The sequence below is a fragment of the Lolium rigidum genome, chromosome 1 (genome assembly GCF_022539505.1).
Source record: "Lolium rigidum isolate FL_2022 chromosome 1, APGP_CSIRO_Lrig_0.1, whole genome shotgun sequence".
Classification (NCBI taxonomy): domain Eukaryota; kingdom Viridiplantae; phylum Streptophyta; class Magnoliopsida; order Poales; family Poaceae; genus Lolium; species Lolium rigidum.
In genome coordinates this window covers 340,885,454-340,957,542 of record NC_061508.1, presented here as the reverse complement: position 1 = coordinate 340,957,542, position 72,089 = coordinate 340,885,454, and the positions used below count along the sequence as shown (strand labels likewise).

The 72,089-nt window shown below is 45.7% G+C and overlaps 1 protein-coding gene and 1 long non-coding RNA gene across 2 annotated transcripts; one reads left to right on the top strand and one right to left on the bottom strand.

Moving 5' to 3' along the window:
* Window positions 1-21,553: 21,553 nt before the first annotated feature.
* LOC124701030 lies at window positions 21,554-24,050 on the bottom strand. Its single transcript, XR_007001899.1, has 2 exons — window positions 22,351-24,050; window positions 21,554-21,904 (listed from the first exon to the last, which is right to left on the bottom strand). It is a non-coding gene; the product is annotated as an uncharacterized LOC124701030 (long non-coding RNA).
* A 29,846-nt stretch (window positions 24,051-53,896) lies between these two features.
* LOC124684471 (NAC domain-containing protein 21/22-like) lies at window positions 53,897-58,220 on the top strand. Its single transcript, XM_047218777.1, has 3 exons — window positions 53,897-54,363; window positions 56,081-56,352; window positions 57,547-58,220. Exons 1-3 carry the CDS (start codon window positions 54,165-54,167, stop codon window positions 57,985-57,987), a joined length of 912 nt encoding a protein of 303 aa, XP_047074733.1. The 5' UTR covers window positions 53,897-54,164; the 3' UTR covers window positions 57,988-58,220.
* The last annotated feature ends 13,869 nt before the right edge of the window (window positions 58,221-72,089 follow it).

The following is a 72,089-nucleotide window of genomic DNA, read 5'->3' as shown; positions in this document are numbered from 1 at the left end:
TGAACGAGCGATTCCGAACTCGACGACTGTGGTAGCGTCGGAGCTTCTGCTGGTAAATGGTGGAACGTTGGTCTGCTAAATTCCGAGCTTCTTCAATCAGGTCCACAGATAGCTGTCTGGCCTCGTCAGCAGTTTCTTCGTTGTAGGCGGAGACTCGCGGTGAGTCGTGGATGATGTCGGAGGGAAGCACAGCTTTGGATCCGTATACTAGGAAAAACGGAGTGAATCCTATTGACCTGTTGGGGGTAGTTCGTAAACTCCACAGGACGGAGTTCTGCTCCTGAGCCCAAGCTCCGGCTGCACGACGCAGCGGTTCTTCGAGGCGTGGTTTGATTCCGGATAAGAGGAGTCCATTGGCTCTTTCGACCTGACCATTGGACTGTGGATGAGCCACGGATGCCAGGTCTAGCCGGATCCCAACGTCGTGACAATAATCCTTCAACTCTCCTTGCACGAAGTTCGTGCCATTGTCTGTGATTATGCTGTGCGGGATGCCGAACCTCGTTACGAGGCTGCAGACGAATTTGAGTGCTGTAGCACCATCGGCTTTTCTCACTGGCTTTGCCTCGATCCATTTACTGAATTTATCAATAGAGACCAGGAGGTACTCAAAACTGCCAGGAGATGATTTCTTTAGCTTACCAACCATATCAAGCCCCCGGACCGCAAACGGCCAGGTGATAGGGATGGTCTTCAGCTCTTGGGCTGGAGCGTTTGGTTGAGTAGCTGATACGTCCAATTTGCATCGCTATTTTATATTATAATTTGCTGTTATTCATTGATATATTTCATATTTGGAGATAATACTTATGTTATTTCATCTATTTTGCATGATTCATGATTATTGGAGGATCGCGCACCGGAGCCGGGATTCTCGCTGGAAAAAGCATCGTCGTAACACAATATTTCGGAAGATCAACAATTGACGGGAATTACACGAAAACTCCTATTTTTCCAGATGACGAAGGGAGCCGGAAGGGGGAGAAGAGGGGACCCGAGGTGGGCCCACCCCATAGGCCGGCGCGGCCCAAGGCCTGGCCGCGCCGCCCTATGAGGAGGGGGGCCCATAGCCCCTCTCGCCTCCTTTTCTTCGCGTATGCCTTCGTCCCGAAAACCTAAGCCAGAAGGGGTATGTCGCGAAGAGCCACAGCCGCCTCTGCGCGGCGGAGAACACCAGAGAGAAAAGAGCTCTCCGGCGGGCAGGAATCCGCCGGGGAAATTCCCTCCCGGAGGGGGAAATCGACGCCATCGCCACCGCCATCGAGCTGGACATCATCTCCATCACCATCACCATCATCTTCATCATCATCACCGCCGTCTCCACCGCTGCACCTCGTCACCGCTGTAGCAATTTGGGTTTGATCTTGATTGTTTGATAGGGGAAACTCTCCCGGTGTTGATTTCTACCTGTTATTGATGCTATTGAGTGAAACCGTTGAACCAAGGTTTATGTTCAGATTGTTATTCATTATCATATCACCTCTGATCATGTTCCATATGATGTCTCGTGAGTAGTTCGTTTAGTTCTTGAGGACATGGGTGAAGTCTAAATGTTAGTAGTGAAGTATGGTTGAGTAATATTCAATGTTATGATATTTAAGTTGTGGTGTTATTCTTCTAGTGGTGTCGTGTGAACGTCGACTACACGACACTTCACCTTTATGGGCCTAGGGGAATGCATCTTGTACTCGTTTGCTAATTGCGGGGTTGCCGGAGTGACGAAACCCGAGCCCCCGTTGGTATATCGATGCGAGGAGGGATCGCAGGATCTCGCAGTTTAAGGTCGTGGTTAGATTTATCTTAATTACTTTCTTGTAGTTGCGGATGCTTGCAAGGGGTATAATCACAAGTATGTATTAGTCCTAGGAAGGGCGGTACATTAGCATAGGTTCACCCACACAACACTTATCAAAACAATGAAGATTAATTAGCCGTATGTAGCGAAAGCACTAGACTAAAATCCCATGTGTCCACGAGAACATTTGGTCATTATAAGTAAACAAACCGGCTTGTCCTTTGTGCTAAAAAGGATTGGGCCACTCGCTGCAATTGTTACTCTTGCACTTTACTTACTCGTACTTTATTCATCTGTTACATCAAAACCCCCTGAATACTTGTCTGTGAGCATTTACAGTGAATCATTCATCGAAACTGCTTGTCAACACCTTCTGCTCCTCGTTGGGATCGACATTCTTACTTATCGAAGATACTTGCGATACACCCCCTATACTTGTGGGTCATCGGTAGCGTAGTATCGACAACCGCGGCAAGTTTTTACCAACTTATCGACATCTTCTTTAGCTGTGAGCCGATAAAATCCAAGCCGAAAGGCTTTTGCAACGAGTGATCTGGGAGCGACATGATGCCCGCAATCCCCAGCATGGATCTCTCTGAGTATCTCAATACCATCTTGATTAGAGACGCATTTGAGAAATACCCCTGTTGCACTTCGTTTATAGAGCTGTCCATCAACTATTGTGTAGGATCTTGCTCGTCTGACGATCTGTCGTGCGAGGACCTCTTCCTCTGGCAACTTTTGATTGATGAGGTAGTCCAGGAAAGGCTGCGTCCAGGCCGGAATGATAGCCATCACTTTTCTAGCCGGAGATACTGCCACATCTGGGTTCTCCGGGTTAGCGCCCTTCACCGAGGGTATCCGCAGGTGCTCCAGGAAAATACCAGGCGGAATTGGTTTTCTGCCGGATCCGAGCTTGGATAGCATGTCTGCCGCTGCGTTGTCGTCTCTCCTGACGTACTTGACTTCGTATCCGAGAAAGCACTTGGCGATCTCGTCAACTTCGTCTCTGTAAGCCGCCATGACGGAGTTTCGGCGTTCCGGGTTCCGGCTACTTGTCGTGCCACCGGGTCGGAATCGCCACAGCAAATGATGTGCTTGATCCCTATCTCCTTAGCGATGCGCAGATCCGTGTAGTAGAGCCTCGTATTCCGCCATATTGTTTGTAGCTTCGAAGTGGATCCGCAAAGCGTACTTGCAGTTCTTCTCCGGTAGGGGACTTCGGGGTGACTCCGGCTCCTCGAGCCTTGATGCTGCTTGGATCCATCGAAGTGCATAACCCATGTCTCCGGTTCCGGCTCCAGATTTATATCCGGAGCTTCTGTCCAATCTGCAACAAAATCTGCCAAGATTTGGGATTTGACCGTGGTCCTGGCTTTGTAGTTGATGTCGAAGGCGGATAATTCAATGCCCCATTTTGCTGTGCGTCCTGTTGCATCAGCGTTATTGAGAATCGTTGACAGCGGAGCTTTGCTCACGACTGTTACTGGATGCTCCTGGAAGTAGTATCTCAGCTTCCTGTTGCCCAGGAATACTCCGTAGGCTAACTTCTGAAAGTGAGGGTACCTTTGTTTGGATTCCGTCAGCACTTCGCTGATGTAATAGACTGGTCTTTGGACTCCATACTCGTGTCCTTCTTCCTGTCGCTCCACCACGATGACGAGGCTGATGACTCTGTTGGTAGCCGCCGGGTAAAGGAGCATAGGCTCGACTCTCCCGGTGCTGCCGGGATGGGTGGGGATGTGAGTATTTCCTTCAACCCTTGAAGCGCCGCATCTGCTGCCTCGTCCCAAACAAATTTGTCTGTCTTCTTCAATAGCTTGTACAGGGGTAGTGCCTTCTCGCCAAGACGGCTGACAAATCTACTGATTGCTGCAACACAACCAGTTAGTCGCTGCACATCTTTAAGACAAGTTGACCTTTTAATGCACAAGATTGCCTTGATTTTCTCCAGGTTAACTTCGATGCCCCTATTAGAGACAATGAAGCCAAGGAGTTTTCCGGCTGGGACGCCAAAGACGCACTTCACGGATTTAACATCATCTTGTACCGTCGGAGATTCTCAAAGGTTTCTGTAAGGTCGCTGATCAAGTCGGATCCTTTCCAAGTCATGACCGCGATGTCGTCGACGTAGGCGTGTACGTTCCGGCCAATTTGGTCCTTCAAGCACCGCTGCATCGTACGTTGGTAGGTGGCACCTGCATTTTTCAAGCCAAAAGGCATAGTAACATAGCAGTAAGTGCCAAATGGGGTGATGAACGAGGTCGCCTTTTGGTCGGACTTCTTCATCCGGATCTGATGATACCCGGAATATGCGTCAAGAAAACACAGAAGTTCCGCCCTGCCGTCGAATCAATGACTTGGTCAATGCGCGGCAGGGGAAACGGATCCTTCGGACAATGCTTGTTCAAGCCGGAGTAATCGATGCACATTCTTAGTATTTCAGAATTCTTTTTGGGTACAAGGATGGGATTTGCGACCCAATCAGTGTGGATTACTTCTATTACAAAACCTGCCTCTAGTAACTTTGCTAATTCCATTCCTATGGCGCGGCGCTTCTTATCTCCAAAGCGTCGCATAGCTTGCTTCACCGGTTTAGCCCCCGGTTTATGTTGAGGTAGTGCTCGGCGAGTTCCCTTGGTACTCCGGACATGTCAGAAGGTTGCCATGCAAAGATATCCATGTTAGCGCGGAGGAACTCGACGAGCGTGTCTTCCTATTTGGGGTCCATGTTGGCTCCGACTGAGACCTGCTTGGTAGCGTCATCTTCCTTGAAGCTAACTTTCTTAGTCTCTATCGCGGCCTTGAAGGAGTTTTTCTGTTCGGAGATCTGCTTCTTGGTGGTCTGCATCTCAGTCGGATCCACTGCGGCTTTGTAGCCTTGCAGCTCCTCTCCAGATATCACAGACTCTGCGAAGGCGGCTTCGCCTAACTCGCATTCATGAGCCTTCTTGTAGTCTCCGGATACGGTAATCATACCATTTGGACCCGGAATCTTGAGCTTGTTGTAGATGTAGCACGCTCTTGCGTGGAACTTGTGGTAGGTGGGCCTGCCGAAGATGACGTGGTAGGAGCTCTTGAAGGGCACGACCTCAAACGTGATCATCTCTTCGCGAAAATTATTGATGTCGCCGAAGGCCACGGGAAGTCTGATGCTGCCAAGAGAGTTCGCCTTTTACCGGAACCACACCATGAAATTCGGTGGTGCTATGCTTAAGCTGCTCCTTGGTAAGGTTCATCCGCTCCAGAGTCTCCAGGTACATGATGTTCAAGCTGGCTCCGCCATCCATGAGGCACTTGGAGAAGTCGTACCCGTCGATGCGGGGACTTACAACCAAGGCGTTGCATTCTTTTGGCACAATGGTAGGGTGATCCTGCCTATCAAATGTGCACGGGACTTCCGACCACCTGACATACTGCGGCACAGCCGGAACTGTGGCGTTCAGGATCCGGAAAGCTGACTTGGTGGCGCGGACTGTTGGGGTTCCGAGGAAGGTGTGGTACGCGCCCACACTCTTTTTTTCGAAGGGGTTGGATTTACCTGCGGACCCGACTTTGGGATCCGGCGAGTTATCATCCTCGTCCATCGCCTCGGAACTGTCCTGCTCCTTGTCCTTGTTCTTGCCCTTGCCTCCTTTGCCGCGTGGGCGGTGCTTCCGGGCTCGCTTGTATCCTTCTTCCGGGTCGTTTTTCAGATTGTTGACCCACTTGCAGTTGCGGTTAGTGTGAGTGGACTTCCCTGTAGCCGGATCCAGATGGGCCAGGCAGGGCATGTCTCTGTATTCCTCGTAGGTTTGGGGGGCGCGGGCTCCGGCTGCGGTGACCTCGTCACTTCGCTGCTGGCCCCTGCCGGTTCCGCCTCCGCGACCGCGGCCTCTTCCGCCTCCTTGACCTCCGCGCTGAAAAGCCATGGCGACCATCTCGGATCCGCCACTCTTCTGGTCATCAGGTGGGTTTTTTTGCTTATTGCCGCTGGTGTTACCGTTGTCACGGTTCTTCTTTTGCTGGTGCAGGGGAATTGCTGTGGCTGCTAGATCTCCGCCTGCATCGTCATCGGCGGCAGTATGATCGCTGGAGATGGTGATCATGTCGTCCAACGTCAGTTTGTTTGCATTGACCAAGCAAGTTAGCTTGTGTCACAGCAGTCCTCCTCGCTGCAAGCCACCAATGAAGGCGTGCATTGCTGTGCGGTTGTCGACGTTTTCGCACTCGTTTCTACATGCCAACCATCGGGTGAGGAAGTTCCTTGATGGTTCTCCCTTCTTCTGGATACATGCCTGCAGGTCGCTTGTTGTGGCAGGTCTTTTGTAGGTGCCCCTGAAGTGCTTTTCGAAGGCGGTCTTCAGGTCGAACCAGCAAAATATAGAATTCTTCTCGAGGTCGCTGAGCCGGATCCGGGCTGGACCTACAAGGTACAAGCTGAAGCATGCGGCGGGCGATATTAGGGGTTCCTCCAGACAAAGGTTCTTGCATTATAGTAATCCTCGATCCAGGTATCCGGCCTATCGGTGCCATCATAGGTCTTCAGGTTTCCGGGTAGCTTGAGGTTCATCCTTGGCGGTGGTTCCTCTCGAATCATCCTGCCGAAGCACTTTGGGCCTATGTAATCTGTTCTGTATTCGTTGAGACGTTCCCGCGCGTCACGCGAGCCGTGGTGGGGGGATTTTGAACGAGAGCGAGATTTCCGGCCACCGCCTCCGCCTCCTCCTCCGCCTCCACCGCTGGGTGGTGGTGAAGGAGACCTGCGAGGGGGCCTATGTGACCTCTTGCTTCCGCCGTCCGAGTCTCCCCGTCCTTCGCGATGTTGACTCCGGCTTCGATGGCTGCCTTCACCATGGTGCTGGTTGCCTTCGTCGTTCCGGCTTCTGCGAGGCTCCGGGTCGCGCTCTTCGTTCCGACTCCTCCTAGGCTCGGGTTCTCGATCGTTGTTCCGGCTCCGGCGGGGTTCCGGCGTACACTCTCTGTGTCTCGGGGGCTGCACGTTGTCGCGGATGTTGATTCCACCTGGACCGTGCGGCCTGGTGTTTCCGACTGGACTATGGCGGCGAGGGAGTGGGGTACGCGGGTACCCGTTGGGTGGAGGAGAGGGATTCTGGTACTTGTTCCTAGCAGTGTACATCGCATCCTTTCCCTTTCTAGGATTTGATGGAGGTGTCTTTGATGGTACGGGGATTGGATTTGGGTGTTCTCTGGTTTTCCTTCTGCGTTCCGAGGATCCAGTTCGCGATTCGTCATCGTGATGGCGATTGTCGTAGGCGTCCTTCTGCGCAGTAGAGACACAATGTTCTGGGTTGGATTCCAACCTGCGCGAAGTGTCTGCCTTGCTCTGCTGCTTCATTGCTGAGGCGACGAGCGTACGGACATATTCAATGTCGATCTCCTCGGTCTTTTTCTTCAAGATCTCCGCAGCCTTCTTCATGTTATCCTTTGGAGTTGCGAGTGGCTGTTTCTCAGTGGGGGTCGCGAAGGTTATCTTGCGAGGAGGTATAGCATCCCGCCTGATTTTATCGGCCTCCCGCTGAAGCTCGGTGACCTTGTCCTTCCAGTGTTGCTGGAGTTCCTTGACTTTTACCAGTTGTTCGTCAACCTCAAGCTCTCGCTGGTGGAAATTTTCCACGAAGTGCACGGCTTCTTTCCTTTCATCCAGCATTGCTTCTTGCGGTCTGGCGAAGTTACGGGCTGTTGCCGGCATCTCCTGTCTTTTAGCTTCTAGAGCCTCCGGATCTGCGGCATCGTCGGGGGTTATGGGTTTGTTGAGAATATCCGAGTGCGCGATTGCCTCCATGCCTGCTTGTTCAACCAGCTCTTCGGGGGACAGCACTTCCTTGTGCGGACGCTCCCGTGATAGCGGAGATCCTGCACGGGACGGCTGTGGATCGGAATAGGTGTTGTCATCCTCTGTTTCGCGTTGATCCAGTGCCGCCAAGGTTGCAAGGACCTGCTTAGGCTAGGCGGATTCAACTTCGGGCTGATCACCGCATCCGTATTCCTTCACCTTGCGATCGAACTCTTCAGTGTCCATGGAGGGGGCATCCCCGGAAATTGGGCTTAGGTTGCCCAAAATCGACTCTTCAACCGGAGTTCCGCTTTCTCCGACAGCCTCTTGCTGATCCGGAGCAGCGTTGTTTTCTGGGACCTCAACCTGCTCGGGACCAGCTCCGGCTTCTTGAGGGGCGGTTCCGGCGGTATGGGCCAAGAAGTGCACGAAGTGACACCTTTGCTTTTCTAACACCTGGGAGACCCAAGCGGATCTGCATTGGTCTTCCACCTTTATTTCCTGCTCAGGGGCGGATTGGGTGCGCTTTGATTTTTCCAGATCGAAGGCGGAATCTTCCTTGGGAAGTTCCTGCGTCTCAGATCGGATCTTCGCGACTGCGTCCTGCTCAGCGGCGGTCGCGTCAGCGCTACTTACCAGTGGGTTTCCGTCGGAATCGACGGTTTCCCCGATGAAGATGTGTATGCCGCCGGCTGGGACGATGGAGAGCTTGACGGGGTCGGTCTTAGCCGGAATCCAGCACTCATCCGGAGGGACGATCGGCAGATTTCCGGCGTAAAGGACGCGCCCCACAGCGATGGTGTCGTCGTAGCTTCCCATGACGGAACCCTCCCGGTTCCGGCCTCCGCGACGCCGCAGGCCCCACGGTGGGCGCCAGCGCGTCGTTGCCTGATCGACGGTACCTCGGAGGAGGGATCCTCACGAGGGGAGAAGAAGTAGGGGCCATAGGGCGGAGTGCACACGGGACGGTGGTACGCGATTTACCCAGCTTCGGAACACCCGCACGATGACGGGGCCTACTGCTGCTTGTCCGGAATTATCCGGGCGCTTTCGCGTTGTTACAATGAGTTGTGGTTGTGCCTCTAGGGCTCCCGGGATCCGGCTTATAAAGGCGCACGGATCTAGGGTTTACATGGAGAGTCCTAGCCGGATTACAGGTTTGCCTAACTACGAAACTATGTCTTGCCGTGTACGTCAAGGATCCGCCTCCCTCTATACGTCGTCCCGGATCCGGGTTCCTACTAGGCCTTCATGGATCCGGGTTCCTCCAAAGGTCGGTCGGATCCGGCTCCCTGCTCCTGGGCCGGACTTTATCCTTCAGGATCAACAGCAACTGGGCCGCCCGATGGGCCACATGCCACATCACCATCTATGGGCCACCCGGGCTTGCCGGATCTAGGCACTGTCGATGGTACACCCATGAAGTATACCCACAACATGTGGTGACGCCAAATCAGACCAGCACGTGCTCCCAATTTTTTCAATACCCTAAAATGTACATGCTTCACAAGTGATGCCTCCTCTTAAGTTAAGGGAATGAATTTTTGAAAATTTTCAAACCAAACTGCCAACATAGCATGCTAGCGTTATTACCCACATGTTGATGCACCCTTATGCCAAATTTCAGTCCATTTCAACTTAGCTACATCAAAAAATGGTCAAGAACTACCCGTTCGGGGTAGGCGGGCATAATCTTTCACTACGCACCTCACTGTTGGGAGTGCTTTTGTAGGGAAATAATTTTTTTCTAGTTTGTTATTTTTCATGGAAAGTGCTAGCCACACATTGGCCAATACACAAGATTTGAAAAGATTTCAACAAATTTTCAATTTTGTATGAAATTTTGAGTGTTTGGTCAAACCTAGATTGACCTCAGTGTACTTCAACAAATATTTGCAGGTTTGTAGAAAACATGTGTTTGAAAAAAAAACATTTGAATAGTTTTGAGACTTCAATACCATTTTTGAGTTTTCTTTCAAGCAAAAAGCTCCCTCGAGATTGGGCTTCAAATCGCCACACTTAGATAAACGATTGCAATTTTCTTTTTGGTTGTATTTTAAAAAATATCTAGGAAGGATGGTTTTTGTACTGGCTCGGTCTTGAAAAATAAGTTACTCGGATTAGTTTAGGTTCACATGTATCTAGATGCGCTGATGCGTTTTAGTTTTTTAAATCTAGATAAATCTGAGTAAATCTAGATAAATCTGAGTGAGAGAGAACAGACCCGTGACCCTCCAGCCTCACGTAACCCTCCAGCCTCCCCAGCCATAAACGCCGCCGCCGCCGCCGCCGGTAGCGCCGCCGGGGGCAAAGACCCTCGGGGCGTGGCGGCGGTGGGGGCCCTTCCTCGTCGACGCCTGGTGGACGGCGGCCGGATCTCATTCCTCGACGCATGGCGGGCGCACGGATGGGTTGGGCGGCGGCGGCATGCGCTGCGCCCCCTTCTCCCGTCGGCTCTCCCCTGGTGGATCGGCCGGCGCGGTTGGGATGGGCGGCGGCGGCCAGCGCTGCGGCCTCCCTCCTCCCGTCGGCTCTCCGCAGCACTCCGGCAGGGGCTGGTGGTGGGCGGCGGCCAGGCTCATGGCCTGCGCCAATTTCCCCCCGCCTCTCGCCGGTGAGTGGAGGCAATCTCGGGCTTCACCCGCGACACGAGGTCGCCCGGGGCAGCAGCCTTGGGTACGACGGTGGAGGTGACCCTCTTCTTCACCGGAGAGGGTCGGCCTGCGGTTGGTGGTGGTGGATCTATCGATCTATCACCGCGTTCCGGCGGCGAGATGGAGATGCTTGGAAGCCGGCGACGGAGTCGCCGGTGGAGGGTTGGAGTGGCCAGCCCGGGATGGTCGCCGACGTGGGGGTCCGACCTGAACAAAGACGGTGGTCCTAGGGTCTCTCTTGCGTGAAGAGGAAGACCTACCGGAGGCATGGACTCGTGATCTAGCCGGAGTGTTGAGTTCCGGAAGGCTCCGCCGGCGAATGTAACAGTGCTTTTTGCCTGGAGTTTGCTGATCGGTGGTATTCGGTCGTGCGCACCCATGCTTTTATTCCGACCGATTGGTTACGGAGGGAGCGGCGCGAAGCTCTTTTTCTGTGTTGACATCAAGTGACTATGGATCCATGATGAAAGTCGGAAGAAGAGAAGTTCATGAAGGCCGGAGGGAGGACTAGCTAAGGGAGGTTCAAGTCTCCGCGCTGTTGAGGGACTTGCTTGGTGTTCCGGGCTTCACGGCAGCGGTATGAAAGTGGGGGCGACAACCCGGGTGAAGTTCGAGTCCTACCTTTCGGGGTGAAAACCCAAGGTCCGGCCTTAGCTGGTTGTGCCCGGCAATGATCTTGTTGAAGGCATTGTTTTGAGAGCGAGGGACTATCTTCGGGGTGAAAACCTAAGATCGTTGATCGGGCGACGATGGTGTTAGCGCACTTGTTCCCTTCTTGGAGGCGTCGTTTTTGGAGATTCCGTATTTCAGGTGTTGTCTTGGTGGTGGATGTATTCTTGTTGTTAGGCCCGAGATCATTGTAGCGGGACTTTTGTTTCTTAGTTTTCTTTTCTTTTTTTGGCTGTGTGCATCCGTAGTGCCATTAGGGTGGTGCGTTGTTGCAGAGACTAGGTGTAATTGGTATCGTTTTGATATTAATATATTCCCTTTATCGAAAAAAAGATAAATCTGAGTCACTTATATTGGGATGGAAGGAGTAGTTTTTTTTATAGTTTCACACATTAATTGCTTCCAATAAAATTTATCTTTTCGTAGATTGTAATAAAAAATGCACATAGGGAAATTGACTTATCTTTACCGACAAAAAAAAACACACCGAGGAGCTTTCTGTTACCTGCATTGAACCGGTCAAAACCGTGCACAGAGAGAAGCCGGCAAGAAGCTAGAGCGCCCTGGACTTTGCGGCTGCTTTTGAACTGGACACATTACGGTGCTAGGCCTGTTGAAATTCGTGGTCGTCGATATGACGCCGCGACGGCGCGCGGACGATGTCTATCTATTTTCAGCTTTTCTCCTTCTTTCCGTGAGATAAACATCTTTTTTCGAAACCCTAGCAATCCGAAACGGTCTTTATCTTGCTAGTAACCAGGGATGCAACAAGATTGTGGTTGAATCAGATTATACTGATGCCATAGAAGCGGTGCAGAATGCGGGACTTTATATGGGGCAAGATGTTGCAATTATTGCGGATTGCCACCAGTTGGCATTGGAGTTCGGGATGACGATGTTCCAGCACTGCCACAGAGAGGTTAATGAAGCAGCTGATACTTTGGCGAAGACTGCATTTAGCTCGAGAACTTCGGCCGTGTGGGATGATAATGCACCTGTCTTTATTTCATCTTATATTGTAAATGACGCTACTGTTATTTGATGAATAAAGTCTTTCCCGTAAAAAAAAACATCTTTTTTCGTTTCGTAAATACTCCGGCCGCGTTAGTGCTTTACATTACTGCACGGAGGGAGTAGAAGCCAATTAGTTTCAGACCATGGACCAAGAAAGAACGTTCCATGTACCACCCGCCCTTGATCAGTGATCAGTGATGACTTGATTCAGAAAGGCCAAAATTAAGAAGCTCTGCGGCCGCGTACGTGATCGATTGACACATCCGTCCAGCGCCTGGTAAAAGAGGAAGGCATCGAATCGCCGCACCGTAGCCATGATGCCACGCTGCCGAGTGCTGATCCATTTGGCTACGCTCGCCGGAACGCCCATGACCATGATGCCCTCCCTCCAACCTGTCGTCCGCTCCTGAGCTCAGCGCCGGCCAAACTGTCGCATGCAGGCACCCGCCTCCCGGCCGAACCCCGGCGGTCCAGAGCCTGCCATCAGAGGACGTACGTCCCTTTCCCGATCTGGACGGCTACAGTTCTCTGCCCACAACGCGCGCGCCGGAAACTTGGCCATCCAAGTGCCAGAGACGAGGAGGATGTGATGGGTGCATATGGGGCAGTGTGCGCTAGTGTAATGTGCTTGTTCAGATAATGCACGCAGGCCGTTACAAACCAGAGAATATTAAGAAATCTCGAGTGGCCAAACAATGGCTATTGTTTGGCTTGATCCATGCAGATAGGAGAACATGCAAAATCTACCAGAGCGACCCGACGGCCGACGTAAACGGATTGAGCTGTCCGTGATGATCCAAATGCCTCGCTTGGCTTTGAATGCGTAGCCGCGGACAGCAGCCGTTTTGCTCACATCCTCCTTTTCTACCCCCGAGGACTGCGGCGATTTACACAAAAATAACCCAAAAGTGGAAGAAAAGCACAGACTGACCCTCCGGCGAAACTATTTCACCAATCTAACCCTTTTGTGTGGCGCCCCTCCCACGGGCGCCACACATGCCCATGTGGCTCCCCTCTGCCGGCGCCACACACCCAGCCGACGTGGCCCCATCGACGCCGAGGCCGGTGCGCCCGTCCGACGTGGCGGCATGTGTGGCGCCTCTCCCAACGGCGCCACACATGCACTTGGGATCCCCCAAAACATGCTTGTGGGACAAATCCTCGCGGGACTTAGCCGTTTTGCGAGGCTCGATGTGTGGCGCCGATGACACGGGCGCCACACTAGCCTGTGTGGCGCCGATGCCACGGGCGCCACACATAGAGGCTCGCGAAAACGGCTAAGGACTTATCGTCCGAGCCCCTGGATGTTTTCGACCCAATGGTTCATATAAGTTGGCATGTGTGGCGCCGATGCCGAGGGCGCCACACTAGCACTTGTGGCGCCGGTGTGAAGGGCGCCACACATGGACTTGTGTTGAAAACATGAAAAATCCTACCAAACTCCAACAGTTACGAGTACAACATTGGACAGAACAAGTAGCAATTTCATGACATACACATATAACACTTCATAGGTCACATTGTAGCACGTAGATTCAAACAACAAAGTAGCATTACAGACCATAGTTCGAAATGACATAGGGTTCACAAATCGATACTTATGAATATAGAGTTCACAACAACACGTAGCACATCCTAGTAGCGTCCTCGACGTGCCGTCCTCGTGGGCTGCTTCCGGACGGCCATCCTCTTCGTCCGCTACCTTGGCTGCTCCTGCTGCTGCTCCTGCTGCTGCTGCTCCTGCTGCTGCTCCTGCTCCTCCTCCTCCTCCTCGTCTGAAGAGAACGGCTCGTCGTTCCTCATCCTCGACATAGCTGATCTCCGCGGCGGCCCGTCATCCTCCTCAGTGACAACCTTCTTTCCTCGGTTGACATAATCTTCCGGAGTGTACCGGTTTGGAGCCTTGCCCCTTGGCTTCAAGCGGTAAGCTGACCGTTGCTTGGAGGTACGCTTCGGAAGTACGCCTTGACTCAGAATTAGGTCGTCCTCAGGAGGAATCTTCACAAACATGAACACATGAGATTACAAAAGTTGAAATTAGTAAGAACATGTTTCACAGCAACAAAATAGTCCATACATGAAGCGCCTTGTCCGTGTCTTGCCACATTGGTGGGCACTCCTGATACAGCCCAAACTGTCTCATCACTCTTTGCGGCTGGTGGTGTTCAACAAGCCACATGCATATGAGTGGGCAGCGCATACGCCAGAACCGCGCCTCCTCCGTGCACTTGGGGTTCAGGTCAGCCATCCCCGCGCCAATATGGTAGTAGCTACCATATGGCTCCCATTCCACCTGCAGCATACAATTATTTAGAACATGCCGGTAGAATCAATCAAAACTAGGATTGCAACTCCGCGGTGATCGGTTACCTGCTCGGCGGTAAGAGTGTCCAACTCCGCGGTGTCTTGCACTGTACATGACCATTGGATCGCTCGTCATCTCCGAGACATTTTCCCAAAGGTATGCCCAAGTGGGCTCCCGATCGGGAAAGTGAGGGAAATGAGGCCATGGCGTCTCGTTGAGTACCACGGGACGCCCAGCGATAGGCGGTCCCAGCTCCATACGGAAAGTAGGAGCATGCATCCACCAATACCGCCGCTCCCAGTCTTGCTCCCAGTCCTGCGACAAGCTTCGTCCAACTGCGTACATAAGACATTTGGTTACTACTTTGTCTACCACACTACTATAGGAAAATAGTACATAGAACAAATCATCACCTGCCGGTAGAGGTAGGCAAGTGCCGCTGTTCCCCAACTCCACCGGTCGTCCAACACCGTAAGCGCCTTCAGCCAACACCAATGGGCCAGCTTACCCCCAGCGTCGGGAAAGAGAGTCACGGAAATCATGTACCATAAGTACACGCGGGCGTACGTCCTCCGAGTGTCCTCGTCGGCCTCTATCGGGCATTCTCCAAAGTTAGTCCTGATCCATTCGAAAGACGCGCCGGCGGGAACTCTCGGCTTTGGATTTCTTGGCGCCGGAGGAGCCACGCCAATAAGCCCCTCCATCTGCTGGCGCCACCCATCGGAAGGCTGTGTTCATACACGGTGGCTCGTCTTGAATAGGTAGTGCAAGGATCATGGAAACATCCTGGAGAGTAGGGGCCATCTCGCCGGCCCTCAAGTGGAAGGTGTGAGTCTCCGGCCTCCACCGGTCGACAAGGGCGGTGAGTGCCGAGGGTTCATGTGTGGCCCCCACGGCTTACAAGGGATATGAACGGCATAAGACCGGTAGGCCGGATGAACTCCGTGTACCTCTCGTCATAAGGTATATCCGATGTGCCATGGTAACGAATCTTCAAAGGGTGAAGATCCGTTTCCCTCTCCGTCATATGAACAGCCCGGTGCTCCCTGTCGTACTCTTCATCCAGAAGCCACACCATCCTACATGTTTACACAACCATGTTATAAGTCATTCCACTAACAAAAATGAGCAACACATACATGAGAATATCCAAATACACGAGAGTTCATATCCAAATACATCACACGAGAGTTCATATCCAAATACATCAACACATACATGTCTTTCACCACATACATACATAAGGTTCCATACACACATACATTCATATCTAGGGATAGAACACCATATGAGTTATTCCTACAAATACACATTCATGAAATTTGATGTCTAGGGTTCCTCCACAAATCTAGGATACATACATTCAACACTTACATACCCATTTCAACACATACATAGCCATTTCAAACATCTTTGGATACAATGCATACAATCTAACAAAATTTAACATCTATGGTTCAAACACATGCATACAATCTATGGTTTCAACAAATCTATGGTTCAAATCTATGGTTCAACACACATGCATAAGAATCTATGGTTCAAACACAACCAACATTTCCAATCTAGGATGAATCGAAGGGGAACGAATTAAACCGGAGCAAATCTTGGATGAATCGAAGGGGAACGAAGGGGAATACCTTGAGGATTGTATGGGGATGGATTTGGCCGGCCAGATCTGTCCAATCCGTGGAGGATTTGGTGGGGGGCGGCGGAGAGGCGGCCGGCGGTGGCGGTTGGGGGTGAGAAAGAGAGGAGAGAAAGAAGAGAAAGAGAGGGTCGGGCTGGGCGCGGGCGCGGGCGCCACACTTAAGTGGATGTGTGGCGCCCGTGGCATCGGCGCCACACGGGCTAGTGTGGCGCCCGTGTCATCGGCGCCACACATCGAGCCTCGCAAAACGGCTAAGTCCCGGAGGATTTGTCCCACGGTATGTTTTGGGGGATTCCAAGTGCATGTGTGGCGCCGTTGGGAGGGGCGCCACACATGCTGCCACGTCGGACGGGCGCACCAGCTCAGCGTCGATGGGGCCACGTCGGCTGGGTGTGTGGCGCCGGCAGGAGGGGAGCCACATGGGCACGTGTGGCGCCCGTGGGAGAGGCGCCACACAAAAGGGTTAGATTTGTGAAATAATTTCACCGGAGGGTCAGTCTGTGCTTTTCTTCCACTTTTGGGTTATTTTTGTGTAAATCGCCGAGGACTGCCCATCAGTGACACACGCAAGCCATTCTCTACCTAAATAGCACCACATGATGCGCACTACGGGAAAACAGGGGCTGCCGTGCAGCAAATCATTGTCGTGAGTCCACGCACGGCAAAAAATTATTTATCGTGCGCACCAAGTAGAACTCACGGTAAAGAAAATGTGCATGGCAATATCTGAACGGAGCGCATGACAAAGAAACCATGCATGGCAAAGTGTGAAGACAGCGCATGGCAAGAAACTATCACGGCAATCACCTAATACGCTGCACGGCAAAAAATCACTGCACAACAAAGGCTTTGGGCATTGCCGTGCTTTACCCTTTGCCGTGCGTGCAGCTTGGATGGTGACATTTCCTCTATTTTTCTTTATATTTTATTTCATGTAATACTTATATTTTTTTAAATTAGTTTTACTTTTTGATGACTATTTATTAGTGTTACTTAAGACAATGTGCAATACAAAAGTACTCTTCATCTTTATCCCCCCCACATATATCAGAGTTTCGGGGCAATATGCGCTTCGGAAAATCTGCTAAGTGTTATCGCGCAAATGTGAGGAAGGTCACACCAGAGTGCTATTTTTGCACAATTACACCTTTCACCACAGTTTCACACATGTGAGGAAGGTCCACATACAAGATTTAGTGGGATTTCGGTGCTCCGGCGGTCGTCCCCCCCCCCCCTCCTCACCCCCCAAAAAACAACGGTATGTGTGCCCCGACGGATCTACCCTGAAGAATTCTCCGCACGAGGTTCCACCAACGTACTTTTTCATTGTTCTAGGTTTGTTTAGAACATATACATATGAAAAACCAAGCTTGGGACCCTTTGGCACATGGTAGCCTTCGGCAAAGTCTTTGTCGTGCGTTTGGAGCTACGGCGCACGGCAAAGAGTTGGTCACGGCAGATGCGCGGCACACGGCAAAGGTGCCGACGCACGGCAATGCTGCGTGCACGGCAATGCCACGGCGCACGGAAATGCCGCGGCACACAACAAAGTATCCTGCCGCACGGCAATGCACGCTCGTTCGGCAACGATCTGGACGCACGGCAAAGTCTTTGTTGCACGGCAAAGCCTTTGCTGTGCAACATAGGCGAGCCGCATGGCAAAGGTCTCGTTACCATTGGAATCATTGCCGTGTGATCTTTGCAGTGCGGTATCGCACGGCAAAGATTTTGTCGTGCATATGGAGCTCTTTGCCGTGCAAATCGTCGCACGGTAACGAGCTGTTTTCCCATAGTGATGCCAGCTGTCCTACCCTGTCGTTGTTGCTATTACCGCCGCTGCTCGTCGGAGGCCAGGGCTGCTCTACACGTCATTGCGAGTATATGCCGGCAACAAGGCAAGTCCTCTTTTCCGGCGAGTCGGAACCGGCCACCAGCTGCGACGCCCACACCCTGTTATGACATTTGCACGGCCGAGTATGAGGTCAAAAAATGAGTCGGGCCGTTGCCTCTGCTCTACTATCTTGGCCAAACAGCCGATTTCAGGGATCGACTCAAACAAATCAATACCGGTATTTTTGATGTTCGAAATAGACCGGGCCATTGAAGATTGCCGAATCAGTGTGTCGAGAGCTGGCAAGATGACAAACAACAACTTGATCGATGAACGGCCTTGGTTCCGGTGCAGTGCGCACCACGTACGACGCGTCAACGCGCACAGTGCACCTGCTACTGGCCTCTGTGCGTGCGCTGCTGCTCGTGTCGTTTGAATGGATACACGTAGGACGTTGGATGGTGACGGATCAGATCGTCTGGCATGCATGTGTAGGTGTGGCGCCACATCCGTGACGGGCCACACGCGAGAACATGTCAGCCGACTATAATCATGAGAAAGACCTGCTCCTACTTCGTGTGTCGATCCGAAAATAATAATGCAGGAAGTAATTTTTATCATACCTATGTTGCGTCCTCTAAAACATTCTCCAAAGATTTTTAGGACGCCGTCGGACATTTTTTTGTTCCCAACCGCACGCCCTAAAACCTTTTTCCGCCCGGTCCGGTATCCTGAGCCCATCCCCGGTCCACAGAGAATAATCCAGGCATGGCGGACACAATAAAAGCGAGGCGAGAAGTGGTGGGCCCGACTCGTCAGCGACACATAAAAAATTTACCCACATCCCGCCACAACCCGCCCTCAAAATTCGTGGAGAGAGGTCGGCCACAAGAAGCAAGCTAGCGGCACTTAGGCACCTACGGGACCAGAAGACATTGACCCAACCAGTAGCCCAAATACCGCTAAGAGTGCCTCCGAATCACTCTCAAAATGGATTCATACTTTATTCATTTCCAAACTATCCATGGAAATATCAAATCATGCATAGCAAGACACTTAAGCATCACTGCATAAGCAGTTCATCAATAATCCATTCATCCAGAAAGCAATACATAACAAATCCATACATGAATTATGTCAAGGCATCACTGTAAAGCAACAGCAACACATACTCAGATGCATAAGCATTGTTAGCATGCATCAGTAACTACAACAGCTAGCAATTTATCCATTTAGCAAATGAAATTCACTAGTAACCAGTCACTAGCAATTAATTGATCAAATGGATCAATTAGATCAAGCCAAGCATAGCAGAGCATCAGAGACAAGCAGTAATCCAAAAAGTGGATCAACTGAAGCTACACAGAGCATAGGTGAGCATCACTGACATCACAAGTGTCAGTGAAGCAAACATAAGCCAATAGCAATTCAATGAGCATATGAACAAGCCAGTAAGCATATGAACAAGACCATTAGTCATTTACACAAGGACCAGTGACCATTTGCATAGCATATAGGCATGAATCAATGGATTGAGCACAGCATAGAAAGCCAGTAGGCATAGGAATGGCATTAGTAGGATTAGGGTAGAGCATAGCATGCGCAGCAGCACCACAACACAGCACAGGCAAGCAAGAACAGCAGCAGAGCAACACGGTAGCACAGCAGCAGCATACACAGTAGAGCCAGATGCATAAATCGAGAAGGAATAGGTGGAGTAAAGGAGGTAGAAGGAGCAAAGGGGATTACCTGGTGAAGGGTGAAGCGGCGGCCATGGCAGCACGGTGGCACGGCCAACCACGACGACGCCAGACCATGGCCAAGCCATGCCAAGTCACGCACAACACCAGAGAGGGCGGCGAGCATCCAGGGTTGGCGAGGAACCCTAGATCGCCGGAGATCGCCACCAGTTCATCGGCGATCGTGAGCAGCACGCGCGCGCTCGAGTTGCCAAGGACGCAGACGATGAATCAAGACGGATGAATCGACGCACCATCATGCGCTGGTTCATCTGCGCACCACGGGGAGCCCTAGCTCGGCCGGAGATGGCCGGAGCAGGCGGCGACCATGGTGGCCGCGACGTCGCCACCGAATCACCTTAGGGTTAGGGTTTCGCGAGTGAGGAGAGAACGAGAGAGAGTGAGGTGGGTTGACCTGGTTCGGTTCCACTGAACCGTTTTGGATTGGCTCGGTGGGCCGTCCAAATGGGCCAAAATGGTGGGTTGGCCCAATAGAGCAGGTGTATTTTTGTCTTTTGTTTTTACAAATAACTTGTGAATTCTACCAAATAAAAATAAATGGAAAACACCTCTAAAAATTCAAGAAAGATAGGATTAATGAATCATAAATTAATCTTAACAAGAATAAAATAAGAAATGAGAATTGTTGTACAATTTCTAATTTTGAAATTTTTGAATTCCAATTTAAATTCTAAATTTTAAATTACAATTTTCCTTGGATTTAAAAATCAAGGAAAATTCAAAATGAATTCAAATAATTATTACTAGCAAGCCGTGGCGCGGCGGCATGCCGCGCGCGTGACATGATATGGCTGTTGCAAAGGTTTTAATAAGCCTGGTAAATATATTCACACAAAAGAAGAGATTAGCTCGTCATACTAATATATCTTTTGATACAATGCTGATTCAAACAACAACGTGAACTGATGGAAGAGAGTTTTCTTTATATCCTTATAATTGGTTCCCAATAATTAAACCGTATTGCATGCTCTCTAGGTTATCCTGCAAGGCATTTTTTCGGTACCTCGCATAGAACTCAACAGCACAAAGCACAGACAGTCTCAGGCAGGCGCTCTCGGTGATGAAAGGGAGCTGAAAATCTTGGGTTGGAAACAACGGCGGGCACCAAGTAATCTTCTAATGAAATAACCTGTTGTGGATAAAAAATAGTAAGCATGTCGTGAATCCCAAACATGATGTTTCCTCTCCAAAAGAAAAAGGCAAGTTCTGAGGTGTACAATCCATAGGATTAACATATATTTATATCTATAATTTGCGTCTGATTACTAATTTTCTTTTTGGGGAGACACATCACATTAATAATTTAGAAAACATTGGCACCATAAATCTCGGTCCACTTCTCAATCGAACTTCTTATCCAGGCAAACTACAAACCATAGTTTGGAGAATTCAAACCTCTGTTTATTTTGAATCAGTGTCGATAGTTGTAAAGTTTGGGAGGTGGGTGGTATATATAAAGCTGTTCTATCATCCAGATCGAAAAGGGTTATTTGCTAATTTAGACCTAGTAAGAAATAACGGAACATTAATTTCAGAATCACATATAAAGACATGTGCATTTACAGAAATGAAACTGTACAACAACATGATTTCATTAATAGTATTCTGAATCATGTCTTCTCACTTGACCTTGAAGAGCATTGGATCTTTACTCAGATTTGCCAATATTTGTAATATTTTCTCTCAACAGAAAGAGTAGAATACGCCAGGATAAAATAGTGCTATACCTAACAGACTCGAGCTGAATCTGAAAGATAATTATGAAAAGCACGTAAAGGGGCACTTTGGTAGATCGTAGCTGAAAATAGGTTACAGTGTCTTCCATAGTCTACGATCAAAATTTTCCAGATACACCAGGATATTCAGTATCAATGAAAGAAAATATAGATTATTTAGTCACAACGGAATGTAGATTATCATCATCTAGAGCCCTTGTGTTATTGCCGCTGGCACACATGTAAGAAAATAACCTATGAAAAAATAGGAGGAACAAAAGAAAGAACCAGAAGAAGCGGAACCACATGCATACCTCTAGGACTCAACTGCGACTCGAGCATGGATTGCAAAAGGAAGAAAGAGCAGGAATATACCAATGGCATTAAAGCAACAGATCAAAGTTTTAACATCAACAAATAGGAAAGGCATGATTCTGTTAACCAATATGTTTCAGTAGAGTATATCACTATCATTCAGGAGATAAAATTCTCAGCCCTATTTGGCAAATTGAGAACCTAATGTCCAAATTGACAACCTAATGTGTCAGCGGCCTTGATAGTAACCCAATTGTCGTCACTACAGGCACAAAGCTGTGACTTACATAGCTAAGTAATAGAGAGAACCAAACTAAACTCATAGTCATGTAACAGTCAAAAATGACTTATCCACTTTTCCTGAGCCTCAAGACTCCATCAACATCCCCACACAACTCCTCCTCTCCAGTCCAGGTGTTCTGAAAACAAAATTATAGAAGTACGGAGACACACTAATATTTTTCAAATTTGTCAAACTATATAGTACTGTAGCCACTGAAATAAAGCATAATGGATTGCACAAATTAGGAGTTGGGTAGATTAGAAACACATTAATTCACCTATCATCTAACCTCTATAAATTACATAGTCGCATGCAGTTTGTAAAAAATAATTAGTTCCACTCTCATCTAAGCATGGCATGTTACATGAATAGCAGCTGAACTGATATAAGCTTATAACAATTCCCCTTTCATCTGAGAAGTTCATTTCATAACCATTAAGAAGTTGCAACAATTAATTAAGCCTAATCAAGATGAATACATAACTCTCTGAACCTATACACGAATACAAAAAAAATACAAACTATCTGCACCCACTCAAAATATAAATCTTTATAAAGTAGAGAATGTTCCATCCTTACTACCTTGCCATATAAGAACAGCCTGCAGAGTTCAGAAACAAAAGAGTGAGATGCATAATGATGAGTGATGACCATGGTATTATCAAAATACCGGCAGCGGGCCGCCCGGCATGTCATACTGTAATCTAATCATGTTGTACTTGTGTAGTGTACATTGCCAAACAACTTATTTCCAAATGAACTAAATAATTTCGTGAGAAAAAACACATATGGAGTAAAAATTGCACAACATCATACCTTGAACATCTAGTACACAATCTTCAGGCCTAACCCTACAATTCATATTGTCAATGGTTAAGTTCTCTCAAACCAAATAAATAAGAGGGTAGCAAGCATAAATTAGAAACAGTTCCAAGAAAAGGAGCATGTAAATACGGACAAGAACAACAGAAGAGCTACATAGACAGGAAATGAGAGTTGGGCATCCAAGATTCGAATCAACCAAAATCAAGTTCTTCATCTTCCATTTCCATCTAATTAACCAAGTAAAATAAACGACTGTACGTTGATGCCTTAGTCTGAAAGTCTAAGCAGGGCAGAAAAATCCAGGGTTTACAAACATAGTTGGCCATATTGTTAGATACAATACCGAGCTACCGTGCCGATTGAACGGCCATAACATGACGACTTAGCCTCAAAGTCTATGTCTGCTACAAATTGTTAGATACAATACTGAGCTTCTAATAAAGTAAATGTAAACAAATCTAATCATGTGGATTGTTAAACAACATAATTCAACCTGAAAGTGGAGATAGGATGAATAAAAAAACACTTACAATTTTCATTGTATCCAAATTCCAAAGAACTAACAATTGTGACAAAAAAGACAGAAAACATCAAAATAGGAAGGTGGATCTTGGAGGTATGCCCTCCGGGCTGGTGGTGGAGTGGTGGCATATCTGGGAACGAACTGTATATATTGAGGCTGCCAGCATAAACGCCCTCATCTGGCCGAGGGCAACCACCTCAAGAAAATTGTAGCAAAATTTTAGTTTTCCCACAGAGGCAAGATGATGCCTATGTAGTCTGGAAACAATCCACATGTAACTTAATGCATGATTGCCTCAGTTGCAATGTTCGTGCTGTATCGATTCAAGAATAAAATTGCACAAAAGTCCTTCTTGTGCACCGCTAATAGAGCTCGCGAGATTGGCCAGATCACAGCGATGTTCCCTGCAATTGTAGGCTGAGTCGATGGACAATATGAACATGCCAACAAACCATAAAAAATATCTAGTACACCTACAACCGAAGAAACCCAAATAGCAGGTGAAAATTTGATTGGCTGATGGGTGCAAACCTAGCATGGCCCAAGCATCGGTGCAATTGACGACAACCTGTAGGGGTGGAGTTGGGGCACCTCTCCCTAGTCAAATATAGCAGATGTGGCGTCGATACCGCTAGTGGAAAGATTACTTTCAAAGGTGCATCGATCGCGGGCAGGACATGAGGAACGGCAGACTCAACCTTACCCTGCTTACGAACTGAAGGCCTACCACGGCCCCAAACACGCACTGCCGAAAGGAGCTAGACCGCTCACCAGTCCACCACGTACATGAGATGCGACGGCAGTCAACATCATCTTGCAAACCGCCACGCCGGCAAGGAGGCAGAGGAGGCGAGCCAGCCCCGCCGGCGACAACCACCATGAACTCATACGACTCCTAAATCAAGGAAAGCACTCCACAATAAGGCAACCCCAAGGCGTACATCAAGGAAAACAATCCACAATAAGGCAACCCCAAGGCATACATCAAGGAAAACAATCCACAATAAGGCAACCCCAAGGCGTACATCAAGGAAACAAAATAAGATGGAAGGAAGTAAATTATCCACGCAGCACATCCATCGAGGGGAGTAGCACGCCGATGGCGAGAGGGCGGCGCAGGTAAACCAGGGGGGCGAACAATTTCTTCAACGGCTTCCTCGCCCGCTAGGCAGTGTCGCGCCGGCCGCCTGGAAAGTCGGCACCGCCGTCCGTCCGTAGGCGAAGAAGAATGGTCACCGCCACCCCATGTTGCTCTCAGACTTCCCCAAGCTCGTAGGGATAAGGGGAATTTCGTGCCGGCAACCGCTGCTCCATGTCGCTCTTCCCGATCCTCACTGCATCGCATCACCACCAGCCATCAGCTGATCTTGGGAGCGCTCCACTTGAATCCGCCGCCTCATGTCCGAGCAGCGCACCAGATGTCGGCCGGAGCAGCTCGCCGGTGAAGGACACGAAGAGCCAGGGGTAGGGAGGAGATAATGCAGGGATAGGCCGGCAGAGATTCGGTGGAAAAATAATGAAAAGAGAGAGAAGATACGGGAAAACTGCCCACGTATGGGGACATGTGTACCAACGCCGCTTTGACCGCTTGGCAAAGCTCAACAGCTGACAATATGGACAGAGCTGGTCCACCACTATCCCAGGCTCGTTGTAGCTAGAGGCACACCAATGCCGCATCAAGCTAACCCACAGGACAAACATCATGGAAGCAAAACACTGCACACCTATTAACCTGACTTACCATTAAAAACGCTAACCAGACCCAAACTGTACACAGAGAAGAAGTATCAAAAGGGCATATCACCTAAAACAACACGTGTTTGCAGCTTGTTAATCCTCAGGAAGGCCCAAAATTATGAGAAAAATCGAACCTGTTCCCGGTTAGTATAGTAGTTATTCAAATAATTTCAAAGGGAATTCTATTATTCCAAATCATTTCTTTTCAAAGTTAAGATTTTCCAAAAAGAGGGAAAATCTTAATAATTCAAAATTCATGAATAATTCCCAAATATGGGAAACCCTAATTTTCAAAAGCAGATAAGACATCACTATCCAGTAATGGATTCATACTTTATTCATTTCCAAACTATCCATGGAAATATCAAATCATGCATAGCAAGACACTTAAGCATCACTGCATAAGCAGTTCATCAATAATCCATTCATCCAGAAAGCAATACATAACAAATCCATACATGAATTATGTCAAGGCATCACTGTAAAGCAACAGCAACACATACTCAGATGCATAAGCATTGTTAGCATGCATCGGTAACTACAACAGCTAGCAATTTATCCATTTAGCAAATGAAATTCACTAGTAACCGAGTCACTAGCAATTAATTGATCAAATGGATCAATTAGATCAAGCCAAGCATAGCGAGCATCGAGAGACAAGCAGTAATCCAAAAAGTGGATCAACCGAAGCTACACGAGCATAGGTGAGCATCAACGACATCACAAGTGTCGATGAAGCAAACATAAGCCAATAGCAATTCAATGAGCATATGAACAAGCCGGTAAGCATATGAACAAGACCATTAGTCATTTACACAAGGACCGGTGACCATTTGCACGAGCATATAGGCATGAATCAATGGATTGAGCACGACGATAGAAAGCCAGTAGGCATAGAAATGGCACTAGTAGGATTAGGGTAGAGCATAACATGCGCAGCAGCACCACAACACAGCACAGGCAAGCAAGAACAGCAGCAGAGCAACACGGTAGCACAGCAGCAACATACACAGTAGAGCCAGATGCATAAATCGAGAAGGAATAGGTGGAGTAAAGGAGGTAGAAGGAGCAAAGGGGATTACCTGGTGAAGGGTGAAGCGGCGGCCATGGCAGCACGGTGGCACGGCCAACCACGACGACGCCAGACCATGGCCAAGCCATGCCAAGTCACGCACAACACCAGAGAGGGCGGCGAGCATCCAGGGTTGGCGAGGAACCCTAGATCGCCGGAGATCGCCACCAGTTCATCAGCGATCGTGAGCAGCACGCGCGCGCTCGAGTTGCCAAAGACGCAGACGATGAATCAAGACGGATGAATCGACGCACCATCATGCGCTGGTTCATCTGCGCACCACGGGGAGCCCTAGCTCGGCCGGAGATGGCCGGAGCAGGCGGCGACCATGGTGGCGGCGACGTCGCCACCGAATCACCTTAGGGTTAGGGTTTCGCGAGTGAGGAGAGAACGAGAGAGAGTGAGGTGGGTTGACCTGGTTCGGTTCCAGCGAACCGTTTTGGATTGGCTCGGTGGGCCGTCCAAATGGGCCAAAATGGTGGGTTGGCCCAATAGAGCGAGTGTATTTTTGTCTTTTGTTTTTACAAATAACTTGTGAATTCTACCAAATAAAAATAAATGGAAAACACCTCTAAAAATTCAAGAAAGATAGGATTAATGAATCATAAATTAATCTTAACAAGAATAAAATAAGAAATGAGAATTGTTGTACAATTTCTAATTTTGAAATTTTTGAATTCCAATTTAAATTCTAAATTTTAAATTACAATTTTCCTTGGATTTAAAAATCAAGGAAAATTCAAAATGAATTCAAATAATTATTATTCAAATAATTTCAAAGGGAATTCTATTATTCCAAATCATTTCTTTTCAAAGTTAAGATTTTCCAAAAAGAGGGAAAATCTTAATAATTCAAAATTCATGAATAATTCCCAAATATGGGAAACCCTAATTTTCAAATTGTTTATTTGAAAGTAATATTTTCCAAAGGAAAATATCAACTATATTTTATTCTTTTCTTATTAGAAAAGCAAACCATGATAAAGTACTTAAATATTTATAAAGTACCGCCAAAGGTACCAATCCTTAACTCAACCCTAAATCTGTAATAACCTTGTCGGGATAAGGGTTCCAACATGAAATAATACATCCATACATGCATCATTTGGATCTTATAACATTGTCTTTATCGTATAATGATGCTTCTTTACAGAACCCGAGGTTCAGGTTCAATCCAACACTTCGAACTGCATTATCTCGCAGTCATCAGGCAAGTTCACTCTTGCTCATGTCACCTTGATTATTTCTATCAATTTACCGCAAAAGTACTATACTTATCATTCCTGCATTGAAAAGCAAAATGTTACTTTTCCAATTATGAATATGACTATGTGGTGGGCAATGGAACCATGGTATGTGTTGATAAGGTGGAGGTTCCATTGCAAGGGTTCTATTAATCTAGGACTAATCACCAATGTTGTCTAGTGATTCTAGCACCGTACAATTCGCGTTAACCATAAGATCTATAATGGCTCTGGGGAAGTCAGTTGTATATTTTCCCTCTTGCATATCAACGGACCTGGTGGAGCCTGGCTGGGTGTTGGGATAACACTGCAGTAGGTTGGGAAATCCTTTAAAATCCCCATCCGTGTGGATGAGAGGCTCTATCGTCTATGAGGGATTGTCCGACGTACATTGGGGGTAAAGCCGTATGATCGGGAGATGTCTACCGGGGATGTACGGGTGGAAAAAAGGGTGGGTATGCAAGGTCGCGGAGAAGGCAGTGATTGGCTTGGATCTTACACCTGACCCCACACCAAGGAAGTGTGGACGAGAAACGTGTCTCGGTTGGTATCAAGGATAAGTTCTCTTATGGGAAAAGTAACGCACCTCTGCAGCGGGTATCAAACTGTGGCAGTCACTCCTTGTTCCGGGAAGGGAACTACGAACGTGGCAGGAAAGAAACTCCATGAAGCTCTGTTCAACCTGTGAAGACTGGCAGGCATAGTTTTATGAATAAAATAAACCTTTTGAAGAAATGTTTGCGAAACATGCATTAACCGGAGATTTCCTGATCAATGGTCGTAGCTAGTGCATCAAACACATTTTTCCTTTTGAGTTTGTTGAGTACCTTTGTACTCACTTTCTTTCGACACCCTTGCTAGACTGTGATAATGAAGTGGAGGCCACTGACGGAGCACCGGAAGGCGACTACGAGCTGGTCTATGAAGAACCTGATCTGTCCGGAGGAGTGGAAGGTGTGGACTATGGGATAGTCTACGGGCCCGACAACAATGAGGCGGAGGAGTAGTATCATACCCTAGTGTTATAGAGTTGAGCAGCGTAGAAACTTACCTAAATAAGTTGCTGAGCTCAGTTTACTATTTATGTTGGTTTGTAATGAATTTAACTAGTATCTTAGGGTGTTCTCATCGGACCTGTGAGAATCCCAATTTGTTAAGTCTGTGATTGTAATGTAATCTCGAGTGTTATGACCTGCAATGTTTCTGTTGTACCACTCTGAGGGATGTGATATTTGTGAAGAAGTCCCTTCATAAAGATCATATCAACGACTTGTATACTACAACATGCAGTAGTATACTAGGTCACCGCACTATCGCGGGCCAAGGCGTATTTGCCTGGTCTTGACTTAGCCCCCATGTACATCGGGCTTATCTGCTCGATCGCACTGGATTCACTAAGCATGTGGCGAATATTTAGAGCTGAAGGGAATACTAAAAGTAATTTTATGTTTGTCAATACTACCATCGATCTATCAGTTCTATATATATACTCACATGATAAAAGTGGCCCGACGGGATAGATCGATGGGATTCCTTTTTTTTTGAATGAGGATCGAGTCCAAAGGACCTAGAAGCTGCTAACACTTATGGTGGTGAGGTTATAATTTGCATAAAGGTCCTAAAAGAAAGGTAAAAAATACAACCAGGACCTGCACCTTTACAGGAAGGACCCCTAAAAGATTTCGGTAAAAGAAATCGAGTGCTTGGGCCCTTCTCCACTACAGCTTGATGTCGAGCTCGGCATCGCAATCACCAGCACCGGCACCGAGGATGAGTCCCCTTTGCGAAGGCATGACGACGAGCGCCGTGACAGAGTTGCGGAAAGGCTTCCTTTTGGCACATCGGTCTGGAGGTTCAAGATGTCGCGTTCCCACCGGACCGCGGCATGGATGTTAGCACCCGTTTGCCCTCCTGTCGATCAAAGCAAGTCGCAACCGTTAAAGCAAAAGAAGCTAGATAAATTAGTTGGATCCGTAGCTCAGTCCTTAGGCATATTCATGGTAACTTTGGTCCCACGGCAACCATTTTTGTCCTAATGTCGACCAAATCAAGACAGAACCGTTGAAGCTAAAGAAGCTAGATGGATTAGTCGGATCTGTAGCTACGTTCTTAGGCGAATCCATGGTAACTTTAGTCCCAAGGTGGATCCTTGGCCACCTTTGTGGCTAGGTGAATACATGCTGTATTGTTCACTTCAAGCTTATAGCGAATGAAAAGCCATCCTGGCAAGATGTAACCTCTCTCACATTTAGGTTAACCTGCAACCGCCGTTCAACCAATAAATGTCTTTTTTTCATCGCTGCACGAGTGCAAAGTTGATTATGCACAAACATATGATGTGATTGACTGATTTCAAGAGAGAACTAGCAATCATGTAGTGCCCTGCTTCTGTTTGTGTCCTTTGTTCTATCCCTGGAGAAACAACAAGATTATTTAGCTGTGCACTTTCCAATAAATTCCGACAAAAAATGTCTTCCTAGATGATCATGCCCTTGCAGTGTTTGAGATTGATCTACAGAATTTCAGGGTCTCTGTCTGTCTTTCAGAAACGCACCGTCGAGGCGTTGAGAGCCGGTCTCCTGCGTAGGCAGCCGTCGATGTCACTTGCACTGCTCTCGGATAATCAAAATATCAAAGGGCCATTACCAGTTGTAAATATATACCACTGGCAGAGAGTGATGCGTCTATGATCTTTTTTTTAGATCGCAAAAACAATTGATGGTCCACTTCATCCCACAATGGACTTTCAGATAGGGAATTTAATTTGTCATGTCATGGTACTGAATATTAAGGAAAGAGCAATGTCTATCAGGCCGATCACAGAAATCTTTGGGGATATGTCCTTGCATCAACCATGGTCTCTAGAAATGCAAACCTTCAGAATTAATTATGTTGAAGAGTTTTGCCACCATTGTTTACGAGTAACTGAATTTTTGTGCATGCCCTGTTGCCTGTTGGTGACAAGAAAAGATGAGTGTGTGCCGTAATCTTCTAGTGAAAAAAAACAAGGATGGCAGCGTTTTGGTAGTGTATTCTTCTAGCAATGTGGAGCTTCAGAGATAAATATCTTCAAGAGTTTTGGCGGTATTTGTTAACTGTTAAGTCAGAGAGCGTTCTGTTGATCTGTCTGAATTTTTGTTCATGCCCTGTTGGTGATGCGAAATTTAGAGGTACTATGCGTTTTGTATTCTTCCTGTAAAAAGAGAGAGAGAGAGGATGTGATTAAGTATGAAGTATCTTATTCTGATTGTGATGTTGGCATCATTTGACCGGGTTAATGATCGCTCCAAATGGAAATTTATCTCCTGGTGGCCAGAGAAGAAGAAAACCATTAGCCCAAATTAAGTAGTATCAATGAGTCTACTGCTAGTGGCGAAGTACTAATCTGTGGATGAAACTTCCAATTGCAGCTCTTCGCCCACGATACATGATTGTAGTTTCACACGCACGCACGAATGCCTATGACCATACATACGTGTGTATGTGTGAATGTATAGTTGTATACCCACCTACCTGCATTGACTCTGATTTGCAGCCCATTTGTCAAAAACGTTTTGCATACAACTCGTGGATGATTGTCTCGTTGTCCGTAGCCAACCAACAGCTGGTGGATGAGGACGCTTAGAGCAAGTACAATAAATTCTAGTTAGCTGGAGTATAAGAATTAAAATAGTATATTATTGCTTAGTTGGAGGAGAGAGAGGAGGAGAGAGAAGAGGAGTGGGCTCTTAATGCAAGTTCTCCTAGACACTTTATGAGAGTGAAAGGTGGGTCATACATTGATAAAATAGAACATTTTTATAGCCACTATTGTATATGCTATCTCTAAATTGGTTATAGATGACATGGCACTTGGCTTATAGCCAGCTGACTATACTATTAAACTTGCTCTTAGGCAAGTTCTTCTTCCAGGGAGAAAATATAACTGTTGAAAGTACAAAAATCATATAATACCGTACCTCCAGTGACAAATAGACTTTTCATACATCTCATAGTCTAACTAGTTACTGATTGGATCATGTCTGCAAAAAAGTTGCTGATTGGATGCTTATGTGGGTCTCCCTACTTGCCTAGTGCCAATTTAGCCCTCACATATCATCATTAACATCACATCAGCTATGATGAACAACTTTCTTTCGCAACCTACACCAGCTATCCTTCCTTATCTGGTTTTGAAGAAAACCCAGTTATGTATATGTTGTAGCATGAAGTGTCTCCATGTGTTTTTTTTTTTGTTTAGACATATTGTCAATTGCAAAAGGTGCAAGAGAATAGATGCTAAGAGCATAAAACCACCACTCTCAAATTACCAAACGCAACCACTTTACCTCCGTGGGACAAAAAAACCACCACATTTTTCTTAGGATTTGGCAAAAACACTTAACAAGAATTGGTTGCAAGAAGCTACAACCTATTTTATACATAATTTAGTTGGTTGCAAACTTTTTCTTAGCAAATCTTTTTTTTGTTAGATTGTATGTATTTATGTTTGATAACCTAGTACTTCTTTCGCGGAGGGAAATTGAGTTTTCTTTAGTGAGCATAGCATCCAGGAGCTTTGTTTTTTTAGGAGCTTTGTGTTACCTGCATTGAATTGGTCAAAACCATAGCAAAGCGAAACAGAAGCCGGCAAGAAGGCAGAGCTCCCGGGGCTTTGCGGCTGCTTTTTCGGCACTAGGCCTCTTGAAATTCCTGTTCCTCGCGATGACGACGCGACGGCAATGGACTCTCTCTCCCCTGGTCGTCCCCGCGGCGGCCGAAGGGGAGAAACCCTAGCCCCGCCTTCCCGCTCCCCCTTCTCCCCCTGCCGGCGGCGGCGGGCTCTCCCTTACCTGGCGCGTGGCGGGCCGTGCGGGGCGGCTCTGATTCATGGCGGCGGTGCAACTCGGCGGAGGTTGGCGGGGCCTGGCACGGTGATGACCCACAAGTATAGGGGATCGCAACAGTCTTCGAGGGAAGTATTACCCAATTTATTGATTCGACACAAGGGGAGACAAAGAACACTTGAAAGCCTTAACAGCGGAGTTGTCAATTCAGTTGCACACGGAAACGAGACTTGCTCGCAAGAGTTTATCGATAGTAACGAGTTTATAGCGATAGCGGTAGTGAAATAACGACAACGAGTAACAAAGACAGCAGTAGTGATTTTAGTAAACGGCGGGATTAAAATACGTAGGCACGGGGACGGATGACGGGCGTTGCATGGATGAGAGAAACTCATGTAACAATCATAGCAGGGCATTTGCGGATAATAATAAAACGGTGTCCAAGTACTAATCAATCAATAGGCATGTGTTCCAATTATAGTCGTACGTGCTCGCAATGAGAAACTTGCACAACATCTTTTGTCCTACCAGCCGGTGGCAGCCGGGCCTCAAGGAAAACTACTGGATATTAAGGTACTCCTTTTAATAGAGTACCGGAGCAAAGCATTAACACTCCGTGAACACATGTGATCCTCACATCGCTACCATCCCCTCCGGTTGTCCCAATTTACGTCACTTCGGGGCCATTGGTTCCGGACAGCGACATGTGTATACAACTTGCAGGTAAGACCATAAACAATGAATATCATGATGAAATAATAACATGTTCAGATCTGAGATCATGGCACTCGGGCCCTAGTGACAAGCATTAAGCATAACAAGTTGCAACAATATCATAAAAGTACCATCTACGGACACTAGGCACTATGCCCTAACAATCTTATGCTATTACATGACCAATCTCATCCAATCCCTACCATCCCCTTCGGCCTACAGCGGGGGAATTACTCACACATGGATGGGGGAAACATTGCTGGTTGATGGAGAGGCGTTGGCGGTGATGGCGGTGATGATCTCCTCCAATTCCCCGTCCCGGCGGAGTGCCGGAACGGAGACTTCGGCTCCCGCGACGGAGTTTCGCGATGTGGCGGCGTTCGGGAGGGTTTACGGCGACTTCGACTTCTCCCCGTGCGTTTTTAGGTCGAGGCGAATAAGTAGTCCGAAGGGGGCGTCGGAGGCCGGCCGAGGGGCCACACCACATGGCCGCGCGGGCCCCCCGGGCCGCGCCGCCTCGTGGTGTGGGGCCCTCGGGCCTCCACTTCAATTGTCCTTCCGACTCCGTCATTATTCGGGAAAATAGGCCCTTTCGTCAAAATCCCGAGGTTTTTCCCGAAAGTTGGATTTACGCACAAAAACGAGACACCGAACGATTCGCTGAAAACAGCGTTAGTCCGCGTTAGTTGCATCCAAAATACACAAATTAGAGGCAAAACAATAGCAAAAGTGTTCGGGAAAGTAGATACGTTTTGGACGTATCAACTCCCCCAAGCTTAGCTTATTGCTTGTCCTCAAGCAATTCGAGTTAACAACCGAGCGATAAAAGAACTTTCACGAACACATTTGCTCATATGATGTATATATTCTCATGATATGGCTAATACTTGAGCGAGTTCATAATAAGGTACATGCAAATAAGATCATCTAACGAGCTATGTCAATCATGAAGAGGTACCAACAATTAATAATAAGCATCATGAATCATGTATATAAGCAGGATTGTAATGTTCATAAGAGAGTATGATAAAGTGGTATCTCGCTTGCCTGTATTTGATTGGCAACACATAAATGCCCGGGCACCTCTGGAGTTCATAGAAAGACTAGAAGTAGTGATTGTCAAAGATAAAAGCATCAAAGTTATACCACAATCAATCATATTTTGAGACAAGCATATCATACTAAAAATGACAGTTGTGCTCTCAAGATAGTGCTCAAAGAAATAATGGAGACACAACACAAAAGTAAAAGATTGACCCTTCGCAGAGGGAAGCAGGGATTAACATGCGCTAGAGCTTTTCTTTTGTAAAGCAGGAGTAAAATTATTTTGAGAGGTGTTTGTTGTTGTCAACGAATGGTAATGGGTACACCAACTACCTCGCCAACCGGACTTTCAAGAGCGGCTCCCATGAATTATTGGCATTTTTATGTGGCACTCCTTCCAACCTTTCTTACACAAACCATGGCTAACCGAATCCTCGGGTGCACTCGCCAACAATCTCATACCATGAAGGAGTGCCTTTTTTAGTTTAGTTTTATTATGATGATGACACTCCCCCCAACCTTTGCTTACACAAGCCATGGCTAACCGAATCCTTCGGGTGCCGTCCAACAATCACAAACCATGGAGGAGTGTCTATTTAAGTTAATTAGTTCGGGATCGGGAATCCCATTGCCGGCTCTTTTTGCAAAATTATTGGATAAGCGGATGTGCCACTATTCCATATGAGAGTCCGTCAAAAGTAAATGACAAGGTTGAAAGCTAAACACCACATACTTCCTCATGAGCTATGAAACATTAACACAAATTAAGAAGCATTTTGAAGATTTTAAAGGTAGCGCATGAGAATTTACTTGGAATGGTTTGAAATGCCATGCATAGGTATTTATGGTGGACACTCCGGAATAACTTGGTTTTCATGTGTTGGGAGGCACGAGCAGCGTTCCCGCTCGGTACAAGTGAAGGCTAGCAAAAGACTAGGGAGCGACAAATCAAGAGAGCGATGACTCGTCATAATCATGCTTGCGGCAAAATAAATTAACCGAGGCATAAAAGTGATACAAGAACTCTGAAGCAATGTAAATCATTGAGGCTTAATTGACTCGTGTTCAGTCATATGCATGCGTGAGCATGTGCCAAGTCGATATAAATGAATTATTCAGAGGAGGATACCACAACGCCATACTTACTTATGAATAAAACAATGCAAGCAAACATCCATGACATGCTACTCATATTAATAAATTGGAGCTAATCATGAGAGATCATGAACTACTAAACTTTCTTAAATAACATATACCTCACATGAACCAACTAAGCATGCTCACATGGATGAGTATATGTACAAAAATGAAAACAAATAGAGTTCATACCAGCCTCTCACCACAATCGGATTGTCGTAGATCGTCATTATTGCCTTTTCACTTGTGTAGCTTGGATAATATGAAATGAAAACCACGCTCCAGCCACCAAAGACCATTGAACTCATGATGAACTTTACAAACCAAAGAAGAACAGCAAATATTTTTGGTGTTTTCGAATTTGAGAATAAGAACAAAAGGAAACAAGCAAACAAAGCAAAATCTTTTTGGGTTTTCTTATAGCAAACTAGCAATAGCAAATAAAGCGAAACAAATGCAAGAAACCAAGATAAACAAATGATGAAGAGAAACAACAGAAATATTTTTGGTCTTTTTGTGTTTTGGGAAGGAAACAAAGTTAAAGCAAGAAATAGCAAACTAAAAGAAACACAGAAAAGCGAGACGACAGAAATCTGCTAAAACCTGACAGCAGTACAGAAATCGATTTTTACAAAAATCTTACGTTGCTCAGTTCAAAAAGTGTTCAACTAATGAAAGTTAGATGACAACCTGGGGAACCTGCACAAAAATTTTCAACTCAAAATAACGTTCTGGTTGTGCGCACGAATTTTTACGGTAACAGCCCAGAATCTGTTTTCAGGCAGCACTTCCCCAAATATCATCTCCCTCTCATTAGAAAACCACTCAAAGAGACTAAACAAGTATATACAAGTATCCAGCAATCATAATATGCAAAGAATGAGTGATGCCGGTATACCTCCCCCAAGCTTAGGCTTTTGGCCTAAGTGGAGTTCAACCCCATCGAGGGTCTGGGTTCCACGCCGGTGGATCATACATGGAGTAGTCATAATAAGGTACCGATGCAGAAGAGAAGCGTGGAGGCTCCTCATGCCCAATGTGTTGATGCGAAGAGCTTGCTGCATCGGATGACGAGTCGAGGTGTTCCTCGACCTCATCCGTGTTGTCTCGTGCATGATGGCTTCCTCCCTCGATGTATGCATTAACTGCACTTTCCGTGACTGACCAATCCTCCCTGGAATCAAGGTTAAACAGAGAAGGTGCAGGCAATCCTACTAATTTTTCAACTTTCTTAGTCCTTGTCCAAGATTTCTTGTAAAATGTTATTCTATAATACAGGTTCCCTAAATTAGACGAACCAGAAAGAAATTCATGCTTAATCATAGAAGCTATGTCAAGTTTCTCCATGGGGAGCGGAATATCAAGATGGTGAGGTCCTACATTATGCATAGCTAATAAGCGAGAGGCGATGAGACCCCCACAAATTCCTCCCTTCTCACGGTTAGTGGCAAGTCTGTTGGCTATCAAAGCTCCCAAGTTATAAGTCCTATTACCTTGTAATGCAGCAGCTAGAAAGGCTAGATCCGGGATAGTTATTTTACCTCCATTCTTTCTCGCTAGAACGCACTTGGTAATGAAATAGGCGAAGTAACGAATAGCTGGGAAATGAATACTACTGATTTTACCATCATCCTCTGAGAAGCTCCTTCCATGACAAATCATCTTGAAGAGGTCTAAAAGCTCTTGCGGCGATCCCTTTATCTTCTCGCATGATCCCCATTGCGGCACTCTAATTGCTCGCACAAAAATCACCGAATGGCAAGTTGACAGTTCTATTATAAATTTTGTACTGAACCATGGGGTTAGATCGTGACCAATTGAATTTAAAATCTTGCACTACCGACATAGTGAGTTTCACATATTGGCATGGTTCCCCATCAACAAAATCATCCAATCCTGCATGAGAGATTAAACTTTGAACGTCCTGCAAGATCCCTGCACTTCTCATGAAATCCGCACACGGATAGTAAGTGGGATATACTCCTTCTTCTCGGTGAACTCTCATGACCTGTGGCACCTCTAACTCATGTTGGTTGAGTTGGTGCCTACCTCCTTCCATTTTCTGAAATTTTCAACAAACAATATAAAACTTGATTTGGTGACATATAATTGAGGGAAACTACTATAGGAACTTGCTAGAGTACTAATCATGCATCAAAACAAGTTTCTACCACTTAGAACAAGCATGCAAGCTCACTAAACATGTTACCTACAGCAGCAAAATATTCAAGATTTACTCAAACAAACAAAATTCTACTTGGATGGGTGGAGGAGTCACATACCAAGGAGCAAATGTGCCAAATTTCAGCAGGAAATCTGAGCTGAACAAAGAGATCGAGAAATCTGGAGTTCTTGAGCAAAAACGCGAGTGAGAGGAAGTTGGTTCGAGTTTTTTCGGGAGAGAGGTGCTGGGAGAAAGAGATGACAAAGTGGGGCAAGGAGGGGCCCACACCACATGGTGGCGCGGCCACCTCCTTGGCCGCGCCGGCTCGTGGTGTGGCACCCGTGGTGCCCCACGGGTCATCCTCCGGTGCTCCCGGTGCCTCGTCGAAAAATAGGACCAACGGTGTAATTTTCGCGAATTTTTGAAAACTTTGAAAAATGCACATTTTCTGGGTATTAAGTTTATTATTACTGGCCAGGAAAATTTTTGAAATCTCAAATCAACTAAGAAACTTTGCAAATTAAAAATGCTACAGCAACTAAAGCAAGTGGAGGAAGAAAGAGATGTTGTTTACCTCCTCTATGCATATAAGATGTATTTGTTGACAAGGTTGATCAAGTCTTGCCACCAAATAAATTTTACATAGCATATGAAGAAATAAACCTCAAATCAATCATGTTACCTTGAATTGTATTGATATGGATCCAATCACAAGAGTTTGATATTCTTCTTTAGGCTCATATATAGGACAATCAATAGTTCCCACTTTGATAGTTCTCACATGAGAGATAGTATTAACTCCGCACGCTTTTTCAATCCTCTTGGGGAAATAGACGGTGTGTTCCTTATCATCAACATTGAAAGTAACCTTTCCTTTATTGCAATCAATAACAGCCCTGCGGTGTTAAGAAAAGGTCTCCCAAGAATAATAGACATATTATCGTCTTCAGGCATTTCCAACACAACAAAATCAGTTAATATCAAGCAGTTATTAGTAACTTGAACAGGAACATCCTCACATATACCAACAGGAATAGCAGTAGATTTATCGGCCATTTGCAAGGATATATCAGTAGGTATCAACTTATCTAAGTAAAGTCTCTTATAAAGAGAAAAAGGCATAACACTAACACCGGCTCCCAAGTCACATAGAGCGGTTCTAACATAATTATTCTTAATAGAACAAGGAATAGTAGGTATACCTGGGTCGCCCAACTTCTTTGGAACTTTGCCATTAAAAGAGTAATTAGCAAGCATAGTGGAAATTTCCTCATTGGGGATTTTCCTTTTGTTAGTAACAATGTCTTTCATATACTTTGAATAAGGAGGCAATTTAATAGCATCGATCAAAGGGATTTGCAAGAATAAAGGTTTCATCCAATCACGAATTTATTATAGTGTTCTTCTTCCTTTGATTTTAGTTTCTTAGCAGGAAAAGGCATTTGCTTTTGCACCCAAGGTTCTCTTTCATTACCATGTTTCTCAGCAATAAAATCTTCTTTAGTATACTTTTTATTTTTAGCATGCTTTTCAGGTTCTTCTTCAACTTCTTCTTTATCGGGAGTATCATTCTTATCATTATCTTTATCATGTTCATTACCACTTTCGGTTTCAAGCATCGAAATAGAAATACTATTAGGATCATTAGCAGGTTCGGAGGATTCTACAACATTTTTATGTTTCTTCTTCTTTTTCTTAGAATGAGCTCTAGGTTCAATGCGTTGAGAATCTTGTTCAATTCTTTTGGGATGCCCTTCGGGATATAGAGGATCCTGGGTAGAGACACCACCTCTAGTTGTTACTTCATAAGCATGTTTTTCTTTAGCATTATTTCCTAACAAGTCATTTTGCACTTTAGTGAGTTGATCAATTTGAGTTTGAACCATATGAAAATGTTTAACAAGCATCTTAACATCATTGGAGGTTCTCTCCACAATATCATGCAATTGACTAATAGCTTGAGAATTTTTCATTAGATGATTCTCTACTCTCATATTAAAATTTTCTTGCTTAACAATATAATTATCAAACTCATCTAAGCATTGTGCAGGAGGTTTTGAATACGGAATATCTTCCCTAGTAAAGCGTTGAAGGGAATTTACCTCAATCATGGATGAAGGGGGAATTATCTCACATATATCTTCTATTGGAGGTAGATTCTTCACATCTTCCGATTTAATACCTTTCTCCTTGAGAGACTTCTTGGCTTCCCTCATATCTTCATCATTTAATTTAATTAAACCCCTCTTCTTCACTATTGGCGTTGGAGTTGGTTCGAGCGTAGTCCAATCATCATAATTCCGGCCTATTTTAGCCAATAATTCTTCAACGTCGTCCGGAGTTCTTTTCCCGAAAACACAACCAAGCACAACTATCCAGGTATGCCCTAGACTCAATGGTTAGTCCACTATAAAATATATCAAGTAAATCATGCTTCTCTAAATCATGGTCGGGCAGAGCTCTAATAAGAGAGCAAAATCTCGCCCAAGCTTCGAGCAATTTCTCTTCATCTCCCCGATCAAAATTATAAACTCTCTCGCAAAGCGAGCATGTTGAGCACTAGCAGGAAAATATTTCCGAAAGAAAACAGCAAGCAATTCTTTTGGACTTTTAATAGAGCTAGGTGGCAAACTATTATACCAAGTTTTAGCGTCATCCTTTAATGAGAATGGAAAAATTTTAGCAACAAAGTAAGTACGCATCTTAACATCATCAGAAAATAAGCTACTCAAAGTAGATAACTCAGTCATGTGTTCAACAGCACTTTCTTTTTCAGTACCACAAAAAGGTATTTTCTCAACAATAGCTATATGAGATAGATCAAGAGAAAAATCATAATCTTTATCCTTAATGTTTATAGGAGATGTGGCAAATTTAGAATCAGGAGACAGTTTATATCTAACAGTATGTTCTGTAAGCAACTTTTTAATTTTTCTTGCATCAGTAGTAGCATGGCATTTTTCAATAAAATCATCATCAAGTTCCACATAATCTTCATCAAGATCATCACTAGAGTATTCAAGTTCAGGTGAATTAACAGGTGTAGTAACATCAGGAGTTTCAGTATTTTCAATTTGTCTAGATCTAGCAATTGAAGCATCTAGAAAAGTTCCCAATGAACCACTATCATCAAGCACAGCAGAAATATTATCAATATTATGAGAGTTTTTAGATTCAGCAGAAGTACCAGCATTTGAAGCATGTGGTGGTGAAACAAGTTTATCAATCACAGATGGTGAATCAAGAGCAGCAGAGGTACTTAGAGTTGTACCTTTTCTTGTAGTGGATGGTAATATGGCGACCTTAGTATCGCGAGTTTTACCCATGATGGAGAATTTGCAGCGAACAATATCAATCCAAGTGAACTTCCAAATAAAGCTATGCTCCCCGGCAACGGCGCCAGAAAATAGTCTTGATGACCCACAAGTATAGGGGATCGCAACAGTCTTCGAGGGAAGTATTACCCAATTTATTGATTCGACACAAGGGGAGACAAAGAACACTTGAAAGCCTTAACAGCGGAGTTGTCAATTTAGCTGCACCTGGAAACAGACTTGCTCGCAAGAGTTTATCGATAGTAACAGCTTTATAGCAGATAGCGATAGTGAAATAACAGACAACGGAGTAACAAAGACAGCAGTAGTGATTTTAGTAAACAGCGAGGATTAAAATACCGTAGGCACGGGGACGGATGACGGGCGTTGCATGGATGAGAGAAACTCATGTAACAATCATAGCAGGGCATTTGCGGATAATAATAAAACGGTGTCCAAGTACTAATCAATCAATAGGCATGTGTTCCAATTATAGTCGTACGTGCTCGCAATGAGAAACTTGCACAACATCTTTTGTCCTACCAGCCGGTGGCAGCCGGGCCTCAAGGGAAACTACTGGATATTAAGGTACTCCTTTTAATAGAGTACCGGAGCAAAGCATTAACACTCCGTGAACACATGTGATCCTCACATCGCTACCATCCCCTCCGATTGTCCCAATTTCTGTCACTTCGGGGCCATTGGTTCCGGACAACGACATGTGTATACAACTTGCAGGTAAGACCATAAACAATGAATATCATGATGAAATAATAACATGTTCAGATCTGAGATCATGGCACTCGGGCCCTAGTGACAAGCATTAAGCATAACAAGTTGCAACAATATCATAAAAGTACCATCTACGGACACTAGGCACTATGCCCTAACAATCTTATGCTATTACATGACCAATCTCATCCAATCCCTACCATCCCCTTCGGCCTACAAGCGGGGAATTACTCACACATGGATGGGGGAAACATTGCTGGTTGATGGAGAGGCGTTGGCGGTGATGGCGGTGATGATCTCCTCCAATTCCCCGTCCCGGCGGAGTGCCAGAACGGAGACTTCTGGCTCCCGCGACGGAGTTTCGCGATGTGGCGGCGTTCGGGAGGGTTTCTGGCGACTTCGACTTCTCCCCGTGCGTTTTTAGGTCGAGGCGAATAAGTAGTCCGAAGGGGGCGTCGGAGGCCGGCCGAGGGGCCACACCACATGGCCGCGCGGGCCCCCCCGGGCCGCGCCGCCCCGTGGTGTGGGGCCCTCGGGCCTCCACTTCAATTGTCCTTCCGGCTCCGTCATTATTCCGGGAAAATAGGCCCTTTCGTCAAAATCCCGAGGTTTTTCCCGAAAGTTGGATTTCTGCACAAAAACGAGACACCGGAACGGTTCGTCGAAAACAGCGTTAGTCCGCGTTAGTTGCATCCAAAATACACAAATTAGAGGCAAAACAATAGCAAAAGTGTTCGGGAAAGTAGATACGTTTTGGACGTATCACACGGCGGTGGCCGGCGAGCCGTGTCAGGGGCGTCCTCTCGCACATGGAGGCGGCAGTGGTCGGTGCAGCTTCGCGTGGTGGTCGTGGTTGTGCCTGGCGGCCGGGCTCGAACTGGGCCTGTGCGGGCCGGCGCGGGCCGCGGTTTCGGGGCGTGGTGGCGGCGCGAGGAGCCCCGTCTCCGGCATACTGCGTGGGCGCGCCAGCGGTGGTGGTTGGCCGGCAAGGTAGCTCCCTCCTTTGAGTTCTTGCTGGCCGCCGGTGAGGCCGGTGGTGGCCGGCTCTCCTCTTCGGCGACGGTGAGGCCGGTGTGGCTTCTTGCCTTTCTGGTGGTGGTCCAAGCCGGCGTCTGCTTCCCCATCCATCGCCTCCAGTTCGCCGCTGGCGGCATCGTGGGTACGGTGAAGGACCAGGGTGAAAGCTCTGCCCGGTGCGGATCACGGCGACGCCTGAGGGCGCCGCTTCCTTCCTGAAGGCGTGATCTTTGGTCCCAACCGTGCCTCCCTCTCCTCTGGTGCCAGAGGAAACCTTATGTCCGGTCTCGGGCAAGGCGACGGCGGCGCCACAACGTCGTTCTCTTCTTGAAGACGTTGTCGGGGCTTCTTGGGGAGAGGCCGATGTGTAACTGGAGGCTGGACATTGTGATGCGCTGCCGGTGTTGGCTGCTGGCTAGGGCATGGGGCTTCGAGGCGCTATGTACGACGTGGTGGATGCAACCTAGTCAGCTGCTTCTCCAATTCCGAAGGATCTCGCCTTCTCCTCGCCGACTCTTCTAGGCTCATGAGGGGAGGTACGTTGGTCCGGGCTGCCTTGGAGTCGCGATCGTGCTATGGTGGTGTCTCTCTTGGTTCGTGACGCGGTTCGGTGGCTCCGTGCTCCATCTCCTCACCTCTTTTGGTAGGATGCTGGGGGCGGGTCGTTCTCATCGGGTCGTTTGTGGCGGGGTGTTGTAAGCTGCTGGGCTATGTATCGTCTTGGGTGTGTGTGGAGTTGTATCGGTCGTCGGCCTCTTCTTCTACGTGATTGATACGTCTTTCAGGACGTATTCTCGACGTCGCGACGGCGGCTGTGTTTTCTTGCTATCCAATTGAACTTCTCTTCCTCTTTCCCTCAAGAGAACACTTCTTTTTTGTTTTTGCCTTTTCAGAATAGAAGCCTTTTATTTTCGGCCTCGTGGAGGTAGAGTTGCAATCTCGTACGAAGTATCTTTTTTCGCTTGTCTTTGTTGCTCTTCATGTAGCGAGCTCCAGTACATCTCCCACGCCCAGGGCGCGTTGATGCCTGATCATACGAACAACGAAGCTCCCAGAAAGGCCAAAAAAAGCTAACCGCGCGTACATGCATCGCCGGTTAAAAGAGGAAGGCATCGAATCGTTGCGAGGAAGCTATGATGCCGCGTGTTTCCTCCTATCTGACGCTCAATACGGCCACGTTGCCCGTCCATTTGGCCTGAACGCCCTCCAAACTGTCGTCCAATCCTGAGCTCAGCACCAGCCAAACTCTCGCATGAAGAAACTCCATTTAGCCATTCTAATGGACTTTTAAAATCATTAGACAAGTTTAACATGCGGGTAGTAAGCTACTCCTTGGCCTGACCCGTAGGTGTGTTGACCATCTGCCAGCTACGACGCACCGGCAACCCAGTCATCCAATCAGGCAATTTTCTGCTACCGGAGCTTAGTTAACCTTAATGTGAGCTACCAATCACGCCCTAAAGCGTCATTGATTTGTTTCGTTCATCTGGACACAAGGAATGAACCATCAATAATTGGGGGCAAACAAGTAGTACAAACAACAAACATGTACATGTCAGAGGGGAAAAAAATGGGACCTCATCTTGCCAACATAGCCACCTCACCTCTTATCATATCACAGTTACTGTCTCCAATACTACTGTTTGGTTGCTAAGTTGGTAGAGCTTCTTGGTAGAAAAGCTTAGTGAGATCACGGTCATGTTTGACAAACGATCATTAATATACATTTCATAAACTGATGGGGTTAGCATTTCTAAATAAGTAGCAGCCACTATCTGCTAAGTTGAGCTTCTTGGTAGACAAAAACTCAGAAGTGAGATCACGGTCATGGTTGACAAAGATCATTGATATGCCAGCTTAAGAAAGGTCATTAATATAATTTTCTATAGGTGATGCTAGCTCTACAGAAGTACCTAGCCGGCTAGAACAAATTAGTTTTCACACATAGCCGATAGGGCTGCAAATGGTTGTGACTGCTGCATGCCTCCTTGTATAGTTGTATATTGTTGCACGGCTGCACAAAATCTTCCAATCATAGTGGTAACCTAGCTAGAAAGCTAGTCGGTTCCAAGAGACGGTGGACTAGCGGGGTCTTGCGTCGTTTGTTTGACGAATTAAGCCCGCCCATAGGGCCTCAGAGAAACAAGAGATGTGACCTCTCACATCAGCACAGGATTAGGTTAACCTGCAACTGGCTTTCCACCAATTAATGTCCTTTTTACCTCAGTTCACGAGCGCCACGTTAATTATGGAAGAGAGAACTGATAGTTAGACAGGTGCTCTGCCTCTTTCAGACAGCTTCAGGTTTCTGCTCCTGTTTGTGTCCTCTGTTATTTCCCCGAAGAAACAAGAAGATTATGCTTAAATAATTGTTCACGTTCGAATCTGAAAATAAATGCCTTCCCAGATAGATCATGTCCTTCCAGTGTTTGAGATTGAGATTGATCTGCGGAATTTCAGGTCCCTGCCTGCCTTTCTGAAACGCACCGCCGAGCCGGTCTCCTGCGTAGGCAACAGTCACTGTCAATCACACTGCTCCCAGATAATCAAAGTATCAACATGCTCTTCCTTGATCAAGGTTTATCAACACACCCGAGTAGAGAGTGATGTATCCGAAATTAATTTAGCTAACAAAAACTATTGACCGTCCACTTCAGCTCACAGTGGACTTTCAGATAGGGAATTTGATTTTGTCATATCATGCTACACGCTCGTTATTCAGAAAAGAGCCTGTATACTATTGTGGCAACGTCCATCAAGCCGATCATAGAAATCTCTGGGCTCTGTCCTTGCATCAACCCTGGCCTCTAGAGATGCAGAGCTTCAGAATTAAATACTCACTCTTCATAGAAGAGTTTTGGAGGTATTGTTAACTGTTAAGTCAGAGAGTCTTCTGTCGAGTTGTCTGAATTTTTGTTCATGCCCTGTTGGTGACAAGAAAGATGCGTGCGTGTTGTATTCTTCCAGTGAAAGAAAGGACGGGCTAAGTATCTTTTTCGGACAGTGATGTTGGCATCATTTGACCGGGCTAATGATCCGTCCTGGCTCCAAATGGAAAAAAAGGACGCGACTAAGTATCTTCAGAAGGAAGAAAGTATTTGCGCAAATTAAGTAGTACACTAAATCCAGGAGTATACTGCTAGTGATGGAGTACTAATCTGTGGATGAAACTTGCCAATTACCTCTCTTCGCCTACCATACATCATTGTGGTTTCACACGCACGTACTATGCCCATGTGTATTTATACCCACCAACCTGTATTGACTCTGATTTGCAGCCTCATTTGTCAAACACATTTTACATACTTCTGCAGATCGATGATTCTCTGGTCATCTGTAACCAACCAACCATTGGTTGCTGAGGAACGTTTAGGCAAATTCTTCTTCCAGAGAGAAAATATACCTGTTGACAGGCCAAAAATCATTATAATACATCCAGTGGCTAACAGACTTGTCCTGACGCTCAGATAAGTGTCCAAAACCAGTTACTGATTGGATGCTTCTGTTGTTCTGCCTACTTGCCTAGTGTATAGCTAGTCCCCACATCCCAGGATTAACATCGCGCGCATCGTTTCTACTGAACCATTTTCTATCAGAACCTACGCCTATATCTCATTAGCAGCCATCATAACAAGTTGGGTTACTTGTTTCTTCCAAATATTTGTTGGCTCACCTCAAAGCCCTAAACTATTATATTCCGAGGCACACTTTACCCTCCAACAGAGTTCCTGGAACGTAGATAAACGCAAAGACTCCGAATGGATCTGATGCTAAAAGAAGACCTTTAACAAAATCCAAAAACCTTGTTTTTACACTTCAAATATTCTGAAAAGGCCATACAAGTACAATTAGATGTAAGATGTCTAGTATGTACGTTTAATGTTTCATCTAATTTTCTCTTTTCTGATGTGGTTTACACAAAAAACTTAAAAGTGAAGGTCAAACCCCTTTTTTTTGCTATTTGAAGCCGGATCTTGTTATCTTTTGTGTAGCCCGAAATACAATTTCTATGCAGAAAAACATTCAGATGAATTCTTACTACTCGGTTATTGTTTTCAGAAAAAACTGGCTTTTGGAGCTCGTGCTTCAAATCGCCGCACTAGGGTAAACGATTTTAATTTATTCTTTCATTTTATTATAGGAATCAATTATGTATGTTTTACGGTAAATATTTACAAAATTTTGTGTTTAAATAGTGTGAACAAATACGGCACATGCCAAATAATAGCCTATTTTATTCCATTTTAGTTTTGCGCAGTCATTTTCCCCAATGAATCTGGATAGATTTCCCCTTTTTGCGCAGATTGTAACAAGATTTTAGGGAAATTGATGACTTCTCTTTAGTCTTTACTCTTTAGCGATCATGATGAGCTTTGGGTTAGCTGCATTGAATTGGTCAAAACCATAGCATGAAAAACAGAAGCGGGCGTGAAGCCCTATGACTTTGCGGCTGCTTTTTTACTCAACACATATTTCTCCGGCACTTGCCCTTTTGAAATTCCTGGTCGTCGAGATAGCGCCGCCACAGCGGTTGTCTTTTATTGTCTACTATATATATGCATATCAACTTTTCTTCTTCTTTCCCACAAAAACTCCTTTTCTTAATATTTTTCTATTTCCAAAACTGAAGCCAAGTAGTTTCGGAATGCGCACCAACAAAAAAGAAATGAAGTGAGCAAGTGTTTGCAATCTCCAATACTAGTACTCCTTCCGTCTCGGTTTATAGAGCCTACACGTATCCTGAGATTATCAATTTAATTAATATAATATAATATTTAAACTATAAAAATTATACCATTAAAAAGTGTAACATCTAAACTTTTTAATGATATATGTTTTAATCTCAGTCAACTATGACATAGACACACCCTATACTATACTACCTAGAGATACGTGTAGGATTCGTAAACCGGGACGAAGGTAGTAGTAGCTTCTAGAGATCTTTGTTTATGATCAGAGAAGAGGAGAAATGCGTGTTTTGCGAGTCGATGCTTTGATCTCTCGATCGACACGAACGGAACCACCCAGAAGGCCAGAAAAGCCAAAAGAGCTCGCCGCGTACGTGATCGACGATCCGTCCAGCGCCGGGTAAAAGAGGAAGGCATCGAATCGCCGCACCGAGCTATGATGCCGCGCGTCCCCTTGTACTATATCTGACGCAAATACTGCCACGTTGCCGATCCATTTGGTCACATGCATGCCGCATGCGCGTGGCGCCAGCACCCGCGAGCTGGCCGGCGGCCGATTCCACCAGAGTGTGTCCCTCGCCGGAACGCCGGCACCCATGCTGCCCTGCCCTCCCTTCAAACTGTCGTCCGATCATGACCTCAGCGCCGGCCAAACTGTCGCAAGCACGCGCCGCCTCCGGCCAAACTCCGGCGGTCCAGCCGGCCCGCCATCACCGCGCGCCACCCTCAGAGGACGGCCGGCCGGGTTAGCCCGTGATCATACAATTCCTTTGGAGGACGTACGTACGTCCTTTTCCCGATCTGGATGGCTACAGTTCTCGATCGTCCCACAACGCGCCGAAAACTTGGCCGTCGAAGGAGGAGGATGATGTGATGGGTGCATATGCGGCAGTGCAACCAGCCACCAGGCGCGCACTGTGTGCTGGCTCAGATAATGCTTGCGCACAGTCCGTTACAAAACCAGGGAATATTAATCAGACGATTAATCAGTGTCTTTCCGGAGCTAGCAACACGACAAACAACAAGCTGATCGATGAACGTCGATGTGTGCAGTGCGCGCGCCTGCTCTACTGGCTGGCCTGGCTACTGTGCGTGCGCGGCTACGTGTGTCGTCTGACGTACGCCGTTCGATCGTAATCGGATGGTGACGGACCTGACCGTCTGGCATGCATGTGCGGTGTGTAGTTGTGTGGCGGGCCACCTTACGACGCGTCAGCCAACTTATAACCATGAGAAAGACGTGCTCCTACTTGTGTACCGATCCGAAAATAATACTGTAGGATGTATTCTTTTATCCCGTATACACAAGGGCATCCTGATCATATAAAAGTTTAGACAAGTAAAATTTTAGTTTTAAGAGGCTAAAGTGGACATAGCCAATCCCTCAAAGGCTTTGGTTTTTACTAAATGTGCCGACCGACTATGAAATATATGCGGTCACGGCTAGAAAAATAAATTGACCCCGCATCAACACTCTCCCCCACCCGAACTGCATCATCGCCAATGTCGTCTCTGGCGACCACCGTTAGTCTCCTGCCCTACTCCGACTCACTCGACGGTTGTTGTCGTCACCGAAATCGCCAAAATCGACCCACCGTGTCGATTGTGTCGCCAAAAATTCTAACCAACAACCTCCTCCGAGCCCCTCCGTTGACATTCGTTCGTATTGCAGCCACCCCCACCTCGTCGTTGTTCAAGGGTTGTCGCTGCCCTCGGCCACCACCATTGGATCAGTCATCACCGAGTCTGGCATGTCCCTGGCAATGGAGGATGCCGAGCCTGTCTCCACGCAAGCTCTTGCGTCGTAGGAGTGCTGGAACCGGTGGCAGCATCCTCACCCATGGTGTTCGAAACTGTGCTAACAAGGTATTCGTTTGCACACTTTCTTCTTGTAAATGAGGTATATATGTCGGTTTGTTTGCTTGATTTCATTCGAAATTTGTGATTCCTTGAAGAAGTGCAAAAATAAATAGAGGATGAGGATCATGCATTTTACATCACATAGAATGATCAAGCGGAGAAACCAGAGCATTATAATCTATACTGTAGATTTGTTTTTAATTATGATCTACGAATTTGTATGCACTATAAGACTATGCTATTCATTTGGATGATCATACTATGAATGGTGTATTTCCAATGTTGTGGATTTATGTATAATTTCAACAAAACAGCATTATTATTTTTTCGGAGTTAATTATAGAAGGTTGGTTAGGACTTAGGAGCCGCTTTTATTTTACAAACCAAATATAACGAGTTTAAAGAATAAAGAGCCATCTATAAAAGGCTAAATTATAAGGAATACTCTAATACTTACCACTTCCGCCAGTTCTATATATGTATGAACGCGTAAGCTCACGCGATAAGTCTGGCTCGACAGGATAGATGGGATTGGATGGAACCACGTACGACTTTGCCTTTTTTATGACTTCTAGGTTTGAACTCCCCCACCTCGACCGATTGGTATCCGTCGGGAAGGTACGTGTATTTCACCCGCAATGTACACCGGGAATTAATGGAAAATACGTATTTGCCTGATGTTGACGTATGCCCTCCACACGTACGTACGTCGAGTTTATCTGGTCGATCGATCGCATCTCACGCCGTTCCGTTTCATAGTCTCGCGCGCACGTGTCTGGTTTGGAATCACAATCACCCTGCTTACTTTACTTTATCAGTCAAAAATCAAGGCCGCGGCCTCTATCGATGCGTACGTGCGGACGATGCTAAAAGAGTTAAATAAATTCTTCTTTTTTTCGAACCATTGTACGGAAGAGAGTTAATTAATTAACTCGACCTGCTGCTACTTGGTCTTTGCTAAGTAAACCAGGCATCTCTACTCTATGATTCGTCATATTAGAATTTTGTCTATTATGGTTCAGCCATTTAATTATTTTCGTAATTTCTTAAAAATTTAGAGGATCAATGGCTCATTCATTCAAAGCAAATTTAATGTGCTTCATGGATTAGCTAAGAGTAGTACCGGTATATTAAGCAATTCTTTAGATCAAAAGAAAATTTTATATATGTATCTCTTGGGTCTGCTGAGGGATTATTGGAATTTTGTCTATTATGGCGCATCGTGGGGAATGAGCCGAGCGATGTCCGTAGTGATAAATGAATACGAACGTTGTTCGGATTCAGCCACCGTCTGTTTGATTCACCTCCTACCTCTTCATTTCTTCTCATGTCTCTGCATGTTCAATCTCCTCTTGGTTCCTAAGCTTTACGTCGATCAAGGTTTTTCCCATCATGTGTTGTGGTATGCACCGCGACTCGGGAAATTAAGCCTTCGAAACCCCTCCTCTTATGATCATGTACGGAAGAGTGGCGACAAGGTTTTTGGAAGCTTCTTTTGCACGAATACTGACTTCATCACGGACGTGAACGACTTCTTCCCCAATGACGATTTCTCCTCTAATAGCAGTGACCTCTACGACGATATGGCGACAGCTCCGGCAACACGAACGGATCTTCTTCCACTATCCCATATGCTCATGCTGCAATTTCTTGTTCTGCCATTTTTTTTTTCTAAAATTGATATAACCGTACTATTTGTTAGATGGCATGTCTAGTTTATCTCTTATATTTTTAGTTTTTCCTATACTGTTTTTTGGTTAAGTTATGTGAAAAGTTGTTTATATTTCCAACACGCCAAGACACGAACAATGGATATGGGACGCGGACTCTTTCTGTAAAGTTGTTACTTTACTCGAACTGAAAAAATGTGTGCACACCCTGTCCAAATAGCCTGCTCGATCTAGCTGAGCTTGCAAACTGAAATGTTTAGGCAAAGATATCTCCCCACTTTGCCGGTTTGGTTCCACTTTGCTTTGCATGCATTGCCTGAATTCAGCTCGCCCATTCCATTGCCAGCTTCACCTGGACAAAAGATATTGCTAAATGCTAAGTATTAGCTTTATGTAGCCAAAATGGTTGTGGGCACGTACCTGCAGCTAGTTTTGGGTGGCGCGCAAACGCATCAAAGCTTTTCTGCCTATACCCAAACCAAAATGTATAATTAATTTACATGTGATCAATGTTTTTATTTAAATTCGGATATGCAAACAGGCAAATAATCACATTTCCTCATTGGCTGCTTTTACGGATCTCAAAGCAATGTTATGACAATTATTGGACATGATAACTTCCCGGTTCAAATCGAAGGGTGTGTGACAATCAAATTGAACAGGGTGGCATCTGCAGTAAAACTTATTAGAGAGTGTGACATCGGCTCAATTGGAATGATAAGATACTCATATCAACATTGAAACTTCTTTTCTGGAAGCTTATTTAAAAAAACTCCAAGATTAAACATGATTGGTCTGGAACAATTTTAGGATGGGTGGATGACCTGGAAGTTGATCCTAAGTGCGCACAGGTGAGAATAAAGTGTGCAGAAAAAATATATGTTGATTTGTGGAGAGGTAAAGAGCTCTCAGGGGTAACAGGCGGGGCAGAGGATGGTCCGGAAGTGAGCGATTCATCCCATTTAGCCACCTTTAAAATAAAACAGGTGTAGTATTTACCAAAACATAGGCCCTGGCCTATGCATACCCATGTGGGTGCATGTACATGTATCATTAATTACTATACTCTCGCAGATTAACTTTAGCACATATGATCGCACCCTACTACTCCTTTCCATAATTAACTTGCATTTTAGGTTTAGTCAAAGTAAAACATCATAAATTTTGACCAATTATATAGGAAAAACATCAATATTTACACTATAATATAGATATTGTTTTATGATGTTTCAAACAACCTCTATTTCATATTGCGAATGTTCATAGTTTTCCCATTTACTTAGTACATGTTTTAGTTCAAGTCCATTTTGGTACTCCCTCTGTCCCAAATTAGGATGCCTATAATATTTGGATAAAGTCAAACTTCTCAAAGTTTGGCCAACTATATAGAAAAAAGTGTCAATATTTATAATTTTAAATTAATATTTTTAGAACCACCATGAAATATATTTCATATTATGTGCATTTAAAATTTGAGATGTTGATATTTTTTATATGTAGCTGCTCAAAGTTTAAAGAGTTTGACTTTGACTGAAAACTATATGCATCCTAATTTAGGAAGGAGGGAGAGTACATGTATCATTAGTTACTATGCTCTCATAGATTTAACTTTACCACATATGATGGCATACTACTACTACTACTCCTTCTTTCCATAATTATGTTGCGTTCTATGTTTGGTCAAAGTGAAACTTCGTTAAATTTTGACCAATTATGTCAGAAAATATCAATATTCGCACTATAATATAGTTATTGTTTTATGATGTTCCAAAAAAATATCTATTTTATAATGTGAATGGTCATAGTTTTCCCGTTTACTTAGTACATGTTACTAATTAAGTGGAAAAAAAAATCTGAGTTTGAGCTAATGCACCGAAAGTTATCTTTCGAAAAAACTTCAAGTGTTTTAGTTTAAGTCCATTTTGGTATATATTGAGGAAAAAACCTAAGAGTGAACTGCCTCCTCCATGTGGCGCTGATTGGTGGATTTGGGTTGTCAGAAACTATGTCAAACTGACTAAACTACGATATTTAGGTTCCGTGAAACAACTTACCAGAGAAATGTTGTGAGTTGTTTATTAGAAAAATATTTATTGTTGTTTTGTGAAACCCAATTCCCAATAATTGTGGTTTCGTGAAAAGTGCTGGATTTGAAAACCATGATTACTAGACCGTAACACCTACCAATTTTGTTGTTGTTGGTATGAATCATCAGGCGCCCATACATACATGTAGCTTGTTAGGAAGGTAAGGGGCATACATAAGGTTTGGAAAGAAGACTTGATCTAGCGCAATGGTAGCCACATAGGACAGCCGAAGGCGACAATGGCGTGGAGCTAGCTGACGACGTGATCTTACAATGAGGGAAATGATGTTGACGAGGCATGATGGATAAATGGTATCAAGTGTAGGAAGGACTGGGAGAAGAAAACTATTTTTTATGTCTTGTAGCTAATTCTAAAAGAAGGAATGTCAAAACACGGAAGCTTGACATTTTCTAACTTTTAGTTAAAATGTTTTAGTCACTTTTGTGAATTTTAGTCAATTTTTATTTATGCTTCTTGTCTTTGATGCATTTGCAAAATTTTCTACCAATTAAAAAATTATTTTTAATTGTTTTTTAAATGTGATGCAAATATGCAATTGGACATATTTATATGCAATTGCTCTTTTGTTGGTGCAACTCTAAAAACATATATGATCTAGGGTGAGGTTGTGGCGGCTAAGTTACTTTAATCATGAATGCGTGGATTTTACTTGGCTAAGGTACTTTGCATTTATTATTATATTACTTTTGCTGCATTTGCATATATTTTGAGCAATTGCAAATCACAATTTTATTTTTTGAGTTTGTTGCATTCTTACATTTTCATGTGCAATTGCACTTTTGGTGGTGCAACTCTAGAAAACAGGCTGAACTTCCAAAAATTCGAGTCAGCTGCCCCTGGACACAATTTGTTCTTTTTTTAAACTCAGACCTCATACAATTCGGTACAACGCATATGTATCCCTAGGCACCCTAGCATTTAGCGTTGTACAAATAATACCCTAACCCAACGCCCTAAATTCCCCTCTGTCTTGCCAAATGTGAACATGCCGGGACGAATTACGTATCTCTCGGTGCCCAACAGCCCATGCCACCTCGCCATGCCGGAGATCTATCTGTCTATCTGTCGATCGAATCGAGTCGCGAATTCGAATTGGGCGACGCATGCACAGCCGGGAAGATATACGATCGACCGTGTTAGGTGACTAATTAGGCCGTGAGCAGCCGTGTTCCGAATTGAATGCCTCATCGATCTCTAACCTGGCATCTCCCATCTCATCTCATCTGACCATCGCCGTGCCAACGTCAGCGACGGCGACGACGAGCGAGCATGACATGATCGGGAACGCGCAGCCGTCCGATCGCTCGCCCACCGGCCCGGACCGGCCTCGCGAATCGAACCTCGCTACCTGGCGTCCGGCACCCTAACCGAGAAAAGTCTATAGCTACGTATATCTACCTAGCTATACGTAGTATAGTACCAGTACTACTACGAGCAGTGCCGTAGCCTTCTCCCCTCCCTCCCTCTCTCTCCTTCTGTCCGTAAATACTAGTTGACCTGACCATGCTGTGTGCTGGCTCCTATTAATACCTTCGTCTCCCTCGGCCCCCCTTGATATCTCTCTTGGTACATGGTAGAATCGATCGGTCGCTCGTCCGCTACTACCTGCGAGCTAGAGCTCGAGTAGTACGCAGAGTGCAGAGGCGCCGTCGATCCTCGACCGGTCTGCGAGACTGCGAGGGATTGAGATTTGAGAGGGAACTGCGGCGGTGGCGGCGGCGATGAATTCCCTGAGCATGGTCGAGGCGAGGCTGCCGCCGGGGTTCAGGTTCCACCCGCGGGACGACGAGCTCGTGCTGGACTACCTCTCAAGGAAGCTCGTCGGTGGCGGCGGAGGGGCGGCGGTCGTGGCGAGCATCTACGGCTGCCCCACCATGGTCGACGTCGACCTCAACAAGATCGAGCCATGGGACCTTCCTGGTAAGACCTAATCAAGTGTATACCTAGATAGCTTAATTACACCAGCATATGCATCTATACGTTCATGATTCTTCGATCATGTCATTCATATGCATATGGTGTGCTTCGATCCTCTAGGCCTAATTCGTTGCTACCCTCCTCCCTTTTCTTTTGGCTGCTAGCTAATTCCTGGTTATTTCTTTGACGACGAACAATAATAAGTTTTCTGTTCTTCGTCGATTCGATGACGTAGTCTCAAATCACCCTTAAAAATCTCATCCTGTAATGATATATATCTGTCTAGTGGTTACCAAGTTCATGGGATTTAAAATGAAGTTGATCGTTTCTAAACAGACAAAGTCTTCACTGTACTCATTCGCAAAAAAAAAAAGTCTTCACTGTACTAAATTATTCCTTGTTCTTATTTTTCTCGACGAAGAAATCACTTCCCAGATATTAATTATTTGTCCGGCCGTGTGTATGCATGATTATCCAAGGTTCTCTCGATCAATCATTCATCAGAATGTATGTATTTGCTCTCTGTTGGTTTCAACTTGAATTTAACATCTTGGGACCAATTATGCATGTGTGCACCTTAGTTCGTTATCTTCATTAATTAACCATTCCAAGAAAATTCTCTTTGTTCCTTTTTCCTCTGATGCCAGCATGTGTACTTCCTTGAATTCCAGCCAAATCTAAGGTGGTTGTGTGCATGCTGCTAGTGCTAGCTAGTTGATCCTTTGCCACTCCCAGCCACAACTGAAGTGACCACGTCAATTTCGATCTCATCAAGTTGCAACTTGCAACTATGCATGCTTCCCATACCGCTAGAAACACACCTTTTTCTTTTCTTTTAATCTCACTTTTTTGGCCCTTCCTTTTTGGTGTGCCCATGCCCTTTTTTCCTCTTTATATTATAACAATATGTCCTAATTTATTTTGATTAACATTTGAAAAGTCATGATCCAATAGGCAAGAAAATATCAGAGCGAGAGAGATCAACTTCTTGCATAGTATACAGTTTCTTTTTTTTCTTTTGTTCCAGATTTGCTAGACTTGATCAGTGGATGAGTACATATAGTTCCTGGGAATTATTCTACAATGAGAACAAAATTCACACGTCTTGTCTGCCTGCTTGTCGCCTTCCCCATCCCCATAACAGAAGGATATTCTCACACCCATGAGTCTGTTTGGCCCCTTCCTAGCCTGCTCCTCATCTGTCCCTGTTCATGCCATGCCATCAAATATTCCCCCACTTTGCCTGATCCTTAAAGGGAATTAACAGCCCATGGATGGAGACAAACTTAACATAAAAAGAAGGCCTCCCACTTTGCCTATTAGTAGAAACACACCATGCACAAAGCCATGAGAAAAGAACATATATATGGAAAGGGTTGGATATATGTTAATTGATATCTCATAAGAGTAAGCAAGATGCCTTTCCCTTATTATTAGATTTCCATCCAATGGTTCCAAAAATAACTTTATTCTCCCCATTATGCAATCACCTATTATTGGGTATTGTCTATAGCTGAACTAATTAAATGTGGCTCTTGTGTTAGGAATTTCTCCTGACAAAAAAAGCAAGCAATACAATTTTTTGACAAAGTTGTGTTTCCACATTACAAGTAGATCATTAGGCTAATAGATACTCATTTCTTTAATATTTGAGATAAATGATTATTTTAACCAAAGTTATATTGTTTTTTACATAATTGTTTGTTAATTTGTTTTTCAGAAATTGCATGCATTGCCGGCAAGGAGTGGTATTTCTACAGTCTAAGGGACAGGAAGTACGCCACTGGTCAGAGAACAAATAGAGCAACTGAATCCGGCTACTGGAAGGCTACCGGGAAAGACCGTCCGATAACCCGGAAAGGGTTGCTAGTGGGCATGAGAAAAACCCTTGTATTCTATCAAGGAAGAGCCCCTAAGGGGAAGAAGACTGAGTGGGTCATGCACGAATTCCGCAAGGAAGGGCAAGGTGATCCAATGAAGTTACCATTCAAGGTAATCATCTTATTTTGGAACATATGTGTAGAAGATGATTCATGTACTACTATTTTGATGAGCAATTTATCTTTCCACTAAGCGATACTCTATGAGTTTCTCCTTTTGTTCCTTATCTGATGCTTGTATTATAATGTACTATCATATCAAGAATGTAAAATGTGCCACCAATTTTGATGCACACAATCAAGAAACTACTATCCTCCGTCCCAAATTAGTTGTCTCAAGTTTATTAAAATATGGATGCATCAAGACACTAAAACATATCTAGATACATCCATATTAAAAAAAAAAAATTGGGACAACTAATTTGGGACAGAGGGAGTATATATTTTGGGACAATTCTTTTTCAGAAAGGGGGGACTTTGAAAACGAAACTGGCCATATTGATTTTCACAAGCAGTAAGTTTTATGCAAGCACATGAAAATATAAACTAAAGAATCAATCGTTTTGTTCACGTGACTTTCATATGATGCGATAGGCAGGAATGCCAGTTCATCATATATATATTATACATGTGCAGTGAATAATGTAGTACAACAGGCCAGCTCATTATACATGCATACCCTCTTAACTAAAGATCTAGCAACAGATCATTAGAATTGAAGCGCCCAAAGTTAGTCACAAAGTTGACCAATTCTTTAACTAACACCCTTAAGAGATAATTTAGGTGTCACCTAAATAATATAAGGTGTCCAAAAAACTTATTGGTGCTCATGTTAAGACGCAACAGCCGATAGTGAACTGAATTTGTTTAGAAAATTCGTGGTAGCTAGAGAATATGTTCATGATGTTAATTGTTATTAAGCGCCTACTAGTTGCAGTTCTTATTTTGTACTTCATCGATCTTTCTTTACATGTGGGTCACTCTCATGCCAGCTACATAGATATGAGGATGATCTTGTCTCTTTTGGATGTATGCCCCAATGTATAAACACATGTGCAAATATTTGACTCACACCAAACTTTATCATCGCATTCAAGTCACTTCCTAACGATTTCATAAAGCAATTTCTGCACACAAAAATAAATAGTAGCTTTATAAAATTATAAATTGATTTAATTCCTATCAAGCCATGCAAAAGTTGCAAAATCTGCTGCTGGAACTCTTCATCTCATGACCACTTGAGATGCATACATAACTCGTTTATTTTCCAACTCTAATCGTTGTGTAATATTTCCATGTTACACAGGAGGACTGGGTATTGTGCAGGGTTTTCTACAAGACAAGGGCAACCATTGCCAAGCCACCCACAGGCAGCAACTACAACATGGACAGTGCGGCCGCAACCTCACTGCCTCCCCTCGTTGACAACAACTATATTGCATTTGACCATCAAGCTGGGATGCAAAACCTAGAGGGTTATGAGCAAGTGCCCTGCTTCTCCAATAATCCCTCCTCCCACCCGCCTTCGTCAGGGTCCATGAACATTCCGGTCACCGCGCCCATGGCTGATCATCAGGAGCATCAGCACATGGGGAAGGCAATCAAGGACGCGCTGAGCCAGCTCACCAGGTTTGAACAAGGCAACGTGAAGAGCGAGGCGCCAGCCCAGGGTGGTGTGTTTGCTCAGGATGGGTTCGAGTACTTAGCTGAGAGTGGCTTCTCACAGATGTGGAACTCACTCAATTGATTTTCTAGCTAGGTATATTATTGCTGCCAATTAAGGATGGATATAAATCTAAAAGGAAGATCTAGACTACTTGGGTGTGTGTGCATGTGCGCTATTGCATGTAGTTGTGGTATATATATAGCTTTATAGCTTGCGGCATTGTAGTTCACGTTAATTATTTGTCAAAAAAAGGTGGGATCAAGAAAAACGAATATATCATTGATGATGTAAAATGTATATATATACATTATTTTTGTACGACTATGGGTGAGATGGAAATATCAGTGCTTGTTAGCTAAAAACTATATATAATGGTAAAAGATATAATGTTCTTTGTGAATCCTAGATTCCACTCTATGTGTATATTAGTTTTCACTAAGCAAACAGTTTATGTACATAAATTATATTACTTCCAAAAATATTATACCTCCCCTCGCGTCGCTCCCCCAGGCGACGCCAGGGGCGAAACCCAGCGCCGTCAAAGCTCCGCCCCGCCTGGGCCTCCCCCGCCGCTGCCGCCGGCGGCCTCCTCCGCGGCGGTGGCGGCACCCCGCTGCCGAAGGTGGTCGGGGATTTCCTGGGCGCGCGGTGGAGGGCCGGCTCGTGGGGGCGATGGCGGTCGGGGCTTGAGGATGCCGAGCCGGCGGGCTCGGGCGGGGGGCTGCGGTGGTGGCTGCTCGCCGGCGGCTGCGGAGGTCGCGGGCTGTTCGGCGGCGGTTGCCCTCGGCGCGGGGCCCTACGGGGCGGCCTGGTCGGCGTCCTCCCGGATCGAGATCCGCTCGATTTGGGGGATTCCGAGTCGGCCTCGCTCAAGGAGGCCGGGCGGCGGCCCTGGGACGCCTGGATGGCGTTGGTGGTGTCGGGGCCGTGCCCCCGACAACGGGCAGCCGGCAGGGGAGGCCGGTCTGCATCTTCGGCGCCGACGGCTGGCCGGAGAAGAGGATGCCGGGCCCGGGGACGCGGTGGCGACGGGGATGTGCCGGCCCAGCTCCTCCTTGGCGTGGCGGTCGCGTGGAGGTCGGAGTTCGGGGCGGCTGCGGAGGGCCACCGCGTGTGGCAGGCTGGCTGGGGTGCGGCGGCCCTTGCCAGTTCTGCGCAGGCTGTGGCGGAGGTGAGCCACGGTGCAAGGATGGCGGCGCGGCGGCGCGGCTGCGGGCGGGCGGGGCGCTGATCCTAGCGTCTCGGGACGGCGACAGGTTGACGCGAGGGGTCGGCCTGTTGCGCGTGGAAGCCGGAGCGGCGGCTCCGGGAGCGAGGTGGTGTTGCTGCTATGTCTCTGGCCGCGTGGGCGGCAGGGCATGCTTCCGTTGGCGTGGGCGGCGTCCCTATGGCTGGTGGTCTGTGCTCGTCCGGCATTTTGGGTTGTCCTCGTGATAGCCCAGTGGAGGTGGCTGTCTTGGGTCTCCGGATGAAAATCTTGCCCGACTTGGTCGGTGCCGACAACGGCGTCGCCTTCGGGCGTCGCTTTCCTTCTTTAAGGCGTTGTCGTGGAGTCCAGTCACCCCTCCGCCCATCATTCCAGGGTGAATACCCAAATCCGGCTTGCCGGATTGGATGACGGCGGCGTCTTTGGATGTCGTGACCTCGTTGGAGGCGTCATTTTTTGGAGTCTTGGTAGCCTCTTGTTGTCGATGCTTGCACCACTGGTTTGGGTCGCGGTCTTCGGGTACCGTCGGTGTGCGAGTGCCGCTGGCTTGCTTCTTGCGGCCTGCCTCTCCCCGCGAAGCTTGAAAGGCCTAGCCGTTCCCTTCGGCTCTGACTTCCTTTCCAGGGACGTGGACCGGGCAGTCGTGGTGCTTGCCGTTGCCGTCGTGCTGGTGTCATTCGACGGCGCTCCATACCTAGTTGAGCTAGGTCGTGTGGCCAAGTGTGGTTTTCGCCGGTTTTCCTTAAAACTGTGCCGTGTAGGTTTTTCTTTGTCCGGTCTTCCTTATAAACCGGACACGGGTGTCGGGTTTGTATCGGTTTTCGGTCGGTTTCCCTTATAAACCGGCTAAATTTCCCTCTTCTTAATGAATAGGCAGAGCTCCTGCCGGTTGCTCCAAAAAAATATATTACTTCCAAAAAACAAATGAAATGAAATTCTTCTTCTAACATATTCCAAATTTTCAATTAATCAAGGGTGTCAAGTGGTTCATTTTAAAATTAAAATAAATTATTTGACATTTCATCCCTTTGCTTCGACTTAGAGTTGTCTGACGGACCTTTTAATTAACCTGAATTTACAGACTTCAAAACTAGCTAGTAATATAAGCAAGGAGTTAGGCAGTAAAAAACTTGGTGTGAAAAGTCATATGCATATGAGTTATTTTTCATTCGCCTCCGCCAATATCTTAAATTAAGTTTTATTGGATGCACCAGAGGAATGCTCAGTCAATTCTCAAATGGACAACAAGAAAGACAAACAAAATCATAACTCATAACTAGATATTCTTATAATATACGCCGTGAAAAGGATCTTAGTTCACACCATCATAATGATTGACACACTAACAAACTAATAAAAAATGAACCAATGGGCTTAGAGCCTTAGACTAGTTAACTGAAAACCAACTATAATTTAGTTTCAACATCAACATGTGGACCATAAAAAAACACTGCAACCTATACGCGCCCACGAGGTAAGTAATGTATCGGCAATATGTATCATTCCCTATTACAAGTTGATACTTGATAGTACTTGCAACAACTAACTTGGATATGCATGCATGATACATGATAGTGCTAAGTCATAACTAATCATAATTGTACATGAAAAATTCCGATGGTGTACTTTTTGGTTAAGTTCATATATATATATGTTAATGGTTCTGATCCTTACACATGAGTAAAGTTAATGATGCAGTTGCCAACCTAACCAATGAATTCATGCTTGTAGTTGAGCCTGTGTACTTATCATGAACCATGCATGGAGTAGTACAAAACACACACATGCCATCAGTTGATGCATGGACTGGAGGAGCTGGCTACTGCCTTGGTGGTTCCTGTTGCAGTTCAAGATCAGCATGATAATCCCTGACAATGAGGGACCAGGTGTGTGGGGCTACCATGTGGGTCCCGCATTCCAGCCTACTAGAGAACGCAGATCTTGTCTCTCTCGCTGCCCTGCTACCTGCATAGAGCTGGTAGGGCTTCCCTGTCTGTCCCTGCATGCATTGATCTCCTCGCATAATTGGCTGCCTTTCTTCAGTTAAGTTCTGTACAGCGACACAGTGGTTTGCATGCGTATGCTGGCACTCCAGTAGTACCACAACTGCACCAGCATGCGTATGCTGGCGCTCTAGTACTTCTAGTACAGTACCACTGACTAAAGCTAACTGTTAATTACACCAACTGATCGGTTATGTAGCTTACTGACATCCCCTTGCTGGCCTTCTTCACCTCTTAAATTTTGTTGTCCTTCTCAACGAATTCTAACAACAGTTTAACATAGATCAGTATAGCGCATGAGTCATGACAGTAAAACCGGTAATTCTTTCTTAATAAAGAGTCGAATGGGTATCCAGAGCTACACCGTTTGGGTTAATTACTACAACGTGTAAGACCAAATAAGGTGTATTCCATCCTGTATACATCTAGCTTGATATCTGTGTTATAAAAATAAACTAGTCAGAGGTGTAGGCACTAAAATTCAGTTGGTGGCAGTTGATGTGCCCCATCACCCCATCAGGCAATGAAACTACGACGATGATTGAAGCCGGATATCTCTGACATCAGAAACGTGCGTTGCTGGACTCTAATCGTGAAAACTGTAACAATAATATTTCAGCGTCAGTTTGTCTTGTTATTTACTTTTACATATATGGAATTCACGTGTTGTAAGTTTTAACCGGTCTGCGCTGAAGATATTGGTGATCCTCGGCTCGTGGCTACCATACCCACTATATAGTTGTACATCACAAGATTTTGTAGGTGAGATGTGGGCAACCAGGAAAAAAATAACAGTAGAACATCAAAATTACTTCTCCTGAAAAAATTGGTGTCCCTCATGGGATAGAAGCAAAAATGCAGGTAACACCGGGACCTCCTATTCCTCGCCTTAAGCGGGCGCCATGGGGCGATTCCTATATGCCGACCAGGTCGGCGGCTACTCCACACCGCACACCCCTGGTCAGGTTTGGGTCAGGCCTCATTTTGGTTTTCCAGTACAATTTTCCAGTCCGGTTTTATATTTCGGTTTTCCTTTTTTGGGTTTCTGGTTTGGTTTTCTTTATTTGGCTGTTTCAAGATTTTAAAAATGTTCAGTTTTCAAAAAAGGTTCAAAATTTAATATATTTAAATTTGGAAAATTTTCAAATTCTTAAAATATGCAGATTCAAAAATTGTTCAAATTAAAAAGTGTTCAAATTTGAAAATATTCCGATTTGAAAATTTGTTCGAACTTCAAAAAATTCAGGTTTAAAATTTGTTCAAATTTCGAAAATTTTCAGTTTTAAATTTTGTTCAAATTAAATTGTTCAAGTTTAAAAAATGGTCACATCTAGAAAAATGTTTCATTTCTTTTTTTCGAAATAATCAATTTTTTGTAAAACAGAAAAACAATTGAAAAAAGAAAAAAAAAAGGAAAAGAAGATATTAGCTGATCCTGGGCCGCAGCCCAAGTAGCTCCCGCGGAGGGTGTGTGCACACGCGCGCTGCCGACCAGGTCGGTGTTGGAGATATGCCCAAGAGGCAATAATAAAATGGTTATTATAATATATCTTTGTGTTTATGATAAATGTTTGCATACCATGCTATAATTGTATTAACCGAAACATTGATACATGTGTGTTATGTAAACAACAAGGAGTCCCTAGTAAGCCTCTTGTATAACTAGCTTGTTGATTAATAGATGATCAAGGTTTCATGATCATGAACATTGGATGTTATTAATAACAAGGTTATGTCATTAAGTGAATGATATAATGGACATACACCCAAATAAGCGTAGCATAAGATCACGTCATTAAGTTCAGTTTGCTATAAGCTTTCGATACATAGTTACCTAATCCTTCGACCATGAGATCATGTAAATCACTTATACCGGAAGGGTTCTTTGATTATATCAAACGTCACTGCGTAAATGGGTGGTTATAAAGGTTGGATTAAGTATTCGGAAAGTATGAGTTGAGGCATATGGATCAAGAGTGGGATTTGTCCATCCCGATGACGGATAGATATACTCTGGGCCCTCTCGGTGGAATGTCGTCTAATTAGCTTGCAAGCATATGAATGGTTCATAAGAGATGATATAACACGGTACGAGTAAAGAGTACTTGTTGGAGACGAGGTTGAACAAGGTATAGAGATACCGATGATCAAACCTCAAACAAGTAAAATATCGCGTGACAAAGGGAATCGGTATCGTATGTAAATGGTTCAATCGATCACTAAGTCATCGTTGAATATGTGGGAGCCATTATGAATCTCCAGATCCCGCTATTGCTTATTGGTCGGAGAGAAGTCTCAACCATGTCTACATAGTTCACGAACCGTAGGGTGACACACTTAAGGTTTGATGTCGTTTTAAGTAGATATGGAATATGGAATGGAGCTCGAATGTTGTTCGAAGTCTCGAATGGGATCCGAGACATCACGAGGAGGTTCGGAATGGTCCGGAGAATAAGATTCATATATGTGAAGTCATTTTCCGGGGTTCGGAAAAAGTCCGGTGTTTTGACCGGAGCTTCTAGAAGGTTTTGGAAGGACCGGAATAGTCCGAAATATTATGGAAGGTTCCGGAAGTGTCCGGGGCGACCCGGGATGTCTAAGGAAGTCCGGAGGGTTCCATAATAGGTGCAACCACGTTGCCTTAAGGCAAAAAGAGTCTTTCCTTAATGAAATTTCGGAATTGGCAAAAGAGTCCGAGTAGGACTAGGTTTTTGAAACCGGAAACCTACCGGAACTCTCCCAAACTTTGGGGGCAGGTCTTGGACGACCCAAGGACCTTTTCCACCTTTAAAAGGAGGCCAAGGGGCACCCCAAAGGCATCACAAGTCGCAACCCTTGCCCCCTCTCCCCAAACCCTAGCCGCCCCTCCTCCACATACCTCTCCCGCAGTGCTTAGGCGAAGCCCTGCCGGAGATCTCCACCACCACCGCCACCACGCCGTCGTGCTGTCGGGATTCTGAGGAGGATCTACTACTTTCGCTACCCGCTGGAACGGGGAGGAGGACGTCGTCATCAACACTGAACGTGTGACCGAGTACGGAGGTGCTGCCCGACTGTGGCACCGTGAAGATCTTCTACGCGCTTTTGCAAGCGGCAAGTGATCGACTACATCCACAACGAGATCTAATCTCGTAGGCTTTGAAAATCTTCGAGGGTTAGTCTCATGATCTTCTCGTTGCTACCATCTTCTAGATTGGATCTTGGCTTGTTATTCGTTCTTGCGGTAGGAAATTTTTTGTTTTCTATGCTACGAATCCCATCAGTCAGTGCAGAGCTGCGCCCTGCCATGGTCGGTCCCGCCTGGAGCGCTCCGGCCATGGGCCGCTGCGAATATGGTCCAGTAAGGATTCTTTTTTTTTTCTTCTTTCTGTTTAGATTTAAATACTGTTTAATATAAAAAAATCAGGAACATTTCAAATATAAAAATAGTTCAGATCAAAAAATGTCCAAGTTTGTAAAATGTTGAAATCCGAAAGATTATAAAACTTGAAAAAGGTTCAAAACAGAAAATGTCCAAAATTGAAAATTGTTCAAAATTTTAAAAAACTCAAATATGGAATAAAGTTAATTAAAATATGGAAAAAAATGAAAGGAAAACTTTCAAAATGGAAAAATGTTCAAACTTGTAATATGTTCAAAGTTCGAAATTGTTTAAAAAAATTAGAAGTTTAAAAAACTCAAGTCCAAAAAAGTTCAAACTTGAAAAATGTTCAAATTTTTAAAAAGATCGAAAGAACTGACGGAAAAAACTGTTTAAACCAGCATTAAAACCAAATAAAACCGAAAGAAACCAAAGAAACAGTAGAGAACCAAAAAAAAACTGGTAAAACAAAAAAAAATACAGGCAGCTGCGGCCCCGCGCTGACAGGCCCAGCCCATCCTCTGTCGGCCTCCGGCGGCGGCAGTGAGCGGTGAATAGGTGTGGTTGCTTACGCCGTTAGGTCAATCTTCTAGCCCGTTCTTTTTTTAGCATATTGTGTGCCTATTTTAAATTTTTTATATTAAACTGGAGTTTGTTCGGTTTGAATAGTAGCATCTCACTTTGGGCCACCATTCTGCCCATGGTTCGTCAATCATAAGTATGAACTTTAAAAAGATCCCATTATTCCTGATTGAAGGTGCGGTCGACTTGGAGTAGTCTTATCTTATTGTCTATCATCGTCTGCGTTCTGCTCATCTAAGCAAAAATACCAATCGTCAAGATGTCAAGGTGCAATCAAAAATAATATCTAGCAATAAGATCACAAGTGTCATTGATATCCTCGAAGTTGAATCCCTCTTGTTGGGGATAATTATTTCTATGGACCTCGTGGAGTAAATACAAAATATTCTAGAGCCAAGAACCAAACTTTCAACCAAACTAGTTAACCATTCTCTCCTATGGTATCAAGGCATTATCCCCTTCATTTAATAACATAGGCCGGTATAATCTTAATTAACTAGCTAGTAGTCATCTATTTCTCTCAATATATTGATGCCTTTTGCATAATCCTAAAGAGCAACTCAAATAAATGAGTCCAGTGAATTTCTCACAAAATTGAAAATTGGAGCAAACCCTAGTTGGCCTACTAAATGTTTTTCTTGTCAGATGTCATCATATAAAATATAGTTCTTGAAAAAGGACAATCTAATTGAGACAAAATATGTTTGTCTTCCATTCTACAAAATTTTGTTCGTCTCGGCCATCTCTGCACGAAAAATAGGCGAATTTTCTAACTTATGTTAGCATGGAAGATGGGAATATACAAGACTAGTAGTATTTTGCTATGAGGAAGAAATGGCTACCATTTTTATTTTCTTGGTCTATTTTTTACTCTTTATAATGTCCCGTTGGACCCATGTCGAGTCAAAACACATGCCTATCAATAATTTATGCTAACTTCTTTTACTTTCTTAAGTACAAACTCCTTATCATGGCATACATTTTTAACTAGTGCCTTTTACTACTATACTTAGAAATATTAACATCACAGATGCAAATTAAAATATTAAGATGCAATTTTTTGTTATGTAATTGAAATGATAACCATTAAAAATAAACATTCCGAGGAAAATTATATTAGTTGATTCCTTTTCAAGGCACCACCTCCTACCAATCTATGTAAACCAAATTCTCGTATATTAAAAATATTAGAAATAACAAAATCACATGTCTAGCAAAATAGTTGTGCCACTAATATGAATTAAAAATATATGTATGTCTTCATTACTACATTAGTTTCCATAAATATCATAGAAAAAGGCTCTAAAGGAAGCAAAGGTTTTTACAGTGTATGGCTGTATATTTTATGCTACATATACAAAGGATTTTATAAATTTACAAAACTTAAAATTCTAGAATATAAAAAATATCTGGAGATTTTTTTTACTTGAATCATTGAATTGCTCACGTTTTGGTTTTCTCTTGGACACTATGTATTTCATCTTCTTCGGTTCAACACTAAGCTAGCATCGCGTGGACAAATTTCACTTGGTATTGATATATCATTGGTCAATCAACTCATGAATAATGTGTCTCTCTTTTTTGTACTTACTTGATCTGCGGTATTCATGAATATACTTACCTTGTACATGGAAGATAGTTTAAATCTCAATCAAAATTCATAAAGCACGTAATTCAACCCCAAAAGTAATACTGAATTGCATCTGTAGTATTAACTCACTCAAAATCAATAAACTCACCAAGAGTTGCGCGCTAACCATTTGATAGGAAATCGTATAAAAATAAAGAGCTTTTGTATATTTCTTGGCCCTAATAGATGGGTTATTTTATTTTGAAAAAACTTCTAATAGATAGATTTAAGTAACTTCAATGTATAAATTGGACGCGCGAAACATTAATCTTTACTGGAACCTCTCCCGCGACGCAGAGGCGTTTTTCTGGAACTATATTTCTTGGCCCTAATAGATGGGTTATTTTATTTTGAAAAAACTTCTAATAGATAGATTTAAGTAACTTCAATGTATAAATTGGACGCGCGAAACATTAATCTTTACTGGAACCTCTCCCGCGACGCAGAGGCGTTTTTCTGGAACTCCCCTGCGACTCCACCTCACCCGCAGAGGCGTTTTTCTGGAACTCCCCTGCGACTCCACCTCACCGCCGGTGTCTCGCTGGTTCCCCTCCCCTCCGCCGGCCGCTCCGGCGGCGGGAGGTGGGGGGAACCCCGATTCCCAGTGTGTATATAGTGTAGGCGTTTGCAGGGTCCAAGACGGTGGTGCTTTGGCGACGGAGGCGCGGCCGGAGTTGGTTTTGCAGGTGATGCTCGTCCTCGTCGGCGGTGGGGCTCGGTGGAGGTCCACGGCGGAGCGTCTCCTCTCTCGCGCTCGAAGTCCTCGTGGCTTTCTTGCGCGTTCTACCCCTCCCGGAGTCCAGTGCGGCGGATCCGGTGCGTGTTCTTCGAAGATGTGGTGGCAGATCAGGGCCGGGTGGTGGCTAGCGGCGGCGGATGGAGGATCTTCGGATTTCGAGGTTCGACGACAACCCGCGCGCCAGGGGTCTTCTTCCTATCCAAGCGTCTGTGGAGAAGCGGCGGCGGCCACGCCATCGGCACGTCCTCCTCGCCGGCGACGACCTAGGGTTGCAGTAGGGCTTGAGTGTAATTTTATTTTCGTGGAGGTCCTTTCTGTAACTGTTCTGATCTAATGTCATCAGGTTTTCCCGCAAAAAAAAAAAATTGGACGCGCGAATGAGATGCTTTAGTTGAGCGCCTTTATTGTCCCACCCTTTTGTTAGGAGTCTTTTGGACCCACATATCAACATATGTGCTTTGGGTCGATGGACTTTCTCCATATTGGAAGAATTAAACTGTGATAGAAGTTTTTGAGCCCACGCCATTAGTCACTGTAAGGATTGAGGAGGCACACATATTTAGCGAATCCTGCTTAGTTCGTTTTTTGTTCTCTTCTTTTTTTCTTTAGTATTTTTTCTGTTTCAGATTCAAAAATTGTTATGACTCAACAATATTCAAATTCGAAAATGTTCAAATAAAAAAAATTCATTTTTTTTCAAATTTTTTAGGTTAAAAAATTGTTCAAATCTTTAAAATGTTTATATTCGGAATTTGTTCAAAATTGAAAATTTTCAAAATATTTAAATTTAAAAATCTTGAAATTCGAAAATATTCATATTTGAAATTTGTTCAAAGTCAAAAAGTGTTCAGACTCGAAATTTGTTCAAATTTTGAGAAATGTTTAGACTTGAAATTTGTTCAAATCTTGAAAATAATTCATATCTGAAATTTGTTACAATTCAAAAATTGTTCAAAGTATTCAAATTCGAAAAAATTGCAAATTTTAAAATTGTTCAATATTTGAAATTGTTCAAAAATTAATGGATTGGTCAGATTTTAAAAATGTTCAATTCAAAAAATTACAAGTTTGATCCAGTAATTTTTTTGATTAAAAACGTAAAAGAAAAAAAGATAAATACCTATCTGATGGGCCGGGCCCACATATAGCCGGATGGTGTGCGGCATCTGCTCCATACCGAGCAGGTCGGTGTAAAGCAGTTCCCCACATATTTGCCGATGTCAAGTCAATAGGTATGTCTTATTGTGTACAATAACCTGAAAAACCCGTAAAACTAATTCGTTGCAAGTGCATGGTGTGTAAATAAAGAGAGAGGAATTTATGCTCTGAGTTCCATGGAACTATTTGTGTTATAAAACTCAAAATGCATATTTTTAAGCCTGCAGATTAAAATATTATTACATGCAGCGCCCTATAAGAGTGCTATATTTCATGGGAGTTTTCAAACTTTGCATGCACAAAAAAGACAAGTTGGATGGTCCAAATTAGAAATAGTGAATGGTCTTAGACGATTCCAACCATCAAGGAGTACCCATAAGAGTAACAAGCTCGGTGAAGAACTCAAATGGGGCCATGCCGACTGGAGCCTATGCGACACTCTAAAAGAGAGCCTATTTATATAGAAAAAATATAGTTATCCATTTTGATTTTTTTTTATCGATTGACTGCTTACTAGGCCTGGGTGTGATATTTTGGTTTCATGTCTCCAGCCGTCTTCCCGGAAGGTCCTCGTGACGCCTTTTTTTCATCCGGATGTACGAAAACAGCCCAGTCGTGCCTCGGCTCCTCGTTTTTCTCCGGATTAGGTCTTTCATCCGTCCGGAGAACCCAGGGCATCCCGGGTTCCCGAGGCCCGATCGGGGACTCCGGACGAAACAAAAGCGCGTGAAACGTCGAGGGGGCCCTCGTTGTCGGTGACTAGATCCCTCCATTAATTTCGTTTTCCCTCCAAATTGCGCCGCATAGAACCATTTTCCCCGCCAAATTTCGGAGGAGCTACCGCCATTCTCCCCATAGTTGCAGCTCCTCCTATTCCCTTCCACCACCATGCCGATGAAGAAGGTCGCCGCCGATTGCGCGCCGAAGGCGAGGAAGCCGCGGGCGCCAAAACAGAGGCCGCCGGGCCTGACAAACGCGCAGTGGGCGGCGGATGTGGAGCGGTGGCGGAACGAAACTCGGGGCAGGGAGGTGAGGAAGAAGAAGTGCAACGCGAAGAGGGTGGCGGCGGCGGAGGAATAGGCGAGGCTGATCTCCATCAACTTCGGCCAGCCGCGCGGCGGCCAATTCCCCGGGCCATGACCGACCCAAGGTATGATCGGCTCTCCTTCCTTCTTGTCGGCGTCGCCGGCCACGGCCATGTTCCATGACACCTACGCCGTCGGCATGGCGGGGTTTACGCCGTCACCGCCGGCGTACGACGGTGCGATGTACGAGGGCATCTCACCTACCCTGCGACGTGGGCCGCTCTCCTTCTCCAACCCCGGGATGCCGCCGCCGAATGAGCTTGTGATGCACGACATGATCACGCTGGGCTCCATGGCCGCCGCGTCGAGCCTGAGTTTCTTCACACAAGAGGAGGGAAGGGCGACAGAAGCCGTCGCGTCACGGGGCGGCTTCGACCTCGATCACGATCACCACGATGAGAACGACGGTACCCAAGACGTCGACGAAGAAGATGAGCAGACCTACCTCGACCAGGACGTCGACGAAGAGGAAACGCCTGAACCCACGCAGGCGCCGTCCAAGGGGAAGATGAAAAGGAAGAAGAGCTCGCCGCCGGCCGAGCCACGGATCAAATTGACGGGCAAAGAAGAAGGAGTGCCTCGCCAAAGCTTGGAAGACCGTGTCTATGACTGGCATCACCGGTGCCACTCAGAACTACGACACGTACTAGCAGCGGGTGAAGGTGGCGTTCGACGAGAGCAAACTCGTCGATCCATACTTCAACAAGACGGTGATGGAACACGGCGACAAGGCAATGGGCACCCATTGGGGGATCATTCAGGCGGCGTGCAGCAAGTGGCACGGCATACAAGAGGAGCTCGACAAACATGTTGTGAGCGACGAGGACTTTGAAGCAAAGGTATGCTCACTCGCCGTGGCTCCTCCCTCGACTGTACATCGTCTGAGGTTTAATCTTGAATCGTCGGCCTGTTTTTGCAGATTCGGCGGGCGCTCGACATGTACGCGGACGACAACGACGACCAGATGTTCAAGTACCTCAACGTGTTTGCCCGCATCACGGAGTGCGACAAGTGGAAGGCGGTGCGCAAGAATCTCGCCAATAACAAGGGCGAGCAGTACAACCCCGATGATCCAGCGCCTGCCGCGTCGGTGGGCCGCCCCGAGCTCGGCCAGAAGAAGCTGAAAGTGCAGAAGAAGGCCGGCCATCCAGCCGACAGTTTGCAGGCATCTTTCGACAAGTGCTGGGCCGACGCGAGGGCGCACGCCGTCGGGAGGGACGACAAACACGACATGCGGTGGAATGCGATGCTCGCCAACCAGGGCGTTCGGATTGCCTTGCTCAAGGAAACCTCCACGGCGAAGAAGAGGAACACCGACCTAGCGTTCCTGATCGGCGGCAATGACACCAACATGGACGAGGAGACAAGGGCTTGCTACGACGCCCATCGCCAAGAAATCCTCCGGCCACCGTCGGCTGCTTCGTCCTCCGCTTCGACGTCAACTCCCGCCGCTGCGACAACTGCAGACGCCGATGCTTCGCCGCCCGATGCCGCGCCAGACGCCGATGCTTCGCCGCCCAATGCCACGTCAGACGCCGATGCTCAGGACGGGACCGCCGATGAGCCTGTAATCATCTAGTTTCTGTTTCGATCGCTGGAATGTGGCTGATCCGATTGCCGGACTTTGGCGATTCTTTTGTGTAGCGGGAAGACGATTTTTGAATCAATCGCCGCTGATGGGCGAATGCCGGGGTGCGACTGGAAAAATGTTGCCCCCACGCCCTTTTTACATCCAATTTAACCTTTGTTATATTCGGATTTTCGGCCGGGCTCGAACGGCTGTAATCATCTAAGCTCCATCTTTCTGTATTTTTGTTATTCGACCTACAGTCTTTTCGGTTCTGTCTCCAGTCACTGACCAAATAGACCATTTGCAGAGAAAATGCAGAATCAACTTTCATTTGCATTGAGATTTCAGACATGTAGTGTATCGTAGCCAGCAACACAGTAGAAAAACATGTATTGGTACTACACTACATGGGGAACTGCGCGGAACGATCTCCGACTGACCAGATTCGAGTACCTCCGGCTGTCCGGCGCGGTCACATTTTGGGCCGCCGGCTGCTGCTTGACGCGGTGGCGGCGCTCCTTGTCAACCTCGTGCATGCGGTCCTTGACGAGATCCGGCTCTGATCGCTTAGCGGGGTTCAGCCGGGGCCGGTCCGGCTGGATGACTGGGGCGGCGGCGTGGTTGACCTCTGCCGGTGCCCTGCCTGGTGGTGGGTGGCGCCATGGCGGCCTCTCGTGGGCCATGACCACCAGACTAGCTCTGGGCGGCCTGGTTTTTGGAATTGCCAGATTGGGCTGCTGAACCGACGGGCTGAAATGCGCTCTAGCTTGTAGGTTTTTTTTGGCAGCCTATGGCGGCCCCTATCTTGGGCGCCGCACAGGCGTGGGAAAGTTCTGGGCCAGCAATAT

Excerpts from the sequence above, each read along its gene's own strand:
- LOC124684471 (XM_047218777.1), top strand. The coding sequence starts at position 54,165 with ATGAATTCCCTGAGCATGGTCGAGGCGAGGCTGCCGCCGGGGTTCAGG. Across the intron at positions 54,364-56,080 it reads CGAGCCATGGGACCTTCCTG|AAATTGCATGCATTGCCGGC; the intron begins GTAAGACCTAAT and ends TTTGTTTTTCAG. Across the intron at positions 56,353-57,546 it reads CAATGAAGTTACCATTCAAG|GAGGACTGGGTATTGTGCAG; the intron begins GTAATCATCTTA and ends CATGTTACACAG.